We start from the raw sequence: 72,089 nt of genomic DNA on the forward strand, positions 1-72,089 counted from the left end.
GCCATCTGTTACACACACTTTATACATACAACTACATAGCTGTAAATAAGTCACATTTCAATCAAATGAAGACATAGTAAACTTGTTCTTCTAAGGCTCCTCAGAATTTAGAGGAAGGAGTACAAAGGAAAATAACCTAAAACACATGCTTCAAAATAGCTTTTATGTTGAAAAAATACTAGTAGTAGGGAAAAGCTAATAAGACAAATAGTGTTATTCTTTTATCTTCAAATCAGCACCAATAGAAGGACTCAAGAATGATGAAGAGAAAAAAAAATGGAAGAGGGAAAAATATCACCAATGTATCAAGCAATGCAAACCAAAACAGAGCTTTAGTTATAAAATGATTTCTGCGTGGTTTTTAAAGCTAGGTACTATCATGGGCACCTCTCTATACATACTATTCATTGGAGAAAGAAAGTTACCATGGGCATTTCATCATTACTGTTCCATGATCTTTTTTAAAAATCTTTGTTTAAAAGGCTATTTTTTTTTAACAGTTTCTACTTCTGACATCTGTTCTTCAGACACATCAGGGATGCAAATATTAAACTGCAATTGTAAATAGCGTCTCATCTTTTCAAACCAAACCAGCCTCAATCTAAAATATATTAAAGGTATGTAAAACAGAAGTCCACTGAGAACAAAGAGACACACATAGATATAATGCATATGTGGAGACTTCACGAAAGGGATCAAAGCCAAACATAGGCTGATGGCCATTGTTACCAATGGTAATGGAAAAGACACCTGAAAAAAGAGGCAAAATTCAAACAATAAGATATGAAAACCCATATAATGTATCTGAATACTTATACAAACAAAAAATGAGATATAAACTAATGATAGAAAATAGGCTAAATTATCTGAGTTTAGATAAATCTGGCTTAGTAGTTAGAATGTTTAAGACTTTCATTGTCAGGGTATTATTGGTTGAAGGGAATGAGCATCTAGTGTTTGACTGTTCACCAGTGGAAATAATCATGATCATTTGGTAGTAAGATAATCACCTTCTGATCTAGGTGGAATGAATTCCTTAAGAGGGAGTTCCTAGGGCTCAAAGAAAGTTACAATTTTCCTGGGAAAATATCTCAAAGCAGTAGGAAATTCATGTCAAAAACACAGAGTATCCTCAGACCCCCTGTTATTCAGGCAGATATCGACAGGTAAATATTGTAACTTTATAGGCTCAGTCTATTAAAAAAAATCAAAACAAAAAACTTTGGCCAAGACAATTCTCCCTGTTTTTGGTGGGTTTTTGGTTTTTGTTTTTGTTTTAGCCAAAAAACTTGAAGCCCTATTCTTGGTACCTGCTCTGCATTAGGATTGTTAAGTGTCCTGCACCAAACATTACCCAACCTAGGGAGAAAGTTCAATAGGCAGTCACTTTTGATACATCTTTAATAAATAGATATAAATCTATACCCCCAAAGTATAGCTATATTCATATTTATGAAACCCTTTAATTAGGAAGTCATTCCCTTTGGGAATTTATTAAGAATTTCCTCTTGGGGCACCTGGCTGGCTCAGTCAGTAGAGCATGAGACCCTTGATCTCAGGATGGTGAGTTCAAGCCCCATGCTGGGTGCAGAGCTTATATTAAAAAAAAAAAGAGAGAGAGAGAATCTCCTCTTAATTTGTAAAACACCCCTGAAAAAGATAACTTGTCATCTCACAGCTCAATATCAATTATCAAATAACTGAGAGAAGAGAAAAGAGCATTCATGTGGCATTCAAGACAAACATTAACTACTTATACTTATGGTTGCCCTTGCCGTTCTGTTTGATGCAAATGTGTATCAAATAATAATATAAATCATAATAACTATCAATGTCAGACTCTGGATTGTTTGCATGTCTTAGCTCATTTAATACATTTCATATTCCTAGGAGGTAGGCATTATTTATTCCCATTTTAGATCTGAAGAAACTGAGAATCAGAAGTTTAACAAGATGATTCCTCCTTCCCCATGTATTTTCTGAACACCTTCTGGAGGCCACCATGTGGCAATAATCACACTATGATTTTTGGTTCACCTGACTGTCCAGATAGATTATACCCTGCCTAAGGGCAGGAGCCACATCTTACTCCTTTCTGCACCCAGAATGCCTAGTAAGGTACTTAAAATGTAGTTGCTTCTCAATAACTGATACTCAAATCTGCAACAGTTAGGGGATGGCTGGATAGAAGAAGTAGAAGGGAGGACTGAAAAGGAAGGTTGGTTTTAAGTCAACCAAGGTTGATGGTTAGAACATTGCTTTCTTTTTCCCTATGTTCTTCCTTTTTTTTTAAAAAAGATTTTATTTACTTATTTTAGAGAGAGAGAGAGAGCAAGCAGGGGAAGAGGCAGAGGGGGAGGGAGAGGGAGAGAATCCAAGCAGACTCCCTGCTGAGTACAGAGCTGACAGGGCTCCATTTCACAACGCTGAGATCATGACCTGAGCCGTAACTAAGAGTCAGACACTTAACCGACTGAACCACCCAGGTGCCCCTTCCCTGTGTTCTTTTTTAAATTTCTTATATTTTATATTTCTTATATTTGGTTGTTTGGGCTAAAAGGCAAACACTCCAAAGAGACTGCCTAGATTTCAATCTTGGCTCTACTCCATGCTGTGCGAACTTGGGCGAGTAACAACTTTTCTAAACCAGTTTCCTCATCTATAAAATGGGGATAAGAGTAGTATCTGACTTTTGTCTTACTGAGAGGATTAAATGTGATAATGCCAGCAATATTCATCATGTATGATTTTGGTTCACCTGACTGTCTAGATATTCTGATAATCAGAGCATCAAGGCCACTTTTCTCCAATAGTATCCTTACACCACCAAGGTTTTGCTTATTTCCTTTTCTATGATTAAAGGGCTCTCCTGTAAAGAAAACAAAAAACAAACAAAACAAAACAAAAGCAAATCTTCCTCATCCAGACACAAAGTAAGTTTAAAGTAAGTAAAGTAGAAAGGATGGAATTTGTTGATTATCAAATTGAGCAGATGTTTCAGGACAGGAAATGCTCTCACTTGTGACCCCACAGAAGCACTTGCCTCTTCTATTTCCCACCTGTAGGAACTCCCGGGACTGCAGGATCATGACCTGAGCCGAGGCAGACGCTCAACCGACTGAGCCACCCAGGCCCCCGCTCTGATTATTGTCTTAATTTAAATTCCTAATACAATAGAAGATGGATATTTGAATTCAAGAAAATTATTTCAGAATCTAAACACTGTCTAAGGATTATATACCAAGAAGAGTAAGCATTAAAAACCAAATTACAAGCATTATGGTCAAAACACTTCATGGATCTTCCACACATATGGAACAATTGCACCACCTATAAAATTGCTGCAACTATTAGGACACACCAGACAAGATAATCATAGTTTTTAACAACCAGTAAGACCAGAGCACTGGAAGTCATAACAGATGCCAGATTCAATGAACCATAATGTCTGGGTCAGCTGATCAGCAGTCCTGACCACACCCATAATTAATTTTGTAAATTTATTCTTTACATAATCAAAGTAGTTAATAAGTCACTGCTTGTTCTTATGCAATTTAGTGTTTGGTTTGTTCCCACAAATGCTCCGAATCCTGATCATATCTAGTTTATAGGTCCCTAAGTGAACTAGACCATTGTGAATCAATACAGATACCATGCATATGGCAGCTTCCTGCACGGCAGTAACACAAGAATGGAGGCGAAGTGTATTAGGACTTTTATATTAAACCTCTCTTAGATTTACCTCCAGTGCCTCAAAGATCTACCAAAACGGTAATAGCTACTCAAAAGAGATTAGTCCTTATGGTACTGGATGCTAGTTTATCTCAGAAGTTTCTTATTTCCAATATGTTCAGGGCCCCTTTGTCACCGTAAATTTTAAAGTCATTTATAATAAACAACATTATATTACATATTAATACTGTTAATTATATCCATCAATTGGCCATTAACATCTACTCTTTTAACTGCCAATATCCCACATTTCAAGTTTATCATTCTTTATGTCATGTAGAAGAACATTTAGAAAATCAACATGGTAGGGGCGCCTGGGTGGCTCAGTCATTAAGCATCTGCCTTCGGCTCAGGTCATGATCCCAGGGTCCTGGGATGAAGTCCCACATCTGGCTCCCTGCTCGGTGGGAGGCCTGCTTCTCCCTCTCCCACTCCCCCTGCTTGTGTTCCCTCTCTCACTGTGTCTCTCTGTGTCAAATAAATAAATAAAATCTTAAAAAAAAAAAAAAAGAAAATCAACATGGTAAAAGTTTTAGTAGACCTAAGCACTGATTACATAATGTCACTCTGGTGAGGAAAGATCATGAAAGGAATACAAATATTTTGAACCTAGTGAACCTAGTCTGCATCGTATGTCAGCATTATATATATTTTTCCGTATCATCAGAAATATGGTTTTCCATATTATTATGCTTAACTATAAAACTCTTTCCTAAGCCAAATCATACTCTTTGGCCCCTTTGTTATTTTTGAGAATTACAAGTTGATTCTCTATATAAAATAATGAAAAACAAACCGTGGTATGATTGGTAAAGTGATACTGATGACCAGAACAGTCATTATTATTTATTGCCTTAGTCATTTGCATACAAACCTGAAGAGAGAATTTCCTGGGATGTCAGAACAGGCAGGTAGGAAATAGTAACCAGTAGATAAATGATAGTCATCAGAGGTAAAGCAGTAAAAATGCATCTTGGAATTGTCTTTCTGGGTTTCTTCAGCTCCCCTATAACACATAAAAGAGCAAAATCACAATGGGTAAAAATTATGTCTTAAATTTATCTTTAAAACTACTTCATGCATTAACTATTGGGCTGAATTCTTCCAATGTGCCCAGGCCACCACCACACTTACTAATACACATACACACAAACACATTGGTGAACTACTACACGACTATTGCCTTTCTGAGCTCGGTGATAATGCAGAAAAAGGGGGGAATTTTCTTCATTTTCCTTAGAGATGGTAACATTTCTGCAGAAAGTCACAAGAGTAAAAATCAAAGCTGAGCCCATAGGACCCTGTATGGTTTGGAGCCTACCTGTGTCTTCAGCCTCATCTATTCGGTACAAGGCATTTAGTCTGGGTAGTGGAATATGATAGTGGGCGGAAACAAACAGGAAGCCTAACCTCAAGAAGAGCTATGCATGAATTAAATAATCACATAAATAAAAGTGATAATAGTGACTGTGGTAAATATCCACATGAAAAGAGATAAAGTGCTTTGAGGATATATTATATGATAATTTGATGATCCCGTTTGCTATCTGTGTCATAGGCCCATGGGCTTTATTTGGTTTCTCAAAAGTGTCATGTCCTCTATACCCATTCTCTCATGTGGAATGTTCTTTCCTTTCCTAGTTGCTGAGCTGACACTCTCCCTTCAGATCTCGGCAAAATCATAACTTCTCCTGGGAACATAGAAGAGGAAGGTCTCCTTGACTAGCAAAACTGTCCTAGTATACATTTTCATAGCATGTATGAAAAGAGTAAAAGAATAAGTCATAAATTCTCTTTTCCTGTAGGCTCTTTGCCTTCCCTTAATGTCACTATTAAGTGCAAAAAAGAAAAGAGGTCATGATTTAGCATCATAGGTAATAGATTTTCTAGGACAGTCTTGTTCTCAAATATTGTTCCATTTGTCACACCATTTTCCCCAATTTTGCCATTCTCTGAAAATTATCCCTGACATAAAGAATTGACATTATAGTTATGTGTATATAATGTGACCCTGTGCCCTAGCTACTGGTAATAGAACCGAGTACAGACCTCTGACTCACTGAAAGCCAATCTCTGCCAGTATACAAGAAGATTCCTCTTAAGAATTTGAACCAAATGTCAACAAAACTGAGAGAAAGAAGAAAAAAACAACATAACAGTAGCAAAAAAGAAAGGTGGCTGATAAGTCCAGTTTTTAAGTCCTGGAGCTTCCCTAAGTCCTGTTGCTCCTGAAGATTGGTTGCTCATGTTTTCCTTGAAATACAGCATTATTCTTCCAGCAAGTTCTTCTTTTACTGCTTAAGCCAATGTGTGTGGGTTTCTGTTACTTAAAACCTAGTCCCTCTGACTAATAAATATCTGTCCTTTGACATATGTCAAATCTGTTTTATCTGCATCTGCCCACAGGTAGAATGTAATGTCCATGGTATGCACTAATATAAGCTGATTAAGCACTTAAAGAGTAAAGAATTCCAATGTTCTCAGCTAAATGATGCCTGAACCATTTACTAGTTGTGGGATTCTGGACAATTTATTGACTGTTAAGGTTTCAATTTCCTTACCTGTATATTGGGGAGAATGGAAAATATAGGGACAATAAAATTCCAATCAAATGCCTAGCACTTAATAAGTTATTAATGACTATGGTTATTAATCAAAGGTTTTGAACAAGCAAAAAGGCAACTTTTAGGATTAACTACACTTTCCTCTGGGCCTTTTACTCTTTCTTATTATGTATTAGATTTATAGAGAGGAAGGAATATAACATAACATAACATAACATAACATAACATAACATAACAATTCAAGGTTATAATAGCCAGACAGTGAATATCCTTGGTCTTGAACTTGGAAGATAGATGTTCCTACAATATGCTAAGTCAGCTGCCTATATATCACCATTTTACAGGTAAAAGTGTTACTTAGAACTTAGCTGTACTTAAAGCTTATTAAGTAAATTAACAATGCTAGCATACTCTGAAATTCCTCCTGAAAAATTTTGTTTACTGCCAGGTGCTTGTGAAGAGTTTATAGGTTAGTAAATTCTGTAAATCTATCTTCAGCAGAGAAAAATTATCTAGCAGTGAAACATCTCTGGCAATGGAACAAGATGAATAAAACAGAAGCCAGAGATATCTCTTCTATCCTGATAAGAGAGAGTGATAAAAGTGAGAGAGAGAGGGAAAGTCAAGCGGATTATGCCAGCCTCTCAAATTGCAGTGGTACATTTAATCACAAACTTTCTTTTCTCAATACTTCCCTGTTTAACTCAATGCGGACTGATTTTCCTCTCATGCCCAAAGTTCGCCAATGACTTCTTACTTAGTGAAATGGCTTCTGCTCAATTCTCACACTTCTCAACTTCTGAAGCCCTTCACCATGTTGATTACACCCTCTTTTTTGGAACATAGAGTGATTTTCTTTTATAATTCTCTCAACCTCCTCTGGCTTCTTCATTGCATCTTCTTTCTCCACCTACCCCCTAAAAGTTGGCCTTCTCCAGTCTCCAACCCTATGCCGTTTTATTCTACTTCTCTCTATGTACTTGCCTTAGTAATCCTATCTATTAACCAGCTCATCAGATGGAAACCATTTTGCAATCACCCAAGGTTATATGCTGTGTCTTACATGCACCTGCATATTTCTGGTCTCCATGGCTTCACTCATATTATTTTACTGCTGGAATTTTTTTTAAGATTGTATTTATTTATTCAACAGAGAGAGAGAGAGCACAAGCCGGGGGAGCGGCAGGCAGAGGGAGAAGCAGGCTTCCTGCTGAGCAGGGAGCCCGATGCCAAGGCTGGATCCCAGGACCCTGGAATCCTGACCTGAGCTGAAGGCAGACACTTAACCAACTGAGCCACCCAGGCATCCCGCTGCTGGAATTTTTTGAGTTCAGTGAAAGTTGCCACCTTTCTGATAACACAATAAAAGGTGATCTTACCATCTACTGGATTCTCACAGTAATCACATTGTTCTCTTATTACCACTTATTAAATACTATCATTCCATGGTTTATAAGCACAGAATTATACTGATTTTAAACCATAATGATCATTTTTCAGATGAAGGAGAAAAAAAAAAAAAAAGTCCAGAGAAGTGAAGATACTTGCCACAGCTCATAAGTGGCAGAGGTCAGACCAAAATTTAGATACTGCCTTTTCCATTTTCCAGTAGACTGTTAGCCTCTTTAGGGTAAAGAATATATCTTATTCATCTTAAGGAACTACTACAGTGTTTCAAAAATGGTCAGTGTTTAAAAAGATATTTGCTGACCAAATTATTTAATGCATAAGGGACACATCAGTGACTCAGGGGGTCCTATGATTAAAAGAAACACATGTTTTAAGAGTAAAGCCTACTTCATGTTGAAATGTCAAGGAAAAGAACTGGTAAAAAGGTTGAAGTTGAAAAAAATTAAATAAACAAATAAGGAAGATCCCTGAGGAGGTGAAAGAGAAAGAATAGGGTTCAAAGGAAGAGACTGATTTCAAAAATGAAGAGAGAGATCTTTTGTCTTGACATTGAAGGGAAGAGTGTTAAATCCAGCCTCTGAGCAATTATACTTATGATTCTCTTCTCTTGAAAAGTACTTCAGAACATAAGTGTGTCACACCCACTCACAACACAAACACAGTCTGGCATTGGATCACTCCTGAGGAACATGTCCACAACCCCAGAATTCATCCATTAACAGGAAGGAAACTAGATTAACATGGCGATCCCATATCTGTGGGCCAGGAAAGAAAGCTGAAAAAGAGAAGTCGTTCAATAAAATAAGCACTTTTGAATGAATGGGGGAAAACATTAAGACTGGGTGATAAGTGCAAGACTGCCATATTCTGACTCAATTTAGAAAGTAAGAAAGAAGAACAAACACTGAATCATCACGTATTTAAAATAAAATTCAAAATATAAAAAAGAAGATGTACATTTCACATTGCATGCAATAAGTCATGACTTCAGATTTTCTTTCTCAATGAATTGGTAATTACTGCTATAAATGTAAAACATCCCCCGCCTGAGAACACAAAATATCCTTGGAAAACAGCGTCTATAAACCAGAGGCTTCTGGAAACTCAGTATCAAGAGTTCTGAAAGCTCTTCCTTCCTCTCAACAGCAGTACCTCTCCACTCAGGGAAATAAGGCCCAGTGGGGCCATTTTCAGCACTAGGCTGGCTGTCTGAAGCCAAGTCACCTCTTTCACACCGCGAGAATTCAGAATTCCCACAGTCCGCAACATGGCTAGCGCCAGACATTTCTTTGGCAGCTTTGGAGCAGAGCAGCTGGGATAAAAAGGTTCAGTGCTATACTCAGCGAGGAGTAGGGCTTGGCTGGCAGCTAACCCTGGCCCCAGAAACAAAGCTGTCCAGAGATTCAGGAAAGAGATCAAGTTGCCGAAACATCTTTTGAGAAAATAGTAGTGAGCTCCGCTGTGTGGGAAGGTTATACCTATCTCTGCTGAGCAGAGAGTGGTCATCATGGACAACAGGGCACAAGCAGCCCAAATACACAGGGAGAGCCCCACATTCATGCAAAAGTACTTCAATATCCCTTTGGGGGCCACAAAAAGTCCTATACCAATTATATTAATGATTAAAAAACTTGTGCCCCAGCAATATCCAAACATTCTCTTGAGTTGCATCTTCTTCCCTCTATCCATTGTAATTAAAATATTTTTAAAAATGTGTATAAATCATAATTTCTGAATTATTTTGCCCATATTGCTGAAAAGGATGTTCATGGATTCTCTGAAATAAAACAGTGCTGTCCTTTTTGCTCCACCTTGTTAAACATAGCCTATTTTCAATCACTGACAAAATATATGTGATGCATCCAAGCAAAAAAGTGTAAAGTTACTTGGAAGGGTGCAGTTTAACTTGTTTCCTAATTATTATCAAAATAATACATTCAGCTGGAAAAAAGGAATCTTAAAAAACAGGGTATTACAACAAAACACAGGAGTTTCTTACTCTATTTCACTCCTTCCCAAACACATTCTGGTTCTTTTCTCTGGAAACAAACCATTTATGTATGGTTTTAGTTCCTTGTGGTAGTTGCCTCCATAACTCTAAATAATATGAAAAGACTTTTATTCATAAATATCTCAACTTTGGAAAGCATCTATTGACTTCCTCCCATAAACACTGAGGAATCAACTCGCTTACTTTCCTCTTACTTAACCTACTTCTTCTTCCTCCCATTTTTTATCATCAAGCTCTCAAGAAACAAAGTATTTACTTTCCATCAGGCTCATGGAAGCCAATTAATAAGGTGGGAGAGTGAAATACCCTGCAACATAAGACTGTCCCTTAACCAGCCATCATTCTAGTAGCCTGGGTCACATGCAGAAAGATGTGAACCTGAAGTACAGGAGAAAGCCTGACCCCACAGACAGAGGTAAGGAAGTTTCTGAACATCTGAGCAAGGCCTGGGCCTTAGTAGCTCTTATATACATTGACTTTACAATGCAAAGCATTGCTCTGAGTGTCGACAAAGCCTTATAAGCCTGGGGCACACCACCAGCCTCAGAAGTAAGTTATTTCCAAATTATCCTTTAAGAGTGAATGAAAACAAAATTGTTTATATTTTTGTTCTGGTTGTGGCTATTTTATGGCAGATTGCATCCAAGGAAATCCACTCAAAATATTGTATAGATCTCAGTAAACATGACCAGGTCCTCTCCCAAATGAAACCATGCCTCTCATCCCATCCCAGAGAGCAAAGACCTGGGAGTGGGGGAAGGAGACCAGAAAGCTCACCTTAAGATAGAAACAAAGTATGAGAAGTAAACCAGGCACAGAGAGACAAGTACTACATGATTTCACTTATACGAGGAATCTAAAATAGTCAAATTTATAAAATCAAGGACTGGAATGGTGATTACCAGGGGCTGAGAGGAAAATGAACAGTTATTAATCCATAGTCAAGTTCAGAGTCAAGTGTGTGTTTAGCTCTATGATGAAGGGCCCCAACTTCTGCAATATAGCCATACCATCAAAGATAGTGATAATGAGAACTGACACAGATTTCAGTTCATTCTTGTGGGATCTAAGAGAATCCCTATAGGTTCCAGCCTATTCTTGTTCTTCCCTCTTTTACACCTGTCACTCCTTCTGGATTACTTGAACTTCAACTTCCCAGCAGCAGACTTGAAGACAATAGCCTTAATAGAGACTAATTAATCAGTTTCCATGACTGCATAATGTCAGATCTCTATAACAAAAAATCCTTGTAATTATAGAGGTATGTAATTAGATAAAGATTTAGATCTAGACACAGCTAAAGATATAAAGATAAATAGATATATAAGTAGATGTAGATATAGATGCAGATATAGATGTAGGTAAATAGACAAAGATATAGATACAGATTTCCTAGTGGTTCTGCTGCTCTGATTGATACAAAAAGCAAAAGACTATGCCATCTCATACATCCCTGGAATCCTGCAGTATTCAGGTATGTCTGTGATTCTGAAAATGAAGAATGTGAAAAAAGAGACTTGATCTGGGGTATCAATACCCATTTTGGTTTTCTCAAGACTATCAGAGATTCTCCAAACTCAGGGGAAGCACTCTAAACAGTATCCCTGGTCTGAGGGGCATTTACCTGAAAATACTATGTGGTACTATTACATCAAAAGGGAAAATGTGCAAATCATCTAGTATTAGGTTCACTGACATAGCTCCTACAGAGCCCAAAGGAATATCTTCCACACAGCATATATATAGGCAAGCTCAGCCATTGGACAGAAACTCTAGAAGGCTAAATGAGAAAATGCCATGCCTGTGCCTTCTTACACATAACTTAAGAAACAGGAGACGGGGATCCGCAGAGGAGACATTTTGAAGGACATCAAATTTTACAGTGACATGCCACCCTCAAGGGTTTGCAGCATTATTCCTTTTTATCTTTATTTTTCTTTTCTATAAGTGATCTACTAAGAGAAGATCTGTCATGATGGCAGATCAAAAGGTGTCAATCTTACTGAGTGTACGTATATCATTAACTCAATTATACAGATATGAAAAAAAAGCCTTATAGAAGTTCAGGAATGTGTCTAATTCATGTGCCTCTAGTTATATCTTATTCCAGAGTCCATGATCTTAATGTTTAAACTCTACTTTTTGTAGCCCTGACTTAAAAAATAACTTTGATAGCCACAATGGCAGATTGAGGATCCCCACTTGTCTGCTCCTCAATAAAAGCAGCAAAATGCTGGAAAGTTTGTCAAAATCAACCTTTACTTTACTTTAGAAGCTAATATAAGACTTATAACAATCTGAGGAGAATTTACTCAAGAAAAATGTCTAGGGGCACCTGGGTGGCTCAGTTGGTTAAGCATCTAACTCTTGGTTTCAGCTCAGGTCATGATCAGGGTTGAGATTCTCTCCCTCTCCCTCTGCCCCTCTTCCCACTCATGCTCACTCTCACTCTCTCTCAAATAAATAACTAAAATCTTTTTAAAAAATAAAAATTAATAAAAGTTAAAATTAAAAAAAAAAGAATAATGTCTGAACTTTGTGAGTTTTTTAACTTGGCCTACTCCCATCCTCCTTTCCCCAGCTCCAGCATAGCCTTGAAAACCAGCAGCCCTGATATCATGGTAGCTGTGAAAACCAGCAGTACTGCAGCCCCTGAAAAGGGACAAACTAAGAGCACCTCGAAGGGCACCATCTCTAATGCATTCTTCTCATCCGACATATCTCTTATCTTTGTTTTTTTTTTAATTTTTTATTGTTATGTTAATCACCATATATTATATCATTAGTTTTTTGATGTAGTGTTCCATGGTTCATTGTTTGTGTATAACACCCAGTGCTCCATGCAGAGCGTGCCCTCTTTAATACCCATCACCAGGCTAACCCATCCTCCCATCCCCCTCCCCTCTAGAACCCTCAGTCTGTTTTTCAGAGTCCATCATCCCTCATGAGGAATTCTCAATCTCAGGAAACAAACTGAGGGTTGCTGGAGTGATATCTCTCATCTTTGAAAAAGTCCCATTTGCAGGGCTTTGACATTACTCAGAGCTTGCTCAGGGAAAATCCCTATCTGAAGGGCATTTGTCTGAAACTATCAAATGCAGTTGATTAACACAACAACTGCCGAAGGCAGCAATGTCAGTTTAGTGAAAAAAAAAAATCCCAGCCTAAAATGTAAAAGGCAGATCTGGAGGAAGAAATGTCCAGAAGTGCCTTTGAAAAGTACTCCCATATTCGTGAATATCTAGAAGGCCATGTACATGTTCAGGCCTATCCAAAGCCTAGGAAAGCCCTGACAGGGCCCCAATTCCTTATCTCTGGTTGAACTTGAGGCAGCGCAAAAAGGAAATGAAGCCTAAGGCCGACCGGTGAATTGCCTTAGCCTCAACACACACACAGAGCTCCTTGGCAAACGGTGGAAGAACTACTGTTTCCAAGCATTTATGGAAACTTCAGATCAGTTGTTAGCTGACTACTGAGCCTGAGCTGTAGAGAATTCAGTGGTTGCACACTATAAGGAATATAGACTGTATAAGGTTCCCAAGGCTATAGTAATAAAGCACCAAAATCTGAATGTCTTAAAACAATATACATTCACTGTCTCATTGTTCTAGAGGCTAAAAGTCCAAAATCAAGATCTCAGCAGGGCCATATTCTCTCTGACAGCTCTAGTTAAGAATCCTTCCTGCTGGCCTCTAGCTTCTGGTAATTTCTGGCAATACTTAGCATTTCTTGATTTATAGATGCAAGACTCCAGTCACATGTTCTTTTTGCCCTGTGTATCTTCATAGTGCCTCTCCTCTGTGCCTGTCTCTGTGTCTAAATTTCCTTTTTTAAGAGGATACCAGTCATATTGGATTAGAGTCCACCCTAAAGACCTCATTTTAAATTGATTACCTTTGTAAGGACTTTATTTTCAAATAAGGTCACATTCTGAGGTATTAGGTGTTAGAACTTAAACATATCTTTTTTGAAGTACACAATTCAACCCATGATATAGATTTTATAGAATTAGTCCAGGAAAGTGATTAAACACACACACACACCAGCAGCAATAACAGCAACAAACTATGGGAACGGGGGATCTGATTTTCAGAGGTGCCACGTTATATTATCTAAAATGTCCTGTTTTGACAAAAACCTATATGACTCATGAAAGAAGCAAAAAAGTATGGCCATACACAGGAAAATAAGCAGTCAATAGAAAATCTCCCTGAAGTAGCCCAGATGTTGGACACATCAGACAAATATTTTAAATCAGCTTTCAAAAACATGTTCAAAGAAATAAAAGAAACTGAGTCTAAAAAATGAAAAGAAAGTATGACAATATCTCATCAAATAAAGGATATTAATAAGGAAATATAAAGTATTAAAAAACCAATAGAAATTCTGTAGTTGAAAAGTAAAATAAGTGAAATGAAAATGACAGAAAAAAGAATCAGTGCACTTGAAAATAGATCAGTTAGGTGCGCCTGGGTGGCTCAGTCCTTAAGCGTCTGCCTTTGGCTCAGGTCATGATCCCAGGGTCCTTGGATCGAGCCCCGCATCAGGATCCCTGCTCAACGGGAGGCCTGCTTCTCCCTCTCCCTCTCCTGCTGCTTGTGATCCCTCTCTCACTATGTCTCTCTCTGTCAAATAAATAAATAAAATATTTTTTAAAAAAAAGGAAAGAAAAGAAAAAAGAAAATAGATCAGTTAGGATTATATAACCTGAAGAGAAAAAAAATAATTTAAAAAATGAACAGAGCCTCAGAGACTTGTATGATACCAGTAAGCATACTAACATATGCATGTAATGGAAGTACTAGAAAGAATGAGGAGAAATGGGCAGAAAGAATATTTAAAGAAATAATGACTGAAAACTTCCCTAAATTGATGAAAAACAAATGAACCCCAAATAGAATATGCTGAGACATCTGCACCTAAGCACATCATAGTCAGCCTGTAGGAGGACATAGACAGAGAGAATCTTGAAAGCCTCAAGAGAAAAAAACAACTTATCATGAATAAGAAATTCTCAATAAGATTAATGCTAACTTTTCATCAGAAACTATGGAGGCCAGAGGCAGTGGGATGACATATTTAAAGTGCTGTGGGGGTTGAGGGGAAGACCACCAACCAAGAATTCTACATCCGGCAAAACTATTCTGCAGAATTACGAAAAAAATTAAGATATTGACTGTAAACAAAAGCTAAAAGAATTCACAACCATCACTTCTGTCCTAATGGAAGGCTTTCAGTCTAAAATGAGAAGACACTAGAGGGTAACTAAAACTCACATGAAGAAATAGAGTATCCGTCAGGTAACTATACAGATAAACATAAAACACAGTACAAATGAAATTTTGTAGGTTTTTTTTCTCCTATCTGATTTAAAAGACAACTATATAAAGCAATTAATATAAACCTGTATTGATAGTCTTATAATGTATAAAGATGTAATTTGTATAACAATAATACCACATAAGAGAAGGAAGGGAATGGAGCTGTATTAAAGCAAAGTTTCTGTATACTATTGAAATTAAGCTAATATTAATCTAAGGTAGATTACATTTTTTAGAAAGATTTTATTTATTTATTTGAGAGAGAGCAAGAGAGAGCACAGGCAGGCAGAGGGAGAAACAGGCTCCACACTGAGCAGAGAGCCCGATGCAGGGCTCAATCTCGGGACCCTAGGATCAGGACCTCAGCCAAAGGCAGACACTTAACCGACTGAGCCACCCAGGCGCCCCTAAGCTAGATCACTTTAAATTAGGATGCTAGTTATCATACCCAAGGCAACCACTAAGAAAGTAACTTTAAGAAAAAAGAGGCACAGTGTGACCCTGGTGTCTGAGCAAGGGTGGAATAGGGGAAGCTGACCTTGCAGTTTCCTCTGTCCTCTTCCCTTGAAGCCAGCTTGAGCTGCATCTCCTCTAATGGTCCAGTGAATGGAGGCTAGGCCAGGGAGCCCAGGAAAGCAGCAATGGAGCAGAGACCACAGAAGAGGTCGTAGGGTAGTGTGTATTCAGCTCCTGGGCATCCGCGTGTCGCAGCCCACCACAGATCCTCCAAGCACACAGCTCTGGCTCTTTCCCAGCACCAGGGACCTCTGCAGGGCATTGACCCAGAGGATGGTAGAGACCCACCAGATGTGCTACACACACATACGGGTGCCTGGTGAAATATTTAAAAATACAAAAGGGAATTTAAGTGGTACACTGGAAAGTATCTATTTAACACCATAGAAGGAAGTAATGGAGGAACAGGGATAAAAAAGGCATACAGAAAACAAACAACAAATGGCAGGTATAAATCCTACCTTATCAGTAGTCCATTGAATGTAAATATTTAAATGCTCTGATCCAAACTGCAGAAACAAGTAGGATGGATTAATTTTAAAAAAAACCCATGATCCAATTATATGCAGTTTATAAAAGATCCCTTAAATTTAAAAAAATAGGTTAAAAATAAAAAGATAGAAAAAAACATGTAATACAAATAGTACCCAAAAAGAGATGGAGAAGCTATACCAGTAAAAGACAAAACAGACTTTAAGGAAAACTTGCCACTAGATAGGAGAGACATTTTATAATGATGAAAGGATCGACTTAGCAGAAACAAATAATTACAAGCTATAAACACCCAGCAATCGAGTCCCAAATATATGAAACTAAAATTGACAAGATTGGAGGTAGAAACAGAAAACTCAACAACAGTTGTAGAGTTCAATACTCTGCTTTCAAAAATTGATAGAAAAACTAGAAAGAAAATCAGCAAGAATATATACAGCTTAAAAAATATCATCAACCCATTTGACCTAACACCCATTAACAGCAGAATATAAATTCTTTTCAACCACACTTGGAACATTCTCCAGGATAGAGCATATGTTAAGCCATGAAATAAGTTAATTAATTAGTTAACTAATTAATTAAAAAGGATTTAAGTCATACAAATGGGGTTAAATTAGAAATCAAAAACAGAAAGAAGCTACAGTAATCAAGACTGTGTGGTACTGGCAAAAGAATAGACAAATAGATCAAAGAAGCAGAATGGAGTCCAGAAATAGACCCACACAAATACAATCAACTGAGATTTGACAAAGAAACAAGAGCAATTCAATAGAGAAAATAGAATCTTTTCAAAAATAGGGTTGGAACAACTAGATATCCAAATGAAAAAAAAAAAAAGAATCCAGACAGACTATACACCTTTCACAAAAATTAACTTCAGGAGAAAATATTTGCAAAACACACATCCAATAAGGAACTTGTATCTAAAATATACAAAGAACTGGGGTGCCTGGGTGGCTCAGCCGTGAAGTGTCTGCCTTCGGCTCAGGTCATGATCTTAGGGTCCTGGGATTGAGCCCCGCATCTGGCTCTCTGCTCAGCGGAAAGCTTGCTTCTCCCTCTCCCACTCCCCCTGCTTGTGTTCCCTCTCTCGCTGTGTCTCTCTCTGTCAAATAAATAAATAAAATCTTTAAAATATATATATATACAAAGAACTCTTTAAACTCATCAATAAGAAAACAATCAACCCAATTAAAAAATAAGAAAAGAACTGATTAGATATCTTATCAAATAAGATATACACATGGCAAATAAGCATATGAAAAGATGCTTCACATCATATGTGATTTGGGAATTGCAAATTAAAACAACACTACATACCTCTTAGAATGGTGAAAATCCAGAGCACTGACAATACCAAACGCTGGTAAGGATATGGGGCAAGAGGAACTCTCATTCACTGCTGGTGAGAATGCAAAAAATGGTACAGCCCCATTGGAAGACAGTTTGACAGCTTGACAGTTTCTTAAAAAACTAAACATTGGTCTACCATATGATCCAAAAATTGAATTCCTTGGTATTTACCCAAATGAGTTGAAATCTTACCTCACACAAAAACCTATACACGAAGGTTTAGTCATAACTTACTATAACTTGGAAGCTACCAAAATATCCTTCAATAGGTGAAGGAATAAACAAACTATAGTATATTAATACAGTGGAATATTATCTTGTGATTAAAAGAAATAAGACATGAAGAAGCCTTAAGTGAATATTACTAAGTGAAAGAAGCCTGCCTAAAAAGACTACATATTGCATGATTCCAACTATATGACTGCTGAGAAATGAACTAAGCTGCTCCACGGTATGGCTGCCTTAGCATCCATTTTGTTTGGCCAAGTGGCCTTCAGGGGCCTTAAACTGACATTAGCTCCTCATGGAAGCACATGCCCCAGATAACAGCCTGCAGAGTCACAAGTAAATGTAAGTTCCTGAAACAGCTTCCCCAATAGCCCTTGTGATAAAGTCTCCCCTGCCTGTCAGGGCCCTCCCCTTGTGTACCCCTGAGATGAGACACAGTGTATCTTATCAAAACCCTGCTGTTTGGGTGTGAATTGACCAATCTGACTATAATCTGGGAACCCCAAAGTACTCCACCTCTGGACCTTAATATAAACATGTGCCCTAGATCCTGGCACTCTCCGCCTGTACTCTGCCTTGACCACTCCATGTGGCCCCTCAAGGTATGCTGTGCACTTCCTCCATGACCTATGAGTAATGCATTTCTCTATTTGAATTCCCTTGTGGTCTTTAGTTGAACCAGGGCCCACCATTTGACACTCTGGGACTATACTTAACAAATGCTAATTTTACAAAGTCACAACAAAGATCCTGGAAAAGACAAAATTACTGAGACAGTGAAAAGAAAAGTGTCTTCCAGGAATTTGGAAGGAGAAGGCTGTAGCATGGGATATTTTAGAGGAGTAAAACTATTTGTATGACACTGTAATGATAGATGTATTTGTAAAAACCCATAGGATACCTGAAACTAATGTAACATTGTATGTCAACTATACTTCAGTTAAAAAAACAAAAGCCAAAAAACATAGGACATACAACACAAAGTGAACCCTAATATAAACTATGGCCCTTAGTTAATAATAATGCATCAATATTGGTTCATTAAGTGTAACAAATGTATCACACTAATACAAGATGTTAATAATAGGGGAAACTGTGTAGGAAGGGTGAGGAGGTGATAGGTAGAGGAGGTATATGGGAACAGTACTTTCAGCTCAATTTTCTGTAAACCTAAAACTGCTATAAAAAATAAACTGTATTTCTCTTCTCCTGCTGGGTTTAGGCTTTATTTGCTGTTCTTTCTCCAGCTCCTTTAGGTGTAGGGTTAGGTTGTGCATTTGAGACCTTTCTTGTTTCTTGAGAAAGTCTTATATTGTTATATACTTTCCTCTTGGGACTGCCTTTGCTGCATCCCAAAGATTTTGAAGGGTTGTGTTTTCATTTTCATTTCTTTCCATGAATTCTTTAATTCTTCTTTAATTTTCTGGTTGACCCATTCATTCTTTAGTAGGATGCTCTTTAGCCTCTATGTATTTGAGTTCTTTCTGACTTTTCTCTTGTGATTGAGTTCTAGCAGGAGAAGAGAAATAATAAAGATCAGAGCAGAAAGCAATGAAATAGAAACCAAAAGAACAGTAGAACAGATCAACAAAACTAGGAGCTGGTTCTTTGAAAAAATTAATAAGATTGATAAACCCCTGGCCAGACTTATCAAAAAGAAAAGAGAAAGGACCCAAATAAATAAAATCATGAATGAAAGAGGAGAGATCACAACCAACACCAAAGAAATACAAACAGTTATAAGAACATATTATGAGCAACTATATGCCAGCAAATTAGATAATCTGGAAGAAATGGATGCATTCCTAGAGATGTATAAACTACCAAAACTGAACCAGGAAGAAATAGAAAACCTGAACAGACCTATAACCACTAAGGAAATTGAAGCAGTCATCAAAAATCTCCCAACAGACAAGAGCCCAGGGCCAGATGGCTTCCCAGGGGAATTCTACCAAACATTTAAAGAAGAATTAATACCTATTCTTCTGAAACTGTTCCAAAAAATGGAAGGAAATGGAAGGAAAACTTCTAAATTCATTTAATGAGGCCACCATTACCTTGATCTCAAACCCAGACAAAGACCCATTAAAAAGGAGAATTACAGACCAATATCCCTGATGAACATGGATGCAAAAATTCTCAGCAAAATACTAGCCAATAGGATCCAACAGTACATTAAAAGGATTATTCACCACGACCAAGTGGGATTTATCCCTGGGCTGCAAGGTTGGTTCAACATCCGCAAATCAATTAATGTGACACAATACATTAATAAAAGAAAGAACAAGAACCATATGATCCTCTCAATAGATGCAGAAAAAGCACTTGACAAATTACAGCATCCTTTCTTGATCAAAACTCTTCAGAGTATAAGGATAGAGGGTACATACTTCAATATCATAAAAGCCATCTATGAAAAACCCACAGTGAATATCATTCTCAATGGGGAAAAACTGAGAGCTTTCCCCCTAAGGTCAGGAACACGGCAGGGATGTCCACTATCACCACTGCTATTCAATATAGTACTAGAAGTCCTAGCCACAGCAATCAGGCACCAAAAAGAAATAAAAGGCATCCAAATCAGCAAAGAAGAAGTTAAACTCTCACTCTTTGCAGATGATATGATACTTTATGTGGAAAACCCAAAGACTCCACCCCAAAACTGCTAGAACTCATACAGGTATTCAGTAAAGTGGCAGGATATAAAGTCAATGCACAGAAATCAGTGGCATTCCTATACACCACCACCAAGACAGAAGAAAGAGAAATTAAGGAGTCGATCCCATTTACAATTGCACCCAAAACCATAAGATACCTAGGAATAAATCTAACCAAAGAGGCAAAGGATCTGTACTCAGAAAACTATAAAATACTCATGAAAGAAATTGAGGAAGACACAAAGAAAGGGAAAAATGTTCCATGCTTATGGATTGGAAGAACAAATATTGTGAAGATGTCAATGCTACCTAGAGCAATCTACACATTCAATGCAATCCCTATCAAAATACCATCCACTTTTTTCAGAGAAATGGAACAAATAATCCTAAAATTTGTATGGAACCAGAAAAGACCCCGAATAGCCAGAGGAATGTTGAAAAAGAAAAGCAAAGCTGGTAGCATCACAATTCCGGACTTCAAGCTCTATTACAAAGCTGTCATCATCAAGAGAGTATGGGACTGGCACAAAAACAGACACATAGATCAATGGAACAGAATAGAGAGCCCAGAAATGGACCCTCAACTCTATGGTCAACCAATCTTTGACAAAGCAGGAAAGAATGTCCAATGGAAAAAAGACAGTCTCTTCAACAAATGGTGTTGGGAAAATTGGACAGCCACATGCAGAAGAATGAAACTGGACCATTTCCTTACACCACACACAAAAATAGAGTCCAAATGGTTGAAAGACCTCAATGTGAGGCAGGAGTCCATCAAAATCCTAAAGGAGAACACAGGCAGCAACCTCTTAGACCTCAGCTGCAGCAACTTCTTCCTAGAAACATCGCTAGAAGCAAGGGAAGCAAGGGCAAAAATGAACTATTGGGACTTCATCAAGATAAAAAGCTCTTGCACAGCAAAAGAAACAGTCAACAAAACCAAAAGACAACCGACAGAATGGGAGAAGATATTTGCAAATGACATATCAGATAAAGGGCTAGTATCTAAAATCTATAAAGAACTTACCAAACTCAACACCCAAAGAACAAAGAATCGAATCAAGAAATGGGCAGAAGACATGAACAGACATTTTTCCAAAGAAGACATCCAAATGGCCAACAGACACATGAAAAAGTGCTCAACATCACTCGGCATCAGGGAAATCCAAATCAAAACCTCAATGAGATACCACCTCACACCAGTCAGAATGGCTAAAACTAACAAGTCAGGAAACGACAGATGTTGGCGGGGATGCGGAGAAAGGGGAACCCTCCTAAACTGTTGGTGGGAATGCAAGCTGGTGCAGCCACTCTGGAAAACAGTATGGAGGTTCCTCAAAAAGTTGAAAATAGAGCTACCCTACGACCCAGCATTTGCACTACTGGTTATTTACCCCAAAGATACAAATGTAGGGATCCAAAGGGGTAGGTGCACCCTGATGTTTATAGCAGCAATGTCCACAATAGCCAAACTGTGGAAAGAGCCAAGATGTCCATCCACAGATGAATGGATAAAGAAGATATGGTGTATATATATACAATAGAATATTATGCAGCCATCAAAAGGAATGAAATCTTGTCATTTGCAATGACGTGGATGGAACTGGAGGGGTTATGCTGAGTGAAATAAGTCAATCAGAGAAAGACAATCATCATATGATCTCACTGATATGAGGAATTCTTGATCTCAGGAAACAAACTGAGGGTTGCTGGAGTGGTGGGGGGTGGGAGGGATGGGGTGGCTGGGTGATAGACATTGGGGAGGGTATGTGCTATGGTGAGTGCTGTGAATTGTGTAAGACTGTTGAATCACAGACCTGTACCTCTGAAACAAATAATACATTATATGTTAAAAAAAAAAAAAAAGAAGATAGTAGGAATGGAAAAATGAAGGGGGGGAAATCAGAGGGGAAGATGAACCATGAGAGACTATGGACTCTGAGAAATAAACTGAAGGGAGGGGAGTAGGGGATGGGTTAGCCTGGTGATGGACACGTAAAGACACGTAAAGAGGACAAGTACTGAATGGAGCACGTACTGAATGGAGCACTGGGTGTTATGTGCAAACAATGAGTCATGGAACACTACATCAAAAACTAATGATGTAATGTATTGTGATTAACATAACATAATAAAATAAAAAAATAAACTATATTAATTAAAAATAAAGTATGGCAAAATCGCTGGATAGAAGATCAATATACAAAAATCAGTTGTATTTCTATATATGAACGAAATTAAGAATATAATTTCAATCTTAAAAAAAAAAAGAATATAATTTCATTCACCATAGCACTAAAAAGAACAAAATATTTAAGAATAAACTTTATAAAAGTGCAAAACATACACTGAAAACTGTAAAATTTTGCTGAAGTAAATTAAAGAAGACCTAAATAAATAGAGAGAGGCATTTTGTATTTAGAATTAGAAGAGTCAATATTGTTAAGATGGCAATTCTCTCCCAAATTGATCTATAGTTTCAACAAAATTCCTATCAAAATTCTGTAATGATAGAGATGCTAATAATCACTACAATGATAACCATATTACAATATTTAAATGTATCAAATTAACATGTTGCATACCTTAAATTTACACAATATCATATGTCAAATATATATCAATAAAAAAAAAACTGCTGGTGGGCTTTTTTTTTTTTCCAGAACTTGACAAACAGGGGCACCTGGGTGGCTCTGTCAGTTAAGCTTCCCACTCTTGGTTTCAACTCAAGTCATGATCTCATGGATCATGGGATCAAGCCCCAGCACTGGCTCTGCACTCAGCTGGGAGTCTGCTCAAGATTCTCTCTCTCTCCCACCCCACCCCCAAGTAAATAAATAAATAAATCCTTAAAAAAAAAGAAATTGACAAATCCTAAAATTTGTATGAAAAGGCAAAACACTTAAAATAGTCAAAGTAATTTTGAAAAATAAGAACCAAGTTGGAGGACTTTCACTTCCTAATCTCAAAGCTTATTATAAAAAATAGAATAATCAAGATAGTCCGGTACTGGTATATAGACATATAATTATACAAATTATAATAACAGAATTGAGAGCCCCAAAATAAAGCTTTTTATTTTATTTTATTTTTTTTTAAGATTTTTTTATTTATTCATTCGAGACACAGAGATACAGAGAGAGAGAGAGAGAACATGAGCAGGGGGAGAAGCAGAGGGAGGGGGAGAAGCAGGCTCCCTGCTGAGCAGGGAGCCCGATTCGGGGCTCAATCCCAGGACCCTGGGATCATGACCTGAGTGAAAGACAGATGCTTAACCATCTGAGCCCCCCAGGCGCCCCAAAAGCTTTTCATTTTAGTCAACTGATTTTTTTTTTTACAAAGGTGCCAAAGCAGTTCATTGAGTGAAAGGATAGTCTGTTCAACAAATGGTTCTGGGACCATTAGATATCCACATACAAAAAGATTGACTTAGACCTTCATCTCAGACCATACACAAAAATAAACTCAAAATGGACCATATATTTGAATGTAGGAATTAAAATAATAAAACATTTAGAAGAATATATAGAAGTAAATCTTCAAGACCTTGTGTTAGACAATGACCAAAAGCATGGTTCATAAAAGAAAAAATTGTGAAAATGGACCTCACCAGAGATTAAACCTTTTGTACTTCAAAGGCACCATTAACGAAATGAAAAGACAAGCAATAGAGAGCAAGCAAATATTTTCAAAACACATACCCAATAAGGACTTGCACCCAGAATTTACAAAGAATGTTTGCAACTCAATAAGAAGGTAGTCCATCAAAACTGAACAGACATGTGGACAGACATTTACAAAAGAAGATCCATGAATGGTTAATGTAAAAATGGCACAAAGATACTCGATAATATTAATTATTAAGGAAATGCAAATTAAAATCACAATGAGATCAATTCACACCTATTGGAATGGCTATAATAAATCAGGCAGGCAGTTACAAGCATTGGCAAGGATGTAGATAAACAGGAACCCTCCTACATTGCTGATGAAAATGTAAAATAATGTATTCATTTTGGAAAACAGTTTGGTCATTTCTCAAAATGTTAAACATTAAACTACCATTTCACCCAGGAATTCTACTCCTAAACCCAAGAGAAATGAAAATATATATCTGCACAAGGACTTGCACAAAAATGTTTATAGCAACATCATTTATAATAACCAAAACTTGGAAACAATTTAAGTGTCCATCAACTGGTATGTAGGGAAAAAATGTGGTGCATCCATACAATGAAATACTATTTACCAACAAAGAGGACAACCTACCAACACATGGTCCATCATGGATGGGCCTCAAAAACATTATGCAAAATGAAATACTAAGCCAAAAATCTACATATCATATGACTCTGTTTATATGAAATGTCTAGAAAAGACAAATTTAAAGAGATATAGAGTAGATTAGTGCTTTTCTGGGGCTAAGGACAGGAGAAAGAATGAACTGTAAATAAGCATGAGGGATCTTATTGGAGGAAAGGAACATGTTCTATAACTGTTTTATGGGAATGGTAATACTATTTGGTAAATTGGCTAAAAGCCATTGAATTGTACACTTGAAATGGATGAATTTGATAATATGTAAAACATACCTCAATAAAATTTAAAAAAAAAACAAAGTGGGGCACCTGGGTGGCTCAGTCGTTAAGCGTCTGCCTTCGGCTCAGGTCATGATCCCAGGGTCCTGGGATCGAGCCCCGCATTGGGCTCCCTGCTCAGCGGGAAGCCTGCTTCTCCCTCTCCCACTCCCCCTGCTTGTGTTCCCTCTCTCGCTGTGTCTCTCTCTGTCATATAAATAAATAAAATCTTTAAAAAAAAAACGAAGTATAGTAACATGATATGTGAAGGATTAGTTGGTATTTTCCCTTATCCCTCCTGGCTTCCTATTGATCCTCTCAAATATAACTACGTGCAGAAAAAAGTATGTATTTCTTCAAGTGATTTCAAAGATGAAGAGGAAAAAATGGATGCCAAATTCTTCATTTCTAAGCTTCAAAGACCCTTTCCAGACAGAAAATATTTTAAAGGAGAAAAAGTGATCTGAACAAGCCCCCATTAGATAAGGAATCTTCTGAGCAGAAAGGAGGAGACCTCAGAGGGGGAAAAGAGAGTTATACACACTGTAGTAGACATGTCTCTTGTAAGGTGACCAGCTCCAGGACTTTGTGTTTTCATACTGAAAGTCCTGCATCCTGGAAACTCTTTCATTCTCAAATATGGAGATTTGGTCACCCTACTTTTAGTTCATACCTTCTGAGTCATATCCTGGGGGCTTGGTGCAGGGCTGTTGGTGGGAAACCAAGAATAAAAGAAACATGCGTCCTGGTTTCTACTTGGGATTTCTGAAAGACAGGAGCCTAATGCACCCTCAAGGAGATAGGAAAGGGTGGGGAACTAGACATGGTAATGTGACATACTTAGGAGTGAAAAGAGACCTACACACCATCCCAGGACACCTATGGTACCTGTCGGGTGGAGAAGGGGGTCAAAAAGTCCCTTTGGGCCCCACATGTGGCATGGAAGCTAACTCATGGTTATCTTTGTGGATGTCCAAAATTGGGATGAAGAGAGGCATATCCAACAGAGCCTATGTGGACCATCCTCAAAAGAGAAGTGGTAAGAATGGGCTCAAGGAATTGCCAGGGCTATGAAGCAGAGTAGATGCCAAGATAAGGCCACATTCTACCCAGGTTGCTGTTTGAGAAAGCATCATTCTTCGCTTTTGCCATGAATCTGATAGGATAAATTATATAGAAAGTAAGGGTCCACTTTGGGAGTGAACAAATCAAGACCTGGATGAGATCAGGCCTCTCACACACCACCCACGGTGCCAGATGCATAAGCCCCTAAAATTGAAAAATCCACCCAGGGAAAAGTATAGCAAAAAAGACTGAATTGGCAGCGGGGGGCGGGGCTCCTGAATATAATATAAATTTCAAAATTAAATACTGAAAAATAACTGAATTTATTTATTTTTTTTTTTTTTTTAAGATTTTATTTATTTATTTGACAGAGAGAGAGACAGCGAGAGCAGGAACACAAGCAGGGGGAGTGGGAGAGGGAGAAGCAGGCTTCCCGCCGAGCAGGGAGCCCGATGTGGGACTCGATCCCAGGACCCTGGGATCATGACCTGAGCCGAAGGCAGACGCTTAACGACTGAGCCACCCAGGCGCCCTAACTGAATTTATTTTTACCTCGAAATGACTAAACTAAGATTTCTGCCTCAGGTAAAATAAGAACTTTGAGACAAAAATCAAAGTGAATTATATAGACAATAAAGGAATGGACATATGAGGAACTTCTAAAGCAAGAACTCTGCCTTCCACTGAGGTTCTCAAACTTTAACTTTCAGAGAACGTGGCAGAACAGTTGGCCTGTAATTTGCATGAAGATAAGTGCTGACAGTCATTGAATCCCTGTGTATCATTTGCAAATAAATCTAAAAGTGCCAACACCATCACTAGTAATGAAGTACCAGAGAGTGAGACGCACTGGGAAACAGCTTATTGCATGTACAAGAAGATTTAATGAGGAGACCTGGGTACTCATTATATACTCATTTTAATAATTTACAGACTGGGAACAAAGGTTTACTTCTACAAACAGTGATTTTAAAATTAGAGATCTTTCAACAATCTTGCCCCTGAACTTTGGATTCTGGCTAAGTAATGTCTGTTCAGGTTTTCAGATTAATATGGGCAGAGAAACATTGTTTCAATGCATATATTCTAAGTTTTCTTGAATTTAGGGAAAACTGGAAAACGTGTTCTGTTTTGTTTCTCTTATTAATATACCATCTAAGCGACCATTCTTATGCAAGGAAATGGTATAGGCTTGCTTTCAATATGTTTTACTCAGCATTAAGCATGTTTTCTGATCCTGTTCAGTTTAAAACACTTAAACATACCAAATTATGTTACTTAATCCTATCTTGTTTCTCAGACACTGACAGAGTTACATCATTTAGCCAGTAGGTATAACATTAAAATACATGGTATTTTTGTACACGTGAGTGGAAAAATATTGGCAAATAATCCAATGTAATTATCATTTGTGATCTCATATTTTGGCTTGGACCAAAAATCCACAACTGTGACATAATGACATGTACTTCAAACAAGGATTGTATTTCTACAGAAAAAAATTGGGGGATAATTATTTGAAACTAAAAATTTTAAAAATGTTTCCACTACTGGCTCTGTTGTGTTACATGTTGGCAAAATCACCCACAAAATGCATAAGGAAAAAAATGTCTGCCACAAAAATACATAAATACTAAGAAAAATATCAATATTCTTTATGAAAAATATATCACATTACACTGATAATGTAAGAAAGATAGAAACATGGATAATGAGAAGACTAAATAAAGAAAAACACTGAGAGGAAAGAAAGAGTTGGAGAGAATGAAATAGAGAAGAAAGGATGGGGGAAGAAAGAAGATCTAATTTATCCTTTTGCTATTCATTAAATTGTACTATTCAAATCTCAAGAGTTCTTTCAAAGTAGAAGTTTTTATATTGATCTATAGTAATGTTTTAAGGGAAATGAATTTATAAAGACCACCTTTTGTATAAAATAAATACAATTTGTCCAGATCATATGAGGTGGTACTTACAATTAGACTTATAAAGGCAAAGATGGTAAATGGAAAGGGGAAATAACAAACTAGTAAATGCACTTTTCAATTTTGAAATTGGTCTTGAAAGTTTTCACTGCATTGAAAAAATGGGACAATGTCCAGTTTGGCTTCAAGATCATCCTCCTCTAAGTCTTTGGTATAACCATATTGGGTATAATTATATTTTATTGTATGAGTTAGGACTACATATAAATCAACTTATAAGAAATCTGGGTGGCCTTTAAAAATATAGTCATCTTTTTTCTTGCATCAGAGGAAAACTGAGGTAGATATCAGTTCTGTGGCTTACCTCCATTAAGGTTCCTAACAGTCACAAGATGGCTTCTAGAGCGTTGGCAAAACACCTGCAACCAGGGCAACAGGAAGAGGAGAATGGCAGTGCTGCCTCGCATGTTTCTTTTGCCAGAGAATCAAGAAAATTTATGAAAATTCTCCAGATCCATGGGTAGGAAAAACTGTTGGGTCAGCCAGCCAACAGTTGTCAGCAATAGTTTTTTAAGATCTGTTTTTAATTCTTTGTCCTAAGATCCTAATTATGAAGTAAATCAAGTTCAAGAGCTCCATAATAAATTATAAGAAGTTTATTTCAAAAGAACTAAATATTCAAGGAAGTAGGTTAACCTTTAGGTTCCTACTTTGTAGTGTACCCAAAATGCCAATCATACCTAGTGTTGCAAACCTCTTTCTAGGAGAACTTGCTTTCCTTCAACATCTGTGTCTACCAGGAAAATATCTACTGGCAAAATAAACAGTGTTAAATTCCAACCAACTCACCTAGAAAATTAAATCAATTTCCTTGCTGATTAACAATGTTATTAGAAGATCAAAACCCAGTATTTCATATGAATATACCAAGTTCTACCAGAAATCCCTTTACAGAAAAGAATACTGAAATATATTTTTTTTCTGGACCAAAGTAGCATCATTTTTTAAGTGGAGAATAGTGCCAAAGTGTGGCTCCCTAAGTATTTTGAATATTTATCCTCTAGTTTTATTTCATTTCTTTTTCGTGTTTTACAACATTTCCACATGACTAGCATTCTAGAAGATATCTCAGCATTGCAATCATTTTTCTTCTTCTCCACTGGCTTCACATACAGATTTCTCAGGGAGAAAGTTCACAAAAATAGATTTAGAAATGTTGGAACCTATCTTCCAGGCCTAACAAGAAAGGAGCAAAGCAATTGGATCATATTAATGCTTCTTCTAGGAAATTATTAGACAAGTTAGGTAAAACGAATTAATGAACAATATTAGAGATTCTCGAGTTGTCTATAGATGAATCTTCAGGCCTCTCTCTATGACTGTCTCTGTTTCTGGCTGAATATTCTGATGGAGGCAGAGCCTGGCCAATGAGGCCTTGTTCTTCACCTTTGAGGTGTTTTGTAGAAAGAGTGATTCCACTGAATTCAGGGAAATCCATGGGCCTCACAGGGCTGTATGCTCACACCATGTTTATGATTACCTCGATTTTTAAAGTATAGCTCATATTGAAAAAGTCATGAGTTTGTTCTGGCCTCTAGAGACAGGCAAAGGCAGAATAGTTTTTATGGCTCTGTGTCTGTGGCCAGGGAAGGTCACACACATAAACTAGGAAACTATTTTTGATAACTTGGACTTGGAAAGACCAGCTGAGCTCTCTGTAAGCTATTTAAAACCTGCTCTGGATTCTCAGGCAGCACCAGATCTTCTGATTACATGTTTACAAGCCAGTCCTTAAAGATCTGTGTGTCTCTTCACTCCACAGCCAGGACACCTAATGCTATTCACCTTTAAAGTGAAATCCAGATACTAATGGAATAATCTCCATAAATATCTGTGCATGTAGATGAGTGCAATTAATCCTATTTTAGAGACCAGCCAATAAGCTCTTTGTCTAGTGTCATCAGGAGGATCCACATTAAATCTGAGTTCAAATCTTTCATTTTTCCAACTTAGTCAAAATGCTCAGCATAAACTTGATGTCCTGGAAATAGTCTTTGAAGAAATATAAGATACATCCTGAGGAGCATGAGAAGGCAGTGGTTAAGTTCATATACTCCAGAACCAGACTGGCTATGACCCTTGGCAGTTTCCTTGCTCTCCCTGTGCCTTAGTTTCCCCATTTTAAAATGGGGCTGATAGTAATAAGCACAGAATAGATTTGCTGTTAGTACAGAATGAGTTTAGTGTTTGTAAAATGGTGAGAACAACTCTCTGGAACATTGTGAATACATCACAAGTATTAGCCATCATTAGCACAAAGCAAGAGATTGTGTTCTCCAAAATTACTTATTTCCCAAAAATAATTCAAATACATTTCTCTCTGAACAAAGAAAATTGGCGTTGCTCTTCTGTGATACCAATGATCTATTTCTTTTATCTTGCTCTGGAATAAAGGTGTCCCTATCAATTGTGAAATAGGGGGTGTAAAGATTTGTAACTGCAAATATCGCAAAAGTCTGTAAGTAACTTTTATTTCTCCACAACTGAAATTAATTTTATTCTAAAGCCCTAATTCGCTTCTTTGGTGAAAAGTTCATTCTTGCCAATTCACGGTAACTTAATCACTTTCAGTTTAAAACTCAATCTCTTATGACTCTCAACTCTCTCTTCTCCTTTGCCCCCTTATACCCTTGTGTAAAGTTTTTTTTTTTAAAGATTTAAAAGGGGGCAGGTAGGGGCAGAGGGAGAGGGTGAGAGAATCTCAAGCAAACTTCACGCCGATCGCAGAGCCCGACGCAGGGTTCAATCCCATGGCCCCAAGATCATGACCTGATATGAAACCAAGAGTTGGATGCTCACCCAACTGTGCCCCCCAAGGCTCCCACCCCTGTGTAAAATTTTTGAGATTTTATAAGCTCCTGAGAGATTTGTCTTGTGCCTGTGGGAGAGGAAGGGTGTTCTGAGCTCTCTTAGGTATGACTGCAGTTAGGGTAAAGCTTGGGCTACTTGACCTTGGGCATTACCTCTATCTCCACTGTCTCCCATATTGTCCTCAGCTGGTGTAACATGGAGTCTGTTGCCTTAGCATGGCTAGTCCACCCTGCAGACCCTACTCCAGGCTCCATCACCTTAGCCCTGGGCTCCTTTCTCAGATCTTAGTTCCTAAACAAAAAGATTTGGGCATGGGGGTGAACTAGCTCATGCTCTTTTTCGCTCAAACATGCCACACCACCATTGCTATCAAAGCCACCTCTTGGTGCTAGACGACATTAGTCATCTACTTCTGCATAACTTATTACCCCAACACTTAGTGGTTTAAAACAACAAATATGTATTATCTCACTTTCTGTTGGTCAGGAATTCAAGAGCAACTTAGCTGGGTGGTTGTTGGTCAGGGTCTCTCATGAAGCTGCCATCAAGATGTCAGTAGGGCTGCAGTTATCTGAAAGTTTGGCTGGGGCTAGCAGACTCACTTCCAAGGTCACTCATGTCACTGTTGGCAGCAGCCCTCAGTCCTCACTGGCTATCGGCCAAAGACTTCTGTTCCTCACCATGTAGGCTTCTCCATAGAGATTCTGAAGATTCCTCAGGACGTGGCAGCCAGCTCCCCCAGAGCAAGTGATCTGAGAGAGAGAGCAACAATTTTATGTAAAAGACTAATGCGTTTTACTTGTAAAACAATGTTACATGAGACTCAATGGTTTATGTGGCTTCTAAAGCAATTAAGGGAAGTTTGATATCTAGAATTGAAGAGATGATAATCCTGCTCTATGATTATTCTCATTTGTTATTTAAATAGCTGCCAGACATTGTGAATTCGAAGCCGTGAGACTGAATCTGCAAAAATGGGGATAACAACAACAAACTTTAAATCACAAAAATCAAATTTTGCCATATAATTATGGTACTTGAACAGGAAATTGATATAAGTGTTATTTTAAACTCAATCACACACAAAACAACATTGTTTCTTTTGAGAATTTTTTTTTTTTAATGCACACAGGAAAAAAATAGAGGTAAATATCCTAATATATCAGCCTTCTCCCAGGACTAAAATAGAGAAAAAATGTTGATCGGGCAAATGGCATTACCCTCATCTTCAAAATACTATCAGTAGAAATATTCAGGAAAGCTGAAGAGAGCATTTTATTTTATTGCGATTATTTCCTCTTAATTGAAAATGATTTACAAATGCAATAGAGAAAGTACAGGAAGAAAGGACCAAATATGGATGACTCTTTTATTTAATGAAACAATCATGCAGATCAATATTAAAGAGATACATATTGTTTAAAATAATACGAACCTGCAATAGAGGAAGTGTGAATTTAGACACATTTACATAGCATCTCATTTCAGAAATAATGTATTCTAGTATTTTCCCCATTATTAATTTAGCAGACATTTAATCTTTATTGGGAACATGGACCATCCTCACAAAGCTGTGTTGTTGTTGTTTTATAGCTTCCTGCTCTGGTAGCAATTCGTCAGCTACATCAGATAAAGAAGCCTTTGATAGCAATTATAAATCAATGATTTTCATCAAAACAAAATGAAATGTAATTGAAAGAATACTGAAAGTAAATGAGACATATCCCGTAGGGAAAATATTATACATAGATCACATGGAGACATGATCATTGGTATCTAAAACAAAATAGATGAATAGTTTAGATATGAAAACCCATAAAAAGATATCTGCATATTTCTCTGACAAAACAGAAAACAGCATCTGGGTTAATGACCTAAAGCAACTTAAACTACCTCTGAGGTTGTACAATGAAACTGAATAAAAGGAGATGATTTCAATGACCTCACTGATATGAGGAATTCTTAATCTCAGGAAACAAACTGAGGGTTGCTGGAGTGGGGGGTGGGGTGGGAGGGATGGGATGGCTGGGTGATAGACACTGGGGAGGGTATGTGCTATGGTGAGCGCTGTGAATTGTGCAAGACTGTTGAATCACAGATCTGTACCTCTGAAACAAATAATGCAATATATGTTAAGAAAAAAAAGAAGAAGAAGAAGATAGCAGGAGGGGAAGAATGAAGGGGGGGAAATCGGAGGGGGAGATGAACCATGAGAGACGATGGGCTCTGAAAAACAAACTGAGGGTTCTAGAGGGGAAGGGGGTGGGAGGATGGGTTAGCCTGGTGATGGGTATTAAAGAGGGCACGGTCTGCATGGAGCACTGGGTGTTATGCACAAACAATGAATCATGGAACACTACATCAGAAACTAACGATGTAATGTATGGTGATTAACATAACAATAAAAGATTTTTTAAAAAAAGGAGATGATTTCAGAGGGCATCTTTGTCAGAATTTTGGTTAAAGGGAAGGAGCACTCGTGAGTCATCAAACCCCATGTATGTGTCAGGATTATGACCACTCGCTGCCCTAACCAACATCTGCTTAAGGAGATTTGGTTCAAGGCAACACAAGTAATCAAATCTCATGCTAGAAAGCGTTCAGGTGATAAGCCTAGAAGACATCAGCCAGCTGTGTGACAGTCCGAATGTAGCAGGTTACTGGTATGATTTAAGAGATGTGTGGTGGGGGGTGAAGAATAAAAAGAGATGCTTGCACCAACAATTCCCTCAGCCAGGTCTGAGCTTTCTTACTTCCCCTCCCCCAAATACCTCCACTGCTAGAGCCACTGTTTCAGGTAAATCTTTCACCTAATACGTTTTACGGCAGTCAAAAACTAAGACTAACAAAGAAACAAGACCAGGCAGAAGATAACAAGGACACACAAGACAAAGGTTAGCCAATTCTCCCTCATAACTAAGGCTAGTTTTGCCACTTTTAAAATGCAAATGTATGTCAGGTAATAATGATAATCATAAAAGCTCATCTTTATTGAATGTGTACTATGAGCTAGACACTGTACTAAGTGCTTTGCTGTCATTTATTCATTTATTCAATTACTAAGTGCCCAATACTATTCTTTGTACATGGGTTATGGTGATGAAGAGAGTAGATACGATCCAGGCTTTCCTGGATATAATGCATATACTAGAGGGGAGAAGGCAAACAAGCTGATAAACAATATATCAATAGGTGGTAAAAGCTATGTGGAAAATAAAGGGAAAGATGGTTAGAAAACAATGTCACTATCTCATTTAATATTCAGAGCAAACCTAAGAAGTACAAGTGAGAAAACATGAGGTTCTGAGAGGTTAAGTAACTAGACCAAAGTCACACAGTATTTTTTTGACAATGGGTTAACAAAATTCTTTAATAAAATTTCTAAAAATGACTACTTCAAAATTTTCTCAGCTTGAATTGTTTTCCTTTTCCACCCCCAAAGAAAATGCAAAATTATCAGCACCTACACACATATACACTCAAACGATAGCCAAATTCTCTACACAGGACTTCATTAGAGTTTAAATTGCTGAAAAATAAGACAATTCCAAGAAGTGATTGTAGGGATGATTTTTTTTTTTCTTTGAAAAACAGGGGACAGACAGTGAAGCTATTTAGATAAAACTATTTTCTGTGGTTGTCAAAAGTTTCTTAAAGGCCTCATTTCAACTAAAAGAAGATCCAAATCCGAGTTGTCCCTACCTTCCGCTTGCTAACAATCTTTAGGGATATGTTTTCTTCCTGCTCCTAAGGGAAAAAATTGGATTTCCTAATATTTTCATTTTCTATGAACACTTGAAATTTGGGGCAGATGTGTCCAAATCAATGTGAACTTGACTCTTAACAATTGTGTGGCTTTCCTGGTTATTTTTATTTAATTGTGTTCACTCTTTGATGAAGGAATGGGACAAAGAATAGCAAAGAAGAAAGGGAGAGACAATACTGTACCTCTTAGAATTTCTAAAGAAGGACAAATCATAGTGTGGTGCTCCCACTGCCAGTCATAGAAACCTCCCAGTGCTAGCGGTAGGGTACCTAGCATTCTTTGCTTGTCCCTACATAGTCCTTACCATGCTGTATTTTCAATTCTTTATTTTCTAACCATTCCATTGGGCCATGAACTACTTGATGGAAGGGATTCTCTCCCATTCATGTTTATATTCACAATATCTAACACAGTCCCAAGACCAAGGTTGGATGACTAAATTAGCAATTAAGTTAGAATTTGGGATAAATCATTTTTGAAGCAGACATCCCAAGTAATCTTTGTTCCAGGTGTTCTTTCCTACAGCCCAGAATACTCAGAGAGCATAGGTTGAGAGCTCTGACAGCAGAGTCAGAAATCTAAGGTTAGATTCTCAGTCACAGAACTTGTTAGTTGTATGCCCATGGCCTTTTACTCAACTTCTCTAAGCCTCAGTTTCTTTATCTGCAAAATAAAGATAATAAAAGCATCTATATTTTTGCTTATGTATTAGATATGATAATTTATGTTAAATTCTTAGCAATAAACCTAATATTTTGTAATTGCTTCATACATCTTGGCTATTATTATTGTTATTGGTACTTGATACAAGCTTATAATTAGAGCTTCTTGCCCTAACTAGTTTAAGTCAAGAACTTTTTAACCAATAATTCTCCATAATAAAGGCATGGTTACCCACTCATTCTTTCTGTTGAAATCCTCCTTATCCTTTGAGGCACTGAAGACCAAACAGTTTTTGCAGACCCTAAGGTAAGAAGGCTAAGATGGAAATTATAAGTTGGTAGATTGACCTTTTGGGGTAAGAGTTCTCAGAGCACCACTTAAGAAGGTGCCTATTCTACTTGCTATATGATTAAGAAGGAATCCAGGGTGCTAATTCAAGAGTGATCCATTCATACGTTTCAAATGTCTATGCATGACTAGCTGCATAACTGTTCAGAAGCAGAGTTAAATCCTAGGATACAGTTTCCCTGGGGGTGTGTCTGCTCTGTCTTGTGCTCTGAGGAATTCAGTAGCCCTAGTTTGTCTTTGATGGCATCAACATATTGTCCTTTCATAAAAATATGAAAATTTTCAGCATGATGAAATTAAAATGACATCATATGGTTCAGACACTTTAACAGCTTCACTGAGTTCAGTTTTTAAAGTGTTTATGTTTATGTTATGTTTATGAGGTGTTTTTGTTCTCTTTCTAATGCAGCATACAAATAATCTCATTCTTAGAGTTTCCTCCTTTCTCACTTACTGTTCATGTCCAATAATGATATTGACGCTGGTTGCCCCTGGATACCCTTACTTCTACACATTGTCCTACACTTTTCTGCGAAATCACTGTGTATAAAGAATTTTGAAACAAAACAAAGTAGTTTCAAAACTGTGTCTCCACAACATTTGACTAGCTGAAACAAAACAAAACAAAACAAAAACCCAGACAATGAAACAGGTGCCATCTAATATTGTGTTCTTAACAAAAATGATGAGAAGGAAAAAAACCACAAGATGCTGAAGCAAAATTGGGCAAACCTGTGTGGTAAGGCTCTTAACCCTCCTGTACTGACCATTTCCTATTCATCTCATTAGTAAAGGAGCGATCCTTCACCCTAAATAGTGTGAGATGGCTGAACACATGACACCAAACACTGGAGAGATAAGAATGATAGCAGTTCATTAGTCATGTAACTCACACCCAGGGGAGGAGGACACCATATGCCTTGCAGGGTCACACGGGGATTACGCTCAGGAGCAGAGTGAGCCAACAAGAGCTATGGAAGTCAGGCTTTGTAGTAACAAGTGGATGAGGTGCCTTCTGCTTCACACTGGAGGATGTGATTGGCTTGTTTCAAAAATTTTGCAGAATAACATGGAAGTAAAATTCATTAGGTTGATGACTAGGTGCGGTGCAGCTGGTCCAGCTGAGAGGGGAACTAGCTGTCTTACCCCTCTATACTATTGAGTCCACAAATCCCTGAGAATTCTCTGTAATATTCCAATACTTAGCTTTTGGAGTAAAGCTAAGTGAGTCATCTTATTTTGTCATAGAAATGAGTGATGGGAGAAACTGGTTCAATCAGGGAAACTAACCAAGATGAGTCACACCAGATTGAAGAATGGATCAGCAGCCTGATGGTACTCACTCTTTACAATTATTTTATGATTACCAAAGCAGGGAGTGAACCTGTGTTCACCAAATCCACCTACTGTTCCTCTGGAACACACATTTTCTCTGCATCTCCAAGCCACTTTGCAACTACCTTAGGGCCATGAAACTGAGATTCAGCCCATGGAATGTGGGCAAAAGTTACAAATGCCACTTCCAGACCCATGTGAGATTCTCTACCTTCTCTTCCCTTTCCCTAATGACCATAAAAGTCACAGGTTGAAGATGATAGCCTCACAAGATAAAAGGAGTTTAGTCCCTGAATGACTATGGTCCTCTTCCCCACAATATCCTCATTGGACTAGAACATAAGTGAACTATTATAAACTTTTATTACTTCTTATAGCAGATAGCTTATCCTAATAGATAAGCCCAGTACAGAACATTAAGAAAACCTAAGATATGAGAACACAGCCTAGGTATTGTTACAAATACTGGATACCATTTCCTCTGCATAATCCCTTTCTCATAGCATGCCATGTGCTGTAGAAAACATCTTTAAATTGTATCACAGAAAAGAAAGTCAACTCCTCTTAGGGACAGTGGAAAGAGAATCAAGAATTAAATATAATAGAGCAAAGACAAGTTCTGAACAATACTACCTAAACAAGAGAAAGGTGAAAAGAAGTGGAAAGACAGTCTACGATGTTAATAAATAAAATAAGAACTAAAAACAAAATGATAAGAAAAGAATAGGAGAATAAACAAGAGATTAAAGGAATTTAATTGTGGGCCAAAACAGCATCATTACAGATAAAGCAAATAAATTAGAAACAGAATAGACAGAGATGAAAATTGAATTACTGAAATAGACAAAAAATTTGAACAAGTCACCAGTAAAATCAATCACTAGATAAAAAAAATAAGAAAGGGGTGGTGGGTATTGAAACAATCAAATATAAACAAATAGGTAAGGAGCATAAACATCCACAATTCAACAGAAGGCCTCCTGACCCTAGAGAACTTAACAAATGCAACTAAAAGCCTTCAAAGAACTACTACCAACAAATAACCCTCAAATAAAGAATGATTTCAGCACACTGAACACAAATGAGTAACACTAATCAAGCCATAGCTTAGTACAATCATTATATTTTAAAAATAAAGAACACAGAAGAAAAAAGGGGGAATAGACAAAGAGAAACAAAGAAAGGAAAAGTTAGGAAAAGAAGAAATTTTTTAAGCCTCAGGCAGAAAACAAAAAAAAATCTCTGAAAAGGAAAAAGAAAAAAAAAAATGAGGGACAGCATGACCCAAGCCAAAACATAGGGGAGAAATATATGAACAAAATTTCTAAAGGAAAAAAAAACCCATACAGCCCAAGGAGATTACACTCAACCAAGATGTCAGAACATCAAACAGACCATACAAATTTGAAGGAATTCTAGGAATATAGAAGTCCTGGGTTCTTACTGGGAGAAAAGAAGAAGAAGGAGGAGGAGGAGAAGAAAAAAAAAAAAAAAAAAAAAAAAAAAATCAAATTACTGAACTCAGAAATGGAAAATCCATGTAAAGAGCCTGGGGATGGGATGAAATCCACGTAACTCCAGAATAAATACTAAACTAATGTGGTCAAAAAGCAATGGCAGGCAAAACAGTAGAAGTAATATACAATCTGACTGTGCGAAACAGAGTTCCACTAACCAGGGGGGATGCAGGCACCAATGTGAAAGGAGACGAGTGGGAGTTAGGACCCAGGACTCTGGGCTCAGATCTGAATTCTAGCCTTGCTGCTTTCTTAGTAGTGTGGCCCTGGGCAATTATTTGAATTTTTCTTAGCTTAGTTTTCTCATTTTAAAAATGGGGATGATATCTCTACCTCATGGGCTTGTTTTAGGGATGATGTGATTTAATACACTTAAGGCATGTAGGATAGTGCTTGCACATTGTAATCACTCAGTAAGTGTTAGCTATTGTTAGTAATGACCTCATTTCCCATAGCAAGGACTTCAATCGATACTGCTTAAAATGGAAATAAGTAATTTTTAAGAATGACTCCAACTTCTTAATGTGTTTTACTATCTTTTGTAAGCTTAGAGAGATCTTTTAGAATATAATATCCCAGCAATTATTTCTCTTGAACTCAAATAAATTTAAATTTAATATTTTAATTTAGACTATAATCTCATTAAAAAGTTGCTTTCACCAATTTATATACCTATGTTTCCATCTGTATATATATGTGTAGAAAGACATCTGGGCTGAAGTTATTTTTATACAGTGGGATTGGCAGTAATTTTTTTAACTTTTTTTAACTTTTGGCATTATTTAACTTCTTTATATTGATCCTGTGTTATTAAAATAAAAATAATATTACATGAGAACAAGGAAATTGTTTCTTGCGCCCCATAGATTAGGTATGACCTGAGCCGAAGACAGACGCTTAACCAATTTAAATTTAGCTATGGCCAAAATTGGTCTAAGAGTAGGCATTTTAAATAAAAATAATGTAGGTCACATCTTATTCACTATACTTTATATGGTTTCCACATCCAAATAAAACTCTTATGTAAAAATTACTTTCTATTCACAATTCATTCTCTTGAAAGTCAATTGATAATTATTCATACATAAATGCCTTCAAATTTTGTTACCAGAAAAATCAATCCTGCTTTTGTCTAGTTGAACATGTTCCTAGCATGGCTAGATCATTAAAATCCAACATCTTCTACTCTTCACATAATTTAAGAACAGAGATGAAACTAAAAACCCTTAATAGAGTCTCACATAAACTTTCTCAAACCTCTTAAACATTCACTGAAGAGGTAATAGTCATGTATTCAAAGGAATTAGCTTTCAGTGTTTAGAGTAGATAAGTAAATGAGGTTTAGTGTTTTATTTAAGAAATTACTAATTTCCTGCCTCCTTAGCGCTCTCTCTTTTCCCAAATTTCCTTATCTTCCTCAGATATGTTACTCCTATTCTTAATAAATGTTCTTACCTTTGAGATTTTTGTGGTGCACATTCTTATTTTTTGTCCATTTTCTCTACTTAACAGGGACTCTAAAACACTGCTCTATCCAATTGTCATTATCTTAAAGACTTATTTTCAAACTGACTTTTCATTAAATACCCACAAGAATATCAGGAGTTACTGATTTTTTTACATGTGTTTCTATTAATCTTCAGTATATATCTTTCAAGAGCAAACTTGTTTTTTTTTTTTTTTAAAGATTTTATTTATTTATTTGCTAGAGAGAGAGCGTACGTGAGAGAGAGTGAGCGAGAGTACAAGCAGGGGGAGCTGCAAGCAGAGGGAGAAGCAGGCTCCCTGCTGAGCAAGGAGCCCGATGCGGGACTCGATCCCAGGACCCTGGGATCATGACCTGAGCTGAAGGTAGCCGCTTAACCGACTGAGCCACCCAGGCGTCCCTCAAGAGCAAACTTGTAAGAAGAAATAACTTAGAACTGTTGTTAATAAAAGGGAATAAAACATTATCTTCTTAGAGCTTGAACCTAAGGGACAATAGAATATATGTTTGTTTGTTTGTTTTTTATTTCAATCCAAACTGCCTTTACATTACCCTTGTACAGGAAATATTTTATTTCAAATGAACAATGATGCCTATGTCAACAATGAACACTGACATTTTTCCAACTGCGGCTCTCTGACAGATTCATTCCTACTGAAATAGCAGTAGTGGGGAACAGACTAGAGGGTATCTTGCCTGTTAATAACTTTTCTAAAACGGTCTTCAGGGAAACTGATGTTGACTTCCATTCTGCTCCATCTAGCAGTGGAACAAGAAGAAATTGGCTCTGATTGCAGCCAGAAAGATTTACTATTATGGAAGTTTTCTTCATTCTGTTCTCCCCTCAAATTACCATCCTATCATGCCTTTCTTTCATCACAAATGTCACAAAAATAACTTCCTCTTTCTACCATGTAATCCATGCAATGTCGCTTCCTTCTCCTTTGTTCTCAGAGATCACTAGTAATCACAAAGCAATCCCAAATGCCCTCCACCTACTTCAGCCTCTTTAATTTCTCTGTGGCATATGACTCCTTTGACCTTCCTTAATGGAACTAGACTAGTTCTCTCTGAACATAATTGTCTAGTGTCTCGACTGGACCTGCATCTTAAGAGTAGGCATTCCCTAGCCAATGTCATCTTCCCTTTGTCTCCTTCATTGCACACTTCCTTCAAGATTTTAGTCATTTCCGTGGCGTTATAGATATCCTAGATTATAGCCTGCTTGGATTAAATGCCAATTTCAGTACACATCATGTTGTTTTGTTTTGTTTTTTTCCTGTCTCCACAGCCTCACTTCTATTGTTTGCTCTGGCTAAAATGATCTCTTCAAGATCATTTTTCAAAACTCAGCTCAGGTTGTCACCTTCTCCACAAAGCCTTCTCCAAATGGAAGTGAACATTATTTCTATGAATGTCCATAGTAATTTGTTTCACTTTTTTTTTTTTTTTAGTGAGAACATGAAAGTTCTCCTTAGAAAATTTCTATTATACAATACAGTATTAACTATGCTTACCATGTTATACATTAGATCCTCAGACCTTACTGTGAATTGTTACAAAGTGGGCTGGGACCTGAACATCCTAGCTGTTTGTTGTACTTATTGTTTGTGTTTAGTTTTTGGTGTTTTTTTGTTTGTTTGTTTGTTTTATTTTTTTGAGCAATGCTTTCTCAAAGCAGGGAACTCCATTATGAGAAAGTGTCCAAAATACAGATGGCAAAGTGAAATATCATTTGGCTTTCCTCAGAGACTTGGGCAGCCATGGAAGCAAGTGGAAGATGGTGGAAATGGAAAGCTGGGTCTCCCTTTCCCTGTGGGTGCAGCAAGAAGACAAAAAGGATGCTGAAAAATGGGATCTAAGCAGTAGGTAAGGCCCATCCTACCTCTCAGAAGGGCACAGCCAAGATTTCTTTCTTTTTTAAGGTTAAAGAATATTCCATTGTATATATACCAAATTTTATGTATTCATTCATCTGTTGGTGAACACTTAGGTTGTTTCCTTGGCTGTTGTGAAAATGCTACCATGAACATGGGAGTACAGATATCTTTTCAAGATAATGGTTTCATTTCCTTTGGATATATATCCAGAAATGGGATTCTGGATCATATGGCAGTTTTACTTTTAATTTCTTGAGGAAACTTCATACTGCACCAACTTACATTGGTTGCACCCATGTAGTAGCAGCAGTTTTCATTTCACCAGCACGCAAGAGGTCCTTTTTCTCTACATCCTTACGTTTATCATTATTTGTCTTTTTTTATACTAGATATCATAACAGGTATGAGGTAATACCTCATTATGGCTTTGATTTGCATTCTTCTGAAGATCAGTGATGTTGGGAACACCTTTTCATATACTTGTTGGCCATTTGTATGTCTATTCAAATCCTTTGCCCCTTTTTAAAATTAGGTTATTTGGTTTTTGCTATCAAGTTGTATGATTTCCTTGTATATTTTGGATATTAACCCCCTTATTGAATTAGTGGTTTATAAATATTTTCTCCCATTATACAGGTTGTCTTTTCATGTTGTTGCTGGTTTCTTTTTCTGTGCAGAAGATATGTAGTCTGAGGTAGTCCCACTTGCTTATGTTTGCTTTTGTTCCCCCTTGTTTCTGGTGTCAAATCCAAAAAAAATCATTGCCTGGATCAATGTCAAGGAGCTGACCCTCTATGTTTTCTTCTAAAAGTTTTATGAAACAAAAAATTTTAAAAAATGTTTTATGGTTTCAGGTCTTATATCCAAGTCTTTAATAACTTTTGAATTAATTTTTGTGTATGATGTAAAATGGGGCTCCAATTTCATCATTCTGCATGTGGCTACCCAGTTTTCCCAACACTATTTATTAAAGACTATTCTTTCTCTATTATATATTCTTGACTCCTTTGTTGAGAATTAATTAACCATATATGCATGGGTTCCTTTCTGGGCTCTCTCTGCTGCTCCATTGATCTATGTGGGTGTTTTTGATGCCAGTACCACACTATTTTGGTTACTGTAGCTTTGTAATATAGTTTGAAATCAAGAAATATGCCTCAAGCTTTGTTCTTCTTTCTCAGTATTGCTTTGGCTTTTCAGGGTCATTTTAAGCTGCATACAAATTTTAGGGTTATTTGTTCTACAGTAATATCTTTGGAATTTTGATATAGATTGCATTTAATGTAGTATGGACATTTTAACAATATTAATTCTTCCGATCCATTAGCACGGAATAGATTTACATTTATTTGTGTCTTCTTCAATTTTTTCATCAATATTTTACAGTTCTCAGTATACAGATAGATCTATTACCTCCTTGGTTAAATTTATTTCTGTTGTTTCAACAACCCAGTCTGTGGTACTTTGTTATGGCAGACTAGCAAACCAGTACAGTACTATGGGATTAAAATATAAGGTATTGATACTATTTAATTACAGAAAATATATTTCTAAATGATAAAAGTTAATTACCTTATTTTTTCTTATCCCTTCCTTTTGACTTGGACTAAAAATTTACGATTATAATAGCTAGCATATGCTCCAAAAAAGAATTCATTTTCTCCAGTAGAGATATTCAAAGAAAGTGGTTAGAAGTTGAAAATCTGGAAATTCTTCTGTTATTTCACCTGTTTCATAGCATGCTGGTAAGAGCTCTTAAATCATGAGAGAAATACCTGTCTGGTGCCAAGACAGATGGTGCTGGTAAGAAAACAGCTGGGGGGAAAACATTTATATATGGAAAATGGCCACATTGCATCATAGAATGAACCAAGTAAAAGCAAGACTAAAAGTTAGAGGTTAAGATAGAAGAATAAAGGAAGGAAGAAAAGGAAAAAGAGAGTGAAGGGAAGGAAAAAAGAAAAGAGAGGAGAGAGAGTAGAGAGAAGAAGTAAAAGAAGAAAGGAGTAGGTTAGAAGAGTGAGAGAGAAAAAGTCTAGTAAATATTTTTTCCTTCTTTCTTTAATGTTACTAATAAAAGCTCATGGAGTTCTTCCAGAGTGGAAGTGTTTGTATGGGTTGATAACAATGTTTTGGTGAAAGTGGCCGATGTGCAAAAAAATAATACTGTGAATGTTTATAAAATAACACATTTAGTTTGCTCAGTTTTTTTGCAGAAGTGTTCATAACAGCGATGAAGAGTGGGGGAAATAAAATAAATAGAGAAGCAGAAGGAGATCTCAAATATGATGACTTTTCAAAAAATTGTAATGCATAGAAAACCAGAGAGAGGTTTTTCCTCTCCGTAATTGGTTTCAGCAGTATTGTGCCTTCTAAGCACTTGTAAATATTGTTGCCAATAACCGTTTTAATTTTTGTTACTGGATGATAACAACTCATGGCTGTCTCCTTCTCCAGAGTATTGCCCTCAGCCAAACTAGAGCCACCTTGCCTAGAAAGATATTTTTAAAAAGGAGACATTATGACACAATTTCTGCTCTAGAGCTCCCCTAGGGGATACTGAAGCTGAAACCACAATTTTGCTTTGCTTTTTATCCCCTGCCCTATCCTGCTTCCTTCCTTCCCCTTATTCTGAGCATATTCCTGCAGTAAATCACATCAGATCCTCAGACTCAGGCTCTGTGTTCTAGGATATGGTCCTAAGAAGCAGCCTCTAAGGATGAGATTCTTGAGTTGAACCACTTCCCTGCTGAAAGGCAATGAGGATACATCCTGGATAACATGGGAAGTGTTCAGTCACCAGCTTGCTATAGCTCTGCAATTGTTAAGTGTCACCTTTGGTAAAATGTAAAGACTTGTAAGGGCATATGAAAGCTGGTGCTATGTTTTGGGTATTTGAGAGGCATTAGAGAAACAGCAGATGAAAAGATTAGAATGAATTGTTAAGTGTTATCAATTCATTGAAAAGAAAACCTAACAGTCTCAGATTTATTAATCAACAACTTAAAGCAAAACATGAAAGTCAAAGGACCTCCTTGGCTGTCTTTTTTTTTTTTTTAAGATTCATTTATTTTAGTGGGAGAGGGGGAGAGGGAGAGAGAAAGAGAGAAAATCTCAAGCAGACTCCTCACTGAGCATGGAGCCCAACTCAGGGCTCAATCTCACAGCCCTGAGATCAGGACCTGAGCCGAAACCCAGAGTTGGATGCTTAACCACCTGCACCACCCAGGCACCTCCCTCCTTGGCTGTCTTTAAAGAGAACTTCATTTCCTGTTGTTGAAACATTGAAAATTAGATATAGGATTTGATTGTAAAATGGCAGAGCCACAGAGAAGGCTAAATTCTCATTCTGGCAGATCTCTTATGACAAAGTCTGGGTCTGATGGGGAAGTAGAACCAAAATTTGGGATGGGGATATATGGGTAGATGCACTTCAGAACCTTGAACCTCTAAATTTCCCTGAACCCTTTGCGCCTACAGAATTGACCTACGTTCTCTTACTGGAAGATAGATCCACTTTCACTTCCTTGCTTAAAGCCTATATGGAGGACTCATATGAGGCAGAAGCCTTAGATAACCATATTGCCCTCCTCAAGATCTGCCTCCACCTCCCTGGCTACAGATACATAATTAGGGTCAAATCTCTATATAACCAGATTGGAGAAGTGCAGGGCCTGCTGAGGGTGGAGAGAGAGTGTATGCTGAAATGGCTATAAGACCTGGCTAATATGTTCCAGCAGGAACTGAGAAAGTGAGTGTATCTGGAGAGTGTTGGATCAAGAGAGATGGAATATAAAACTGAATAAGGGTGTTTGTCAATATGGGGGATATTCTTTCATAATGTAGGACTAAACATCTTGCTCAGGGCCATGGGTAAGTGCTCAGTATGCTATTGGTATAGTTCCTGGTAGCATAGAAAAAAAAAGAGATGTCCTATATTAAACAAACTAAAGATGCCAGATCTGCCATGTCATTTTAATGGAAGAAGGTATTGAAAGAGAAGTGGACACACTAAAATGTGTTCACTATATAAGACTGGAAAACCCTCCATGTGACGATGTTCAATTTCAGATACTTCTGATTTTAAAGGAAGTAAATTCAGAATTTAATCTCAGCCAGTGCAAGACTCTCAACTTTACTTTGGTTTTATGTTGTTCCCAGTAATGGTGTGAGAAAGATGGTGATGGGTAAAAGGGGATGCTTTATATAGCTTTATGCAGAAGGGGCATGAGGGGCAGATTTCCCATCCCAATGCCTTCTTCTGATCCTCAAAGGTCTCCACTGAGGTATAGCTTCACTAGATTAGTCTTCAGGTTTTCAGAGTATTGTCTCTATTATACAGCTTTACATAATTTTTCCACAATTAACTGGAAAAGGCTTTAAAAATACTCCTCTGTTTTTTTAACTATTTGTGAGAAACCAAATTTTCTTCATATACTTCAATTGAAACAGTATACTGCAAAAGACTGAATACAGAATAGATATGAGAATTCATCTGTTTTCTATCAAACCAAACATTACCAGTTTGTTGTTTGGGACAATTTAATTATTTTTCATAAGAGTATGCTATCTGTGTTAACATGTAATAAGCCTATTACTGATATTTTAAACAAAGTAATAAATGAATGTTTTAAAATGTCTCACTTTTAGCTTATAATACAATAAATATAAATAGATATAACCCATGTTAACAAAAGTTCTTTGGAGTCCTCAATAATCTGTAAGAGTGTAAAGAGTTCTTAAGAACAAAAACTTGAGAACCATTGACCTAGAGGATAGTGATCAGAGTCCTACTTCTTCCATAAACAAGCTTAACCAAACAGAATCTTGAGCAGAGAATCATAGACTCTGAAAATGAAGAGAATGCATCCCATTGGGTCAATAGCATCCTGACAAGACAATTCCTGCCATGAGCCCACTGATGTGGGGCCTCAGTTCTTGCCCATTCTCAAGTCTAGTTCTTCAGAATAATGTCCTATATCTTTCCAATAAGTTGCCTTTGCTTAAGTTAACTGGGGTTAATTTCTGTTGGCTGCCATCAAATCATGCTAATAGATAAGAGTGTGTAATAATACTCCTTTATTAGGTCTGAGTCTAAAATCTTTTACTTCGCTTATAGTCCAAACTCTGTTGTGTCAATGAGTTTCTGCCTATGAAGGCAAGCATCTGTGACACCAGGGGATTCACAACAACAAATGAGGAATTTAAATGAAAAACTTGGAAAACCCAATTCTGTTCTCCCCGGACAATTTTAAACCAATATTGAACTGTAAGCTCACAAGACATAGCCTCCATTTTTTTTTTTTATTACATGTTGACAAACCAGTCATTAAAGATATACTTTACCCCAGAGTCAGGCTGTCTGTTACATTTTATCTTCAAAGCATGGTACGCACATCAGTGGAGTAATCTACACAACAAATATGGGTATTGCTGGAAATGCTATTAGCCCCATCTTGGAAAGTGTAGCAATTAAATCTCTTCCCTCAGGTCCTCAAGGGGATACATACTTAAAAACCTGGCTCCAAACCTCACACCACTCAACATAATCATGGCTCCCTGAACAAACGTGAATGTTCAGAATCTGTACAGAAAGAATTTGAATACAACAAATTTACTGAACAAATTTTCTGTAAGGTCTTATTTTAAAATAAAATAGGCAATTCATATTGCAAATTTTCTTTACTTCCCTCCAAGACTAATTTTATATTTCTCTTTTCTGACATAATTATCTAAGTTATTTCTCTATTTTTCTGAAAGAAGATATTCCATGGGAGGCCTTATTCACTAACTTTGATCAATTTAATAATCAGGCTATAGATTTGGTAAAAGATTTATGAAATCCATGAACCTATACATGAACTGAGGGTCAAAACCCTTAATATCCAGAATTAGCAAAGAGACAGTCCTGCTCTTCACCTCCTTTGTCAGACTATTTCTGAAGGAACTGCATCCATTCTTGGGCATGACACATTTAAAAAGTGTGTAAAGTAATGAAAATTGAGCAGGTTGATCAGATCAAAAGTAGACATTTTACAGAGAAATTTGGAATGATTAGCCTAGAGAAACATGGACTAAGGAGCATGACAATGATTGCCTTCAACTATTTAAATAAAAGAGTCATTAGACCTCACCAACTTATCACCAATTTGAAATGTGAAAGCTACGAGCTTTCATAATTTTCTGAAAATAGAGAATTCCCCATCACTGGGACTATACAAGCTAGGCATGCTATAGAAGTGTAACCATCCTCCTCATTCTGAGATGCTTTCACTCTAACTCTTCTTGTTTGTTATTTAAATACCTCCCACATCTGAATCTGAAACTGATGTTGAGTTAATGGGAGCAACTATGTAGCTTATATCATACGAAATAATTTTGGGCTTAAAGTTATTAATCTATAAGGATAAAATAGCTCTAAGTATGTATCTTACTTATAATTGTACAAACACATAGTAATGCTTTTCTCAGACATTTAAGAATACCGGGAAATACACACAGAACAAAATAAATTAAGGTTTAAAATGGTGGTACCAAAAATTTAACAAGCCAACAGAGCAAATGAAGTTGTCCTCTTAACTTGAAATCAAGGCCCAAAATAGGTTTTAGGAAAGAGAAAAAGATTTTATTTTCAGTAACTTTTATTAAGAGTGTTGTATAGATTATTAATAGAGACGGGCAAGAGAACAGAAAGAACAGATGAGTGGGAGAGGCAGGTTATAATTTACCAAGATATGAAAATGGAAGGCCTGCACCATAAGAGAAGCACCCTTTCTGGGCAAATACAGCCTCCGCTTCTGCGCAACAAAGCAAATGTGCGTGCCAGCTCTTTGGATTACAACCCCCACTAACCTGCACACCCTTAAGAAGCAGTCCTGTGAATAAAGGCATTTGATTTTCATTTTAACAAAAGGAAGTGCTTTTGAAGTATAAATTCTGGGCAGTTTTTAAAAATATACCGGTTACCACCATATGCTTGGCACTATATATTGTTAAAACAAAAAAGGACCACAGGCTCCAAATGGAGTCACTTGTCCTAAGCCCCATGTCAGCAAACAAAGAATTATTACCTAACTTGAGTTTCTGCCTCTCCCAGGAATGTAACCTTTAACTAGTCAGTCTGGAATTACCTGGTCAGCACTACTGAGGTAATATGCTGGGTAGACCACTGCTGTCCCCAGTAGGAAGGTGACCTTGCCTGAAACAGTCAATCCACTTTGTGCCAGAAACTCCTTTTCCCACCCCCTTCTGCCTATAAAAGCCTTCCATTTTGTACAGCTTCTTAGAGCTCCTTTCTATTTGCTAGATGGTATGTTGCCCGATTCATGAATCACTGAATAAATTAGACCTTCCAATTAGATCTATTAGATCTTCAAATGTACTCAGTTGAATTTTACTGTTTAACAATATTTAGGTATATATATATATATATATATGATCTCACTCTTTTAAAAAAAAAAAAGGTGTGTAGAACTTTCACACCAATGGTTTCACCAAGGATTTATCTTTATGTAGAATTTGGAGAATCCATTTCCAGACACTTCAGAGAGGGAAGCATTCAATATAATTTTAAATATTAAGTGATTTTCCCAAATGCAGTAGAATAAAATTGAAAACACTTCAAGTAAATTACAAAAAAAAAAAAAAATTCTAGAAAAAGGAGAAAAACAAAGATAAAAATGTATCTATGGAGACTTGATCATTAAGGATCAAAGCCAAGCAGAAATTAAATCATTTTCACCAATAGAATAAAAACACTTTTTAAAAAATGCTTATCAAAATCCAGATATCTTTTTACGTATCCTCTCCTAAAGATATAGGAAATAGCAAATGATTTAATGGGGGAAAAAATGAGCTAATATTAAGTTGTTAGCTAAGACTAATTTTCAAAGAGACATTATAAGTTATTTTTTAAAGACTATTGGTCCAAACATTAACATTTAAGAATTAGATTGATGAAGCAGTGTCCCTCTTTTGGAACTACGACAATAAGGCTAAACATTTTGCTGACGAAAGTAGAATGATGATTTGTGTATTTGTATACTGTTCCTGCAGAACCAGTATAAGTATCAATATGTTTCATTGGGCGAATCTCAAGGCAGGAAAGCATCAATGATGAAAAACACAAGTAATATATTCGTGTCTATTGTTACTCACAGTTGAACAAGATCGACACCAAATGGTGTAATTTCAGGCCTGTGAAAAGGTGGAGTGTAGAGAGGAAATTTGGAAACCTGGCCAAAATAATTCTCCTTAAAGTCTGCCAGCAGAAACATAAATACATAAATCTCCACTATTACTCTCTCCTTTGATATGGCACTTTGAGAATCCTGCACTTAACTGTGCAGCTTGGGAGGAAAAAAAAAACAAAGTAGGCAGACACTTCTGACATATAATTTGAGAAAAGCAAGCCCTTTCCTCTACCCCAAAATATCTCCAAGGCTAGTCTCAGATTTTGCACCCCATAATTAGATGTGCATTCTTTCTGGGTCCTGAAGGCCTTTTGTGTTTTGTTGTCTTATGCAACTGGAAAACATTCCTGGGAAGAGTAAATCTGTCAATTAACACTTTAGAGAGTATTAGTTACTAAATAAGGGAGTGAGAGGTCTGAAGCAACACTAAAGGAAAGCACTAAGCAGGGTACACCTAAGCCAGATTTCAAATACTTGTCAGCTGTTCCCAAGGCTTTGTAAATGTACGTGCATAATACTGTTAGTAACAATAAATATACTAATCGAACACATTCTATGGGCAATATACCAACCCCTCATGTGGGTAGCAGATTTGAAATTTACCAGTCAAAATGCCCTCAGATGCTCCAAAAATGTTTCATTCATTTTTCTAGAATTGAATACAAATCAGTCTGTAAGCACCTATGTTCATTAATTGAGGAAAAATATAAACATGCCCAATCAAAGTAATTCCAGGCACTTCTAATTTTAAAAGAAGTAAATTCAGAATTTAATCTCAGTCAATATAACCTTTCAACCTCCCCCTTGATTTCATCTTTTCTCCATTAGTGGTGTGAGATGAGGATAGGCCCAACTCAATGCCTTCTTGTGGTGCTCAAAGGCCTCCACTTTGAAAGTACAGTTTCTCTAGGCTGGTTTTCAGCCTGTCAGGTTATTGTCTCTATTATAGACTTTAACTGGCCATTTGGAAACTTAAAGTTAAGCAATATCTTGTAAATCCAGGCTGAATCCTCCATCTCTATGTTGACTCTAAGGGGGAAGCCCAGGGCAAGTAGGTAAATCCCAGGATGCCTCTGTTAATACTAGACAAGGATTCTTCCACTACACAGGTATTATTTTACTTAAAATTGTCCATGGTTTTAATGACTAGTGAGTGAAAAGTCTGGGATTTTCCTCAGGTGGGACTGACAGCAGAGTCTGAGCAGTTACTTAGCCCTATTTATACTGTCACTCAGAGAAACAACAAAAACACCATCCACGGGCAAACCTCTTGGGTCCCCTCCCTCTTCAGGAGCTTTGTACTCTATCATTCAATAAACCTTACTATCGCTCAGTAAACACACCCACCCACACACACACGCACACACACACACAGAGTCCATTATTAACACCTCAATTTTTTTTTTAAAGATTTTATTTATTTTTCAACAGAGAGAGAGAGAGACAGCGAGAGAGGGAACACAAGCAGGGGGAGTGGGAGAGGGAGAAGCAGGCTTCCCGCTGAGCAGGGAGCCCAATGTAGGACTCAATCCCAGGACCCTGGGATCATGACCTGAGCTGAAGGCAGATGCTTAATGACTGAGCCACCCAGGCGCCCTAACACCTCAATTTTTATTTCACTAAGTTCAATGACTGGTTCAGTTTGATAATCTGACAAAGGTCCAGGACACAGAAAAGCAAAGAAAAGAGGGGGAAGAAAAATACCATGTGTTATTCTTAAAGAGAGACCCTAGAAATACGCTAAAATGGGGGACAATGAAAACCTTCCTGTCAAAGTTAGGTGCTCTTCAGGGATTGTATCCATTCAGGGAGACAATTCTATAGGGGTCTCTCATATTTTTGCACTTGTGTGCAGAGCCACTCATGGGTTTTGTTCTGGTTGGTCTTTCAAGAATTTTGTATAGCAAACAGCCTTGGAAGATAGAAATGGTGTCTTCCTCTAGAGAAGGCAGGTTTGTTTATTGTCAAATATAATAAAGATAATGTTTCCCTCAGTGCAAAAGTTGGGAAGGTTTGTTTGCAGTGCATTTAAAAGATTTAGGTTTCCTCAGCAGTGACAAAAACTCATTGCATGTACAGCATCTACCTGGGCTGTCCCACTCCCCTTGTGACTTTGGGAACAAGGGAAACAGACATGAGCATGAAGCTTAAGCTGCGTTTTTTTGCTATGAGTAATAGTCTTTGTCTCTGATCCAGGAGTCCCATGTCCTCTGCCAACATCCATGAAATTGGCAGGCTAATCTGTGAGTTTGCAAGAAGGGTAAAATCTCAGGGCATTCACAGTTTCTGACACCCACAAAGTCTTGTTCTTGCCTCTTTAAGGTAGCTCTTACTATAATGTTATTCTATTTTGGCCTATTAATATCTGCCACAGGTTATAAACTGTTTGAGAACAATGTATCAGACAACTTAGGCAAAGTTGTGAAGTGGTAACAAACAACCTCAACTATTAGTGACTAAACATTGGTATTGATAAATATTTAACAACAAGCTCTCCAGGAATAAAAGTCTTGATGTGTAGTATTTGACAATTTCCAAAATGTAAGTACTCTTACCTTGGCCAGTTTTAAGCTACTAATATGGCATCACCAAATGCAGAATTGGGAGGAGATGAGTACATTCATTTCCCACAAGCCAGTACAAGCCAGCTCTCGCACACCTCTGCCTTTAAACAACAAAGGCATATTTCTTGCTCACGGTACATACTTTTTGCAGTTCAGCTTCAATTCTACCTAAGGTCATTTTCATTCCAGGATATAGGCTGAAAGAGCTGCCTTTATTTGGAACAGGCCAATTAGTGGTAGAGGGAAACGAGTAAGAGTGGAGCCATCGGATGACTCAATGATTCTGCTCGGAATTGACATAAGTCACAGCTACCCACATTTTATTGGCCAAAGCACATCACTTGAGCAAGCATAAGGTCAGTGGGTTGGGAAGTATACTTCGCCTGTCAAGATAGATCCAGTAAGGAGGGACAGCAAGTATTTTGACACTAATACAATCAACAATAATGTGTCTCATGTCTTACTTCTCTTTAAATTCATGCCACCCAAGACAATATTTTGCAAATAGTTAGTACTAGGTTAATGATAAAACTAAATAAGCAGTTAGTGATCACTGAGTTTTAATAATAACATTAGAAGGTTAGGCTAAAATGTTTGCTGTAATACCAGCTAATATTCAAATCACAATTTGAATTTGAACTTTGTTTTCCTTTTCCCCAAAATCTTCCCAGAGGTTTACACAGCTCTCTCCAAGGAATGCAGGATATCTCGTAGTTAAGACTGTTCTACATGAAACAAAAATTTCTTGAACCCAAACTTTGTGACAGGCATTGTTTTGGACTTGTGAATAGATGGCAATATTGAAGAAAACAAATTTCTTGCTCTCGTTGAACTTAAAATCAACCAGGAAACATACCATAAGCAAATAAATAAATAGTCATATAATATGCCATTCCATGATAAGTTCAGTGAAGAAAAATAACAAATATTTCACTAGCCTTTATGAACATTTATGAACCCATTTTTATGAACATTTATGAAACCGTAGCAAGAGTACAAAGGGAGGCTCACCTATATTGCCTTTGTTTTAATTAGTAATTAAACCTTCATTTAGCAAAGAATATGAAGTTGCACAGATTAATGACATGTATAAGCTGTGAATTTGATAAGAATAATTTTCCTATTTGTTTTTATTGTTTTGATCATTAATTAAATCTTTCTTAAATAATTTGTAATGTGTTTTTATAAATTTTATGTAGGTTATACTTGACTCATTGTTTCTAGTTTTTAAAAATATAAGCAGTCCTGGGACGCCTGGGTGGCTCAGTCGGTTAAGCAGCTACCTTCGGCTCAGGTCATGATCCCAGTGTACTGGGATCGAGTCCCACATCGGGCTCCCTGTTCAGCGGGGAGCCTGCTTCTCCCTCTGCCTGCCGCTCTCCCTGCTTGTGATCTGTCTCTCTCTGACAAATAAATAAATAAAATCTTTAAAAAAAAAATTTAAGCAGTCTACTTTTTTGGAGTTTTCCTATTTCATTTTTCTTTTCAGTATCCTTTTATTTTGAGGGATCGGTTTTGTATTTTTGAATTTCTACCATGCTTTCAACTTGTCCTCATTCTTAAAGACCTAAAGAATAAAAAATATTTAATTGTATTCAATGTACTCATAATTTGAATTTATATTTTATCCAAAAATATAATGAATATAAAAATTAAAATTATTTTCATTCATGTTTTCAAAAGTGTTCTATTTTTTCTAAAATGTTTAGAATTACCCATTAACATTAAAAGGCAAAATTCAAAATTGTGATTAATGAATATAAAATTTTTAATTAATATTACATAAATAAAGCTAACATTTGAATTTTACTTTTCAAAGTTTTAATGAAATCTTATTAAATTTTTGTCAAAGAAAGAAAACTTTGCAATTTTACATTTTGTGTCTAATGCCAATGTAAAGAACTAGTATCACGCTTTGTAAATTATGTTTAGTTCTATATACAAATATAGGAGTAAATATAAATTGTTTAATATTGCAAAATATCTCTCAGGACCCACATGCAATTATTGTTCCTCAGGTCCCACATGTCATTTTTCTGAACCATAAATTGGAACAGAAAAAAGGCACTATTGGGAGGTAGTGTTTCATTATGCAAGAATTTATTGTATTCACGCTATCTGAGAGAAAGGATTTGAGAAGTCACTGAGACTTAAAGTTCTCGCACTGCCTTTTGAAGTCACGTCAATCTCAGATGTTGGCAACAGCACAATCCGCAAATATTCGCAGCACTCACAGTATACAAGTTGCCTTTTATTTTGAAGACATAGGTAAAAAATGTGGAAAGACATTTCCCTGGGGCCTGAACATGTAAGTTTTAAGGGTGTATGTTTAGGATGGGACTGTGTTGTGCCGGTGCTGAGAAATGGCTCTTCGGTGATAAAGATTACCTGTATGTCCTTTTAGAAATCTATTTTTGTGCTTTTGTAATATGGGGGCACCTCTAAAGCATGGAACCATGTAGTGCCTTGTAGGCTTTGGTAAAGAGTTCAGATTTTATTTTAGATGGAAAATCTTTGGGGAGTTTTGAGCAAAAGCGTGACCTGATCTTATATCAATTGTAAAAATATTTTTCTGAATGCAATGTGAAGAATGGTTTATAAAACGGCAAAAATAGAAACAGGGAGACCAGTTTGAAAGCTACTGCAATGGTCAGGTGGAAAAGGAAGATAGTTTAGACAACAGTGATGTATGTGGTAAAAGTGGCCCAATTCTGGAGATATTTTGAAGGCAAAGCCCAAAGGATTTGTTGGTTCAAACCTCCACGTTTCTAAGATTATTTTTCTTCACTTTGAAAGGGGATCATCTTTAAAAGTTGGATTTAGGGGTGCCTGGCTGGCTCAGTTAGTTAAGCGGCGCCTTAGGCTCAGGTCATGATCCCAGGGTCCTGGGATAGAGCCCCGCATCAGGATCCCTGCTTGGCAGGGAGCCTGCTTCTCCGTCTCCCACTCCTACTGCTTGTGTTCCCTCTCTTGCTGTGTCTCTCTCTGTCAAATAAATAAATAAAAATCTTTAAAAAAATAAATAAATAAAAGTTGGATTTATATAAAGATTAAACATGATAGTCCATGTAAAGTTCTTCTCATAATGTCTGGCATATAACACGCATATAACAAATATTAACCATTAAATTATTTTTGAGTCATCACCTAATCACATTTCCCAAATATCTTTTTTCAGGCCTCTAGATTTTTGCACATTTATCTTTCTATAATTAGGAATCCATTGATCCTATTCTTTTCCTGTCAAATATTCCTATCTATCAAGCCTTTGAATACAAAAAGCTTTCCAGTCTGATAAGAATGAAGACAAAATACTGAAAATGATAGGAGATGGGTTGATGTCTGCGGGACAGAAGATCTTAATCTTCACGAGCAGTTATCTCTTCTACTAATTACCATTTAATCTGAAACTGACTATTGACTACTATAGAATATGATTTCATTAACAATTCATTGATTTTTTTCTCAATCTCACCTGTATGCATGAATAGATCCACAAAAATAAAAACTAATCTTCTTGTCAAGAGACTCATAATGATCTTTGCCTAACTGCTCCAGGAACCATCTCCCCTCTCATGAGAAAATATTTTGCCCTGAATTACAGAGACCTTATATTGAATAGGGCTTATATATGCTACACACCAATACACTGGAAAATTAGACCAAGACCACATTATCACTATATGTTTTACAATTGGTTGAATTGTAAATAATTCTCTATATTGAGGTTCTGAACATATTCTTTCAATATCATAGAACTAAAGTTGTCTTTTCAAACAGAGGACAAATTATAAAACCCATTACATCCAAAAATGGTTCTTTGGTTTTAACAGTCTTATCACTAATTACGCAGTCCAAAGGGGATTTGCAAAGTAAAGATAATTTATCAAAGCAAGTAAATGGATATAATAATCAAAATGGTCACCACCGTAGTCATTACTGATACAGTCCTAGCTGGAGTAGAGAGAACTTTGTTATTTATTTTTTAGCTGCAGCATTTTTTTATTTATTTATTTTTATTTATTTATTTATTTGTTTATTTGTTTATTTGTTTATTTATTTATTTTGGAGAAGAGGGAACTTTAAACTTTGTGAATAATAAAAGTAGCTGGCCCTTTTTGGTGGCAGTTCAATTCAGTTTTGTAAGGAAAATACATGAGTCAGAAAGGCACTAAATTCTCAGGCAGAAACACCAAAAGGAATGACCCATGTTATTGAGGGGATAATTCTCCTCCTCCTCCTCTCTTAGCCCATAAGACAGACACAGAGTTGAAGAGAAGAAAAAATATATTTAAAAAGAATCACCAGTGATGAATGCTTTAATCTATTTTTAAATGATTGCAGGAAATTCTCCTCTGACGAAGAACACTGACTTCTACGTTTCATTGCATTTAGTTGCATTTCATGTTCCGTCTTAAACAGATATATCTTGTGCCTAACTCCATGAAAGCACTAATACTGTTTCACAAATGTTGATTTTTATCTATTTCTTCTACTAGATTGTGAACCACTTATTGAAATAGGAAACACTATAGAAGGTTCTAATAAGGACACAAGTGGCTCACTTCTGGACATATTGAGACGCCAATGAGGTAGCGTAGCAGCCTATTTTGCCAAATAGATCTTCCAAGTCTGGGATTCATTCATGTTTCCTTGTATGTTGATTATATATCTCAGATCATGTTATATAGTAGATATTCAATAAATATCTGTCAATTGACTTAATCACTAATGAAAATTTTATTACCGGATTTTAAAGCTGATTATTTCATTCTGCAACTTAATAAAATTTACTCTAGCATTCTGCTTTCCAAGAGATCAGATCATCATGATCATCATATAAAGTAGATGATCTCTTAGTATCTACAAAACTTACTTTTGTTAACAAAATGCTATTTTCACTTCCATTACACCATCTAAAGAAATGTGTATTTCAAGAGGACAGTGTTCGTGCTAACAAACATAGTCACACTACATGTCAAGAAGTGCTGGGCCAAGTTTTATTCATGCAAACAATTTTCTAAGAAAGGAAAAGGAAATAGGGAGAGGAAGGAGGCTGACTCAGTGGGAGGCTGTTTGTTAATTAGTAAATACGTGCTGTACACATATTGAGCCATGTGGCTGCTTTTCAAAAAAGCTAAGTACATGGAGAAATTTCAGCTGTTTCCTGAAAATATGCTCACTCACACTTCCCCATTAGATTGCTTATGGCCTATAAGAACCGAGGACTTTGTTTTTTGTTTTTTGTTTTTTTGAAGATTTTATTTATTTATTTGACAGAGAGAGTGAGACAGCGAGAGAGGGAACACAAGCAGGGGGAGTGGGAGCGGGAGAAGCAGGCTCCCTGCTGAGCAAGGATCCCGATGTGGGACTTAGATCCCAGGACCCTGGGATCATGACCTGAGCTGAAGGCAGATGCTTAACGACTGAGCCACCCAGGCGCCCCGAGGACTTTGTTTTATTGAGAAGAAAGAGAGAAAATGGGCAAGGGGAAGTAGGTACTGGGGAGTCATCTCAGAAGCAGGCTGAAAAACAGAAAATGTTTGTGGCTGAGGGCTTGTTCAAAAGAAACAAGTAGATGTATATTCTTACCAGAATGGCGCAGTCACGTTTTTTTCTTCTCAGAACATTTGCAAAATCAGAGCTGAAGACAGAATTTGGGTGTGGATGAGGTGGGAGGTTGGTGACAGTGGTTGGCACCCAGTTAAGATTTCCAAGTATGTTTAAAATGTAGAGAGTTTAATCGAGGACTGTCAGGATCACCAGAGTTTGGACTGTTGTCCAGGCCCTTAGCCGATGACCATGTCACCGAGTTCATGGACTTTTGTTTATTTACTCAACAAATATTTACTGAGAACATACCAAGAGCCAAATATTGTTCAAGGTGCTAAGAACACAGCAATGGGGGAAAAAAACAGATTAATGTCTCTGCTCTAAAGGAATTTACATTTTCCTAGGGGGAGACAGGACAATAAGCAAATAAATAGGATTTTCAGATGGTGATAAGTGCCGTGAAGAAACTAAACTAGGGTGATGTAATAGGGAGTGACCTTGACAATCAGTAGAATAAAATCCTCTCCAAGGTGCCAGACTGGCTCCACTGGGGTATGACCCATCAGAGCCTCTGTGGGGATCACGGACCTCTCAAAATCCAAGTCTGTGCAGAAGACAGTGTATTCATCCCTATTAGACAACAGCCCTTAAGGTTCCTGATTGGTCCTAGACCTACGCTGGCTACAAAAGGCTCTTCATGATCCAGAAGCAACTGCTGTCCAATAGTTCTGAGCTGCTCTGAAATTATAGGCCTTTTTCAGCAGATGCTCTTGACTAAAATAACTGCTCCCTCCAAGCATGCCCTGATTTATGGCCGGCTTAGTTTTCTTGATTGCCTTAATGTTGTTGATATCAAATTCCCCATAACCTTGAGCCTCACCTCCTTTCTCTACTGCCCTACTTAGACTATCCTGCTTTCTTTCAGCAGCAAGGTAAGCTTGCCTAATCCTATCTCGGGCCTAACTCTGTCTAGTTGTAACTTGGATGAAACATGCTGCTGACATGCCCCACAGTGATGACATCCTGGGAGAACCTGGTCTTTGCTTTCCCCGTGCCAGCACCCAGGACTTTGGCCAACTTGCTTATTCTCACAAATGCTCCAGCAATGCTTTTTAAATCTATACTATCTAGGATATTTTGCCAACTGAGGTTAAGATGTTATGCTTTGAATATTTGGTAGTAAAGGGTCCTGAATAAGATATCCAAACCAAGATTGCTAACTGGCAGAGAAAAACTCTACCCATCAATACCAAAAATGTCAAGCGTCTCAGAGGCATATCTATGGGCACAAGAATTTAAACTAAGTGACAGAAAAGTCTGACTTAGAGGGCAGTCGCGGTTACCGGAGCAGTGGCATCTGGTCTGGGCCAAAATGGCTCCAGGGTAGGGCAGAGGCTCATGTTAAACTGAAGTTACTCAGGAACAGAAACTAAGAGCCTTTTGAAATAAACCTGGCTGCCTAAAGGAGAACGAAATGTAGGTATGGATAGAAAGATGCAGAGAAGAGAAATGGTGCTGCCTGAGAGAAAAAAATTAAAAAGGCGGCTTGTCTGAAATTGTTTTTTCCAGCAGTTACGAGGCTTAGTAGTACTATCTACAGTTGGATTATGTGAGATTCCCACGTAGCCTTCAAATAAACTCCCTTTCACCCGGTCTGTTGGAAAGTCTTACCTACTAGGCAAGTATCTTTGGAATCAGAAGCTACATAGCCATTTCAGGGTATCTCAGATTCTTTGGTATAGTGATCACTGCCCCGGCCTAACAAGTCTTGGGGAATTATTCCCATGGTCCCTGTGTTACCTCTACCTGTGCCCATAGGTATCCCTCTCAGGCAGTTGACATTTTTGGGTACTGATGGGTAGTTCTCTCTGCTAACTAGCAGGCCCAGAGTTCAGATATTTTATTCAAGGCTCTACCACTAAGTGTTCAAAGCATAACATCTTAACCTCGGATTCTCAGAAAGAGAATCTGATTGGCCCAACTGTGCTTTGGGTTGTTTTTCTCTGAGTTATCTGTCCGGTCAGCTGTGGTGAGACCCTAGACTTAAGGATCTTAAGACCTGTGCTGCAAACATGGCAACCATGGGTGTGGTCACGGGAGAGATTTTCTTAGATGGAAGGCAGGGTGAGGTAGGCAATGATTAGCCAACAGGTCCAGTGATGCTATAAAGTCCAGTCATCACCCACAACTACCAGTGAGGCCATACTTTCCGGGCCAATGACTGTCTATAAAGGATCTCGCGTCTCCAACTTATATGAATGCTTAAATTGTCCATTGTTAGTGAGAATGTAGTTCTAAATACTTCCATTTTCCAAAGGCAAATCAGATTGTAGACATGCTGAAGATAGACATCTTGTAAATCTTGAGCTAACAGAATTAGTCTAGCTAAGCAAGAAGTTGTGCAGTAATGGTGAATAAGAATGTGAATAGAAAATTATTATAAGGGGCTAGAAAACGGCGGCAGGCTTGCTTGCACTTACATATGCTGGTTCTTCTCCCTAGAATGTCTTTCCTTCCACCATCTTGACAAAGTCTTACTCATTCTTCAAGACCTAGATTAACCATCATTTCATCTGGAAAGCCTTTCTGACATGGCCCACTTTCTTTTCTTTGGGCAAAGATCATTAGTCTCTCCTTTGATCAAGTGCAACATGCACATCGTTTCAATTTTTATTTCAGCAGTTCTCATGCTAACTTACATGTATTGCTTTACAACACTATGTCTGCAATGCTACTTTAAGTCTCTTAAAGGCAGACACACTGTCTTATTTGACTACTTATTCCTGGGCACCTAGCTCGGTGAGCCTGAAACAGAGTCAGTATTCAAGAATTGTTGACTGAATGAGGAAGAGTAAAAGAAAATATATTATTGATTTGGCACAAGTGTAGTCTGAAGAATATTCCAAATAATTGAAATTTATAACTCCAGCAATCAAAACTTAAAATGTTTTATAAAGACAGAAATCTTTATAAATTGTCTTACAGATTTTTCTGCCTCATTAAACAAAATGAAACATCATGAATACTTTCTAATTTATTCAAATTCCTCATTATGAATCAATTATATTATTCTCTAATGTAGTCTTAAGAAAGCTTAGTTCGGGCACCACCTCCACCAGAAAGCCTTCTCTAGCCCTATCCCATCAGACTTCACTAGATATCATCTTATATTATTCATAGAACCCCCTTGTATACCGCTTACAATACTTTATGGAAATTACCTATTAATTCACATGATTCCACTACTTCATATGGTCACAAACCTCTATTTTCCCCATTAGACAGTGGGTAGCTCTGGACAGGACACCCCATCTTATTCATCTTTTCATTGCCAGAGCCAAGCAGAGCACACTACGTACCCTACAAATGTTGAACTGAAATGAACATAGTGGTGTTATAAGAGAGTTTTCAAAAGTATAAAACTATTAATCTCTACACTAAATTATTCCCACTTTTTTCTATTTTATAGTAATAGATTTTTTATATTGCTCCTGTGTTTTCCCCAATTATGTCATGTTACTCCATCAGATTAACTATCTCTAAAAGGCCCTTACATCCCTTTTACCAAGCCAATGATTTCCAAATTTTTTTGATCACATATCTTGATCAGTAGAAAATATTTGAACCCAGATCTGTACTAAATGACAGAGAGTAAATTTGTGTATATATTTATACACATTTATTTACAAATTGAATGCATGTGTTTTTATATTGTTATTTATATTGATATTTTAACAACCATAAGGGAAAAAATAGAAAGGTTAGATAATAATAAAGCAAATTTTTTTAAACTAAAGTGATATTTTATTATGTTTATCAATAACATAAAAATTTTTTTGCTCATACTTTGTAAGATCATCTTATTTTAATCTTGCCATAATAGTTAGGGATATAATATTTTGAGGGCTTGGATTCTAGATTCAATTGATGCAATGCTTAATTTTAATGGCTATCATAGATGAAAAAAATACTTCAAATGGACAAAGTATATCTTAGTCTTTAGTTATTAAATTATGATACTCATTTTTTATGCCCAGGCATCAATTATATAAAACATTTTGTTGAAATTCAAACAGGAGATTCAGTTCTCCTTGATCTCACTTTGATGTAGGCATTGTGTTTTTTTTTTTTAAAATAAAAGGATTCAACACTCTTCATTTGGAAGATATTTAGATAGGGTAGAAAATTCTTTTTCAAAAGTTATATTTGTGACAACATGGATGAACCTAGAGGTGCTAAGCAAAATAAGTCAGACATATAAAGACAAATACCGCTGATTTCACTTACATGTGGAATCTAAAAAATGAAACAAACAAAACAAAATAAAACCCAAACTCATAGTTACAGAAAACAGATTGGTAGTTGCCAAAGGGGAGGGTGTTTGAGGGGGGAATTGGTGAAGGTGATTAAGAAATACAAACTTCCAGTTATAAAATAAATAAGTTACAGGAATATAATGTACAGCATGGGGAATATAGTTAATATTGTATTAACTTTGTATGCTGTATGGTAACTGGACTTATTGTGGTGATCCTTTTGTAATGTATACAAATGTCTAAAAATTTTTTTAAAGATTTTATTTATTTATTTGAGAGAAAGAGCAAGCGCATGCACAAGCAGGGGTGAGGAGCAGAGGGAAAAGCAGACTCCCCACTGAGCAGGGAGCCGATTCCAGATTCCAGGACCCTGGGATCATGACCTGAGCCACCGAAGACAGCTGCTTAACCAACTGAGCCACCCAGGCGCCTGGCAATGTATACAAATGTCTAATCACTGTTATGCACCTGAAATTAATATTATATTGTATGTCAGTTATACCTAAAAATAAAAAAGGTTGTTTACTTTCTCATTTATTGAAAAAAAAGTTTGCTTTACTTTAATTATACCTAAAGAATAAGCATGCTTGTTTTTAAATATTTGCTAAGTAGCACTTTATTGATAAATCTTTTGTCATCAGTGAAAAGGCTGGCAAATTTTAAACACCTTTTTGTAAATAAAAAGCTTAATTTGTCTTTAAATTCAACAGCAGTTTTAGTATTTTTCAATGAAATAACCAGTAAAATTCTCTATGATCACAAATATTATCATTGTTATTCCCTATTTCATTAAGTCATGTAAATATTTGACAATATTTTAAAGGTTCATGTTTTTGTGAAATTAAGAACCAATGTTGATGCACTTCTGGCTTCAGTTTCTCTGGTGAAAGAAAAGTTTGCCTATCAATGGTAGGCAGTTAAGAGATTTCACATGTAAAAACATTACCTAGAATATTTTTGAATTTTCAATTGCAGGCAAAGCATCAGCTCCATCATAATATATATTTCCCATAAAACATTTTTAAAAGAAATTCGGTAAGGATTTTCTTATTGTTGAGAATTTACCTTTTTCAGTAAATTCTTCTTTTTCTTTAAAGTTTTTCTTTAAATTTCAGTTAGTTAGCATACAGTATAATATTAGCTTCAGGTGTACAGTAACTTCTTTAAAGGCACAAAATTGTGACCAATCATGAATTTTCTTTTTGAAATACAATCTAGCAAATAGAATCTGAGACACAATAAAAATGCCAATATATCCACCCAGTTCTATCACTACATAAATTCTAATGCTACATAATTTGTCTCACCTGTTTCTCAGTCTTCAGCTTCAGCGATGTTTTCTGTGTATCTTCCATCACTGGTGACAAAGGAATGGATGTTAGTTCGTGGTTTATTGCTTCGTGAATTATTCCAGTCTTATTCACTCTGGAAGGAAAAACAGTTTTCCAAGTGGTCCTTTTTTTTTTTTTTTTTTTAGAAATTTTTTCTTTTCCATCAACCTTATTTCCATTTTGTTTGCCTTTGTGAAAGAGCAGCTTAAGACCACTTAGTGGTCCTTCCTACCCTTTCAGTGGCCTGAGCAGTGGGAGCTGCTGACCAGTCCTCATTGGTCGGCTGGGCGCTCCAGTCTTTGGTGGGGAACCGCTGAATCAGCACAGAGGGCGGGCGCCTGCACGCCTTCACACCAGTCTGTGACTCCAGGCTGAGTAGCGGTGAACTCAGGAGCTGGAGCAGTCCATTTTCCCTGAAATCCCTCCTGGGTCACAGCAGCAGCCTGCCCTTCTTTTTCAATCTCTTCAGGATCTCTGTAGAAGTAGAGATCAGGCATGACCTCCCATGGGTGTTCATGGGAAATGGTGCCACACATGCACAAAACTCCCCTGGGCTAGCATCCCCCGCATCAGACCCACTGAGTGAGCTCCTTTGTTGTTGCAAGGGATGGCAATGTCCATATAGCGCAGAGGAGAGTCTGTGTTACACAGAGCGATGGTAGGCAGGTTAACGTAAGATGCCTTGGTGAGAGGCTGGTGGGCAGCCCTGGGATCAGTAACCACCAGAAGTCTCAGCTCCCAGAGGCTGCCTGGATCTGGTTAGTGAAGTCTACAGGAACGAAGCAGCCAGCAATAGAAGTGGCTAGCATCAGCACACTTCAGCTCAGCTCACTGGCCAGTATCCCTGGGTGATATGACATTGACAGGAGCCTGGTTTTCAATGGCAACAATGGTACAAGCTGCCAACAGAAGCTTCTCCCAGGTTCTCTGCATATTTATGATACAGATGCCATCACATTTCCTTGTGTAGATGTACTGTTCCATTTGGAGGTCAAGGTTGGTGCCAGCTGAGTGGGTTCCTGCTGCCAGGAATTTGAGGACATCCTCCTCCTTCATTTGCAGGACATCGAGGGCTCTGGATATTGTGAGAGATTCCCTTTAATTTAAGACAACACCCTATGGACCCCTCCCTGTGTGGTGTGGAAAGCCCACGTGGTCTTTTTTAATAAGTAAACTTCTAAATATTTGTTTTTGAGTTTAGTAAAGTTTCACTAATGCCAGGTTGAGTAACTCTTGACTTTGAAAACTTATGAAAAAATTGCAAAAGATTGTCCTTATGTTTTGGATGCTTAGTTTTTTAATGTCTTGCTAATTACGAGCTATCTCAAGGCATGGTGTATGACATGAGGATCTTCATTAACAATAACAACACAAAAAACCCACACTTCAAATAGTTTCATCATAACTTTGAATCTGAGGGGAGGTGACTTTTTGTAATATCTGAATAAATCTTATTCAATACTGTAATTGCCAAAAAGCATGTTCACAAAGAAAAGTGTAGCAGCTAAGATTTTCTTTTTAGCCCAATTGTGCTTGTATTATTAATTTTATCTGCTGTTCTTTGGAGGACTGTTTAAGTCATTTGTCCATTTCATGAAGGTTAGTATAGGTAGAACTTAAAACAGCCAGATAACCTGCAACACCTCACGATGAAGAAATGGGAAGAGCTGCCCTTTTGTTCTGGGAAATGCAACTCCCACTCCTTTGCTTCCATGTGATAACCAGGTTAAATCCTAACACAGGACATTCACGGGCTACAGACTGTGATGGCCCCTTGGCAATCTTTTTTATTAAATGTTAGTAAGGATTAGTTTCTTTTAAAGTTATTTTTAAATAAGTAGAAGTTTTAATATTTTCTTCCCAAAGTACAGTGGATGGCCTGGTGCTCCCCTGAAATACACACACCTCACTTTGGAGTAACTGTTCTAATGTTTGGTTGTGTGAGAAAACATGCTAACGCTTTGGAAGATTTCCATCCGCTGAAGTCCTGAGACTCTTATTATCTTGAGCTCCAGAATGTACCATTTATTGTTTGGTATTATTTTCATTGTAAATATATTTGTCTTGTCTCCTCACCTAAATTATAAGTAACCGGAAGTCATGGTATACTCTTTTCTTTATTCTTCACATTACCCAGCACAGTCCTTTGTCTAGAAGATATACAATATGTATGTTTTCTTGTGGTAAATGTTTAGCTTCTCATATGCTATTATCTTGTTTGCCTGAATTACAATTTCTGTAAGGGCAGGAAACCTTTTATTCTTTTTTGAATTCCCACTTCTGCCACATAACTTACACAAACTTCCAATGAATATTTGTTGACTAAAACCAGATAACCAAATAGATTTGACTAATAACTTCATTTTACGCAGAAATTAAACCAATAAACTACGGGTCAGGGTTCTAATAAAATTCATTTATTCTTTCATTCATTCCATGAAGTAATGTTTATAGTGTATTTTCTATGTACCACACATTAATTATAATGGTGGCATAGCAAAACAGGAAGTAGAGAACACAAACTAAAAATATGATAAAGTAAACATGCTATATAATCATCATATAATAATTCATATTGAATAGAGGCCAAAAGAAGCTGTTACACACGCTCATAAAACTATTCAATTTTATATGTAACATTCAATGTGCTGGTAAATTATTAATTCAATATTGGTCTGTTTTCCTCACTGGAAAACAAGTCCCACTGACGGTCAGACCAGGTCTGACTTGTTACTACTCCCCCCTGGGGTGGAGCACAATGTTGGCACATAATCAAGTATTCAGTAAGTGTATCTTGGATGAATACATAGATGAATGTATGGGGAGAAAAACAATACTGACAGCATATATTTTAAAATCCAAAAATAGGGAGAATTATAAAACAGAAGATTAAGCTTTTATTGAAGACAATTTGAGAAAGACAAATTATTCAAGAAAATTACTCTATGAATAAATTAAAAAAGAGTAATTTAAAAGATAAGTTTCTATTGGATTTTGGCAAAGCCTGACAGGTTCAAGAATTCAGTAATTTGCTTAACAAACATGTACTGAATTCATATGAAATTTCAGGCACTGTACTGGGTGCTGAGATGCAGAAGAGTAAGATAAACTTGTTCTCAGTCCACATGGATATTACAGATATGCAGAAGGTACTAAAAGGCACAAAGATTATTTTTCCAATATGTAAAAGAAAACAAAAATCTCTATTACCAAAAATAATTGCATATTTGATAACACTAGCAAATACCTAACAAGTCTTTGATTATATTTTGGCATACATATATATATTTTGGTTACATGTGTGTAGCTTCAAGTCCCACATTATGTTCTGTGGTTTCCTATATAACTGATGCTTTTCCACACTCCAGATCATTGTTCATGCTTTGCTCCTTGCTGGAATCCTTTCCCACTTAAGGTCTTCTTTTACTTCTCCAAATCTACTTATCTTTTAAACTTTTTGGACAACCACAGCCCCCACCCACCCTCTGATACCCCCTCAACCACCTTTGTGTGTGTGACCCATCATTGTACTTACAATAGCATTTATTTGTCTGTCATGATTTATTTGTCCGTCTCTTTTCTGAACTCTAAGTGCCTCTAGGGCAGAGGCTAATTTTCACTGAGTCTGTATTTATAATGCTTAGTACAGAAGAGATGATCAATAAATATTTGTTAACTGGAGCTGAAACTCCTATTTTCTATTTAGAAACCTGCATCTATCTAATTTAAGAGTAAGACTTCACCTGACAGCCAAGATTTCTTTAAAAGGCATTCTATAATCTACTAGTCATCAGGAAAAATCATAGCTACAAGCATTCACAAACCTGATTATATTCTCATTTCTTCTCACCAACAACTTAAATCCACATGAGAATTTGAGGCAGAGAATGTAATGTATCTTTACCATCCTGATCACATAAAATCCATTTATCTTCTTAACACTTCGAGTACCAAAAGACTGCGTAATAAGCAAAGTCACGTTTCTTTTTTGGCCAGTCTCGTGTCTAAAATGCTGCTAAAGTGGGACACCTGGGTGGCTCAGTCGGTTAAGCATCTGCTTTCGGCTCGGGTCATGATCCCAGAGTCCTGGGATCGAGTCCCGCATCGGGCTCCCTGCTCAGCGGGGAACCTGCTTCTCCCTCTACCTGCTGCTCACCCTGCTTGTGCCCTCTCTCTCTCTCTGGCAAATAAATAAATAAAATCTTAAAAAAAAAATAAAAAATAAAAAAATAAAAATAAATAAAATGCTGCGAAAGTGCTACAGGGGAACATTCTCTGTACCATTACCACGCCTGGGATAATAAATGAATTTTTCCAGAGACAGAAGAATACAAAAAGAGTTATGAGTGTATGAAAATATCTACCATCTGTGAATATTATCTCTGACTTGGTACCTCACATACATAGTGATGTCCCCTCATTGATTAATTATTACGTTGGTATCTCTGTATTATCTGTTGCCACAATAATGTTTCATAACAAACCACCCAAACCCAGTGTCTTAAAATAATAAACATTTATTTAGTTCACTACAGGTTGTCGATATTGAATAGTTTTAGCTGGAAGCTTCTTCTGATCTCATCTGGATTTCCTCACGTATCTGAGGGCTGGCTGGCAATTGGCTGAACCAGGATGGCCCAAGCTCAGATGTCTGAAACAACTTAGCCCTGTTCCACATGTCTGTCATATCCTTCCTGCAGACCAGCTGGACATGTTCTCGTAGCATGGCAGAGGGGAAGAGTGAGCAGGCCCAATCACGCAAGAAGGCAACAAAAAAGCACATGCACCTTTCTATAAAGCCTCTGTTTGTGTCATGTTGGCTAACATCCTATTGACCAAAACAAGTCACATGCCCAAGCAGAGAGTCAGGGTGAGATGGAACTTTAAAGCTATAGGAAAAACATTGTGGATTCAAAGAAGTCATTAAGTGGGGTCATTAATACAACCAATCTATGGGCAACTGGATTCCTGAACCTACCATGATACTAAATTTTAAAAACCTGTGCAAGAAAAATTGCATGACATTTCCATATAATGAATTCTGGATACTTCAGGAAGTAGAGTTCTCTAAGAAATATACTGCAGTGTTTTATTTTTTTTTAAAGATTTTATTTATTTATTTATTTGACAAAGAGAGAGGGAGAGCGTGCGTGCACGAGCCCAGGGGTGGGGGGAGGCAGAGGGAGAAGCAGACTCCCCGCTGAGCAGGGAGCCTGATGTGGGGCTCCATCCCAGGACCCTGAGACCATAACCCAAGCTGAAGGCAGCTAATGCTTAACCGACTGAGCCACCCAGGCACCCCAACTACAATGTTCTAAAGTTTTGAATTTTATTTGGAATTTGGCATTCAGTTTCACAAAGCTATATATTTTTTAAAATATATTCTCCATGTGACATACTCTCATCAAATATAAGGGTAAAGGAAAACTATGCAATAATAGCAATTATAAACTACAAGTGATTTTGTGAAATTCAGCAAAGTAAAACTGTTAAGACAGATAATACAGAAGGTCCACTAAAGAAGGAAATAGGATGTAACAGAAAAATATGTAACCTACAAAGATAGCGTGCACATGCACGTAAGCACATGCACGTACACACATGAAATATTACAGTCAAAGCTTCTGAATGAATACTGAAAAAATTTCCTTAAACTAGAAAATTGGACCTAGCAATACTTGAAGAAAATAATAGCAATAGTTAGGTTTTTCTGGCAGCAAAAAAGCCATATGCAGGTAAATTCAGTTGATATAGGGGGACATATGCAAAAACAGTCTCTCAGCAGTCATATGGTCAGGCCTCCTGAAAAACTGGAATGCCATTCAAGACACATAGGTGCTCGGTGTCTCTGTAACTACAGTGATCCAGCGGGGGGTCCTGTTCACCCTGTTGTCCCTCAGCAGCAAGTACCTGCTGCTTTCTACTCTAGGTTCTCTCCCATATGGCTAAACTTATCTCTGCTTCTGCAATGACTGTTTCTACCTCACTGTCACTTCCCTCTACCTGTTGTTGTTGTGTTTTTTTAAAAGATTTTATTTATTTTGAAAGAGAGAGAGAGCACAAGCAAGGGGAGCACTAGAGGGAGAGGGAGAAGCAGGCTCACCGAGCAGGGAGCCTGATGTGGGTCTCAATCCCAGGACCCTGGGATCATGACCTGAGCCGAAGGCAGATGCTTAACAACTGAGCCATGCAGGCGCCCTCCTCTACCTGTTTTTACTTTTACCTCTTGACTTCCGATTACTGCATCTTTCTATAAAGACTCTCTATTTACATGTCATCCTGTTACCTGTATCTCTCTCAGAGTGTCTAATTCTGCCATCACTTTTCAGAAGGGTGTTGGCAAAGCCTTTATTCCAGGTCATGTCCTAAGCTACAGGTTAATTTTTAAATGAGTATCTTTGGCTCCAGAACCCATCATTGTTCTGCTCAGCTATTGTCCGGTGTTAGTATTGTTGGGCAAAAATGAATCCCTCAGTTGAGGCTATAAGTATTCCATGCACTCTGCAGCCTCTCAGAAGAGGGTAGCATAAATGCCAAGTGCTTTCAATAGACTGTTTAATATAAAAACGTAACAAACAAGAAAAGATTAATATAGGAATGCAAAGATATATCACTATAGGGAAACCTATTAATACAATTCTAGTGTGTATTTTATTTTCAACAGCAAGCAATGACTGGGTATCTGACAATTTAACTCATTTCTGAAATTATCTACCTGGAGATAGCATCAGATCCCATTAGTTTATGAGGGGAGTCCTATAAGACTTCCCCTTCCTCTCTACAGGTGCCAGTCGCAAGTCTGGTTGTCACGTTGTCACCTGTTTTTCTAACCTCCTGGCTAGAGATTGGAGGTTCCCACGATTCCCTTTTTGGGTTGGATTAATATGCTAGACTGGCTCACAGAACTTTGAAAAACACTTTACCAGTTTATTATAAAACAGTATAACTCAGGAATTGCCAGATGGAAGAGATGCATAGGGTGAGGTATACGGGAAGGGGCGGGGAGTTTCCATGCCCTCTTCAGGTGTGCCACTCTCCCCAAATCTTCATGTGTTCACCAACCCAGAAGCTCTCCAATCCCTGTTCTTTGGGTTTTTATGGAGGCTTCATCATATAGACATGATTGATTAAATCATTGGTCATTGGCAATTGATTCAACCTTTAGCCCCTCTGTCCTTCTCAGAGCTCAGGAGAATGTTCTGTTGTTGTTGTTTTCAAATTAATCTATAGGTTTAGTGCAATCCCAACGGCAAACCTGATGAGTTTTTTTTTTTTAATTGGACAAAAGGACGAATGTAACTGATAATAACAATCATGTGGGAAAAAAACCCAGATATTTTGAAAAGGAAGAGTAATGAAGAACTTTTCCTTTAAAGGTAGCCTATTGCCCGCTCAGCGGGAAGCCTGCTTCTCCCTCTCCCACTCCCCCTGCTTGTGTTCCCTCTCTCTATCTCTCTCTCTTTGTCAAATAAATAAATAAATAAATAAATAAATAAATAAATAAATAAAATCTTATAAAGGTAGCCTATACATACCCTTATGGTTATACTCTGTGATCTGTGTCAGCCCTCTGTTAATGATTGCTTAGTTCAATTGGTTCACACTTGTGCTGTACCAGTTGTTAAGCGTTTGGTATATTAACCCTGCTTATAGATATTAAACTCTATACTATGGCTATAGTAATTAAAAGTGTGATACTAATGGTTGCAGAAATAGAAAGACAGTTAAAAGGAAGAGAATAGATGGCCCAGAAATAGATTATTGTTTAATGGAATGAAAAAAAAAACAATTTTAACATCTCGTACTAGAATTTCTCTTGGGAAAGAAATCCCTTTGTTGAGAAAGATATCTTAATATATTGCACAAGGGTAAAAGGTGAGAGCCTAGGCGCATAGGCTGGAAGAAGATAATGCAACAAGAAGACAAACTACTCTGCCCAAAAAATTAAAAATGAAAAATTTATATGAAAAGAGAGTAAACAGAGGAAAAATCCACCCTTGTGGAGAGAGGTGGCCAGTGAGAAATTCCTGGCTATAGATAGGCTGAAGGCTTTTTGACAACAGGGAGTTTTTAAGATCAATTTTATTTATTTAATTTTTCTTTCTTAGGTTTTTATTTAAATTCCAGTTAATTAACATATGGTGCAATATTAGGGTCAGTAGTAGAATTTTGTGATTCTTAAGATCAATTTTAAATTGTTTGCACTGCTGCATGAAAACCCCCTTGTCTCTTCTAACTGTCAATGAAGAATGCTACACACAGAGAATAACTTTCATGAGTGAGGTTTTCTTTTTTGAGGGGGTGGGGGTAGTGAGAAGGAATCCAAGAGAAAGAGTCTTGAAATTCATATCTAGTGTGAAGCAGAGAAGAGGCCAGCCATGTGGGATAAGATGTATGTAAAAGCAGAAGTTAA

The 72,089-nt window shown here is 37.2% G+C and overlaps 1 protein-coding gene, 1 long non-coding RNA gene and 1 pseudogene across 2 annotated transcripts; all 3 read right to left on the bottom strand.

The window, feature by feature from the left end:
* Positions 1-2,582: 2,582 nt before the first annotated feature.
* Positions 2,583-9,395, bottom strand: SLC7A13 (solute carrier family 7 member 13). Its single transcript, XM_032422028.1, is given in 3 exon segments — positions 2,583-2,869; positions 4,607-4,738; positions 8,753-9,395. Coding segments are annotated over 3 exon segments (1,062 nt in total).
* Positions 9,396-17,134: 7,739 nt separating this feature from the next.
* On the bottom strand, positions 17,135-58,164 carry LOC116643066. Its single transcript, XR_004301469.1, has 4 exons — positions 58,069-58,164; positions 31,198-31,477; positions 17,370-17,451; positions 17,135-17,154 (listed from the first exon to the last, which is right to left on the bottom strand). It is a non-coding gene; the product is annotated as an uncharacterized LOC116643066 (long non-coding RNA).
* Positions 58,165-63,881: 5,717 nt separating this feature from the next.
* LOC116643264 overlaps positions 63,882-72,089 on the bottom strand; it is a 26,130-nt pseudogene continuing 17,922 nt past the window's right edge.

The sequence above is a fragment of the Phoca vitulina genome, unplaced genomic scaffold (genome assembly GCF_004348235.1).
Source record: "Phoca vitulina isolate PV1807 unplaced genomic scaffold, GSC_HSeal_1.0 scaffold25, whole genome shotgun sequence".
Lineage (NCBI taxonomy): Eukaryota > Metazoa > Chordata > Mammalia > Carnivora > Phocidae > Phoca > Phoca vitulina.